We start from the raw sequence: 72,089 nt of genomic DNA, 5'->3' as shown, positions 1-72,089 counted from the left end.
AATGAACTCTTGCAGTCCTTCTAACTCAGCCCATTTAACTAGCTACAAGTTAGGATAAATACCTCTTTCTATTCCTTCTTTTGGGATTTATAATTTACGATAGTGCAATTGGATATATGATCTTCGCAGTTGGTAAGACTAACACCTCTTAGTGAAGAGGTCATACATTCAAAGAAAAGAAAAAAATGAGTAATTGGATATACGATTTCACATCAGTAGAAGAGATTACAAGAAATTTTGACGAACTCAAGAATGGATATTATGGATATATCTGGAAAATCAACCAACATCCTAACCTTCACTTCATCTCAAGAATATACGGCTAGGATTGCTTCCAAGAGTTCCGCTACTGTTAGAAGTTCCACAGCTGATCAAACTTCCAAGAGTTCTAATGCTATTAGAAGTCCTAGAGTTGATCAAACACCAGTTATTATATGCAAGAAGAACTCTACAATTGGTACTCACAAAGACACTAGGCAACCCAAATGAGAGTTTGGTATTGATTGGTACAAACTCCTAATCAATATTCTATGTAAACTAAAATACTAGAGTCCAAGCACCACAACCACAAGACTCCTAGAACTATACAGAGAAGGACTCTAAGAACACTATAAAGAATGACTCTGTTTCTATATAAAGCTATGTACTAATTCATTTTAAATTAATGTGATTATTATTTTATGTGCTCTCTCATACGCACACTGAGTCTCTCTCTCTTCTTCTCTCTTGCTCTCTTCAACTATTATCATTTCCAACAATAGAAGATAACTATTTAATACATGCAAAACTTCGCCCTTGAAACCCAAAAAGAACTTGAAGTCTTGAACTTATATTATGAAATATTTATCCATAAATTTAGTATCATCTCCAACCATTGAGAATAGAAAAAATAATTCTTTCTTTTTTTCAAATCAAGAGAGAGGAATCTCATGCTTTTAGGTCACAAGGACCACAAAAATAAGTTATCACCGTTATGGTTAGTGGGAAGGCGCATGGAATAGTGGGGAAGGCCATTTATGATCATTCAAGTTGCTGTTCCCATTCATTTGCGATCAATGGAGAGCATCTGCTTGTCATCACAGCTTTTGTCACATTTTTTAATAAAATCAACCTTAAAACACTTTTCATGATTTCATTCAAAGGTGATCAGACAAGCAACAGCCAGCCTGACGAAGCATGAAACTTTATATTGATCTAAAGAATTAAAAATATTGAGGATGACCAACCTAGGAAGGCCCAAGCATCACAAAGCCTACATTCTATAAATTTGTAGTCAAAGCAGATTTTTCTTAATTTGATTTCATCAAATTATAGATCAACTTGTTCATTTGTGTTTCATTACGTCATCTTAGTTCTCTATAGAATTCCTTCCGAGTAAAGTACAGAGCAAGATTGGAAAAAATTAATAATTAATAAAACTTTATTGGCAAGAGATCATCATCTACTAATGTGAGTAGGGGTGTCAATAAAACCCTATCAATCTAAACCGGCCCAAAACCTATCTTGAGCCTAGTCAAACCTTTTAACATGAAGGATGAATCTGGGTTACAAAATAACTAGTCCTAACAGGCCCTCCATCCCTACTCAGCCCAACCTTGTCAAACAGTATGTAAATTTAGTTAAATAGTTATTTAATTAAGTATCTCATTAATTGCTAGGTCAAGAGTTCAAATCTGTTTGGTATCACTAATCCATGTATATTATTTTGTTTATAGGGTTAAAAATCAAGGCTAGTCAGGGTAAATCACAGTGGGTTCGATTTGGATTTGGGATTCTCAAACCCTAGCAAGGTTGGGTAGGGTCCGAATTAGCCTGGCCCGACATAACTTGGCCCATTGACACCCCTACATGTACCCATAGCACCAATATTGTAGCTAAGTCAATAGGTGCATGCATAAGGGAATTAATACACTAATTTGCTAAGCAATGCATAAACACACCATCGAAGGGTTGCTCAATAAGTGCATGCATAGGGGAATTAATATGTTAATTTAAGGATGTCAATTTGCAACATGAACAATTAAAACTGAACCATACCAACCCATAATAGCCCGAACTGGCCTTAATGGGATGTGTTTAGACTGGGAGGCACAGCCCATGCTAGCCCGAAACCAAAATGCAACCTATTATAACCCGTTTTACATTTTTGCATAAAATATTGTTTGAATTGTCATATTACCACTTGATAGTTAGTATAAACAATCAGAAAAATTAAGCATGATTTTAAAGATCAAATAAATCATTCTACTACTTGTAAGGGACAATCAGAAGGATTAAGTATGAATGCGCAATTTAATGTATTAAAGTTTGTTTAATTGAGTAAATGATTATCCAATCCAGAGGCATTTCTTCTACATATCAAACTAATTACCAAACTAAAGTAGGGATTCTCATAGAACAAGAACCCAATTCAAGACGAACAACCATAGCACGAGATGGAATTTAAAAAGATTTTTGGTTTGAGGATTTGTTACTAGAGGACCATTTGGTGGAGCCTAAGGAATTAGCTTGTAGTCTCTATGTTACTACTTATTATATGGGTTCTTGATTTATATAGGGTGGGTGGGTTTTCTACAACGTGGAATGAGTTTTAATTCTCTCATGGAAATACAAGTAGAGTTTTGCTTTGCATGGAATTCTGGTTTTTGTTGTAGGATGTTAAACTATTTCTTTTTATTTTGTTTTCTTGCATGTCATAAAACATTAGCCCAAATCGTTAGTCAACCCGAGTCTAAACCGTTAGCCAAAGCCATTAGTCATCCCAAACCCAAACTACACCAAATCGAAATTGGCCAAAAACCGTTATTTTGCAAACGAGTCATGTTTGGGCTAGGTGTTTTTTAGCCCCAAACTACACCGTTGACACCCCTACGTTAATTTGCCAACTAATGCATTAACACACCATCAAAGGGTTGGTTAGTCGTAATGATAAACCTTCTTAGTATAGAGGTATGGGGTTCGACGTTCCCATGGTATATGTAGTAGTCTCCACCCCTTAGTATAAAGCTACCGGAACCCCCACCCCTACTGAAGTTTAGAGGAAAACATGAGAAAGACATGCAACATAGGATTGTCAATAAAACCCTATTGACTTGGCCCGGCTCAAACCTGCCCTAAGCCTAGTCCGATTCAGCTCGAAGGTTGGGGTAGGGTTACAAAATAGTTAAACCTGTGAGGGCGAGGTCGGGCTCAGATTCAACCCTCGAGCCAACCCAACCCTGTGTGAGTTCATTAAATTTAAAATTTTTAAAATAAATTTAAAATTTGAACGTTTGAGTTTTGACAAGTAACAATCTTGGCAATTTAAGTAATATTTTGTATGCCTTCTGAGTATTTATTGGTTCTTGGTAATAACAATCTAAAGAATCCTTCAACCATAAATGTCTCACAAATCTCACAATCCCTTATCTCGTTGCTCTCTCTCTCTCTTATTCTTGTGGTCATGTGGAAGGAACTACGTTATTGTGTTTGGGTCACATCTGGTTTGGAAGATTGGGGCTTGTAACAATGTAACTGATTTGTCAAACCACTTCTCCACGGTTTTGGTAATGGTTGAGGTTTGTAATTCATTTATTGTTAAATAGTTGTTTTTGCTCATTGATTTCTAAGCATAGGAATATTTAACTTCTTTGGAACTTGGAAGGTAGTTAACACTTTTTAGGGCGGGTACAGAACCGAGATTTGGAATCGAAAATTATACCCGTTAAGAAACCAACCCCAAAAGAAAAGAGAACCCGACCCAAACAATACCAGGTACAAAGAAACTAAATAGAAAGTTCTTAATCACTTGTAGTTTTTAATAAAACCATATTCTCCTCTCTCGTTCATGGAATCCCTAAAAAATGGAATGGAAGTGTTGAGATTTATTGAATTTTCCAACAAATAGACACTTTCCCTAGATACATACAGATTTAATTCATTGGAATTTCAATGGAAAAATTACAATAGAAAATAAAAACTAATCTTCTTTGTGAATTCGAAATATATTTTCTATGACCTCAAGCATTACCTTCGCCATCTCAAAAAGTTTCAAATTGGTGAGAAAAACCATGAATGCAAACAAACTAAAACTTGAATAAGAAGGTGTCAAAAGTAGCTGATCAAGTGTTTAGGCAAATATTGTTCATCCAAAAGAATACTAGTATTGTGTCAAGTTAGTTTATCTGTATAAAAATTCTCAATGAGATATTTACAAGCTTCTGTTTAGAGTCTTGTTTAAGGAATAATTAGATTGTATTATCAAGGGTTTTTGCTCCAATGGAAGGCCTTCTTCAAGTGCTGGGCTGAATCTGATAGTCTCTCTTTCAGGTTAGGATGCTGTAAAACCTGATGATCTGGGCATGGTCCAGGGTTGGAGTTAGTGTTCCAAGAGGTAGGGTTAGGTTCAATACTTATTTTCTCTCTTGCTCCTTCAGTTATATTTTCAGGGAGATTAACAACATGCATGGCTGACTCCTTGGCTCAGAGAAGAACCTAGTCCTGTACTTTGAAGACTGAATGGTCTATCTCATCCCAATCTGTTATTTGATCTTTGTAGCTCAAAGATATTTACATTGTTGACCCAAAAAAGAACTCTATTCACCTAAAAAAAATTGTATTTTTAAGGGACTGTCTAGACTTTAAATAGACTAGGATGAGAATCTATATTTGTTCTTTGGTAATATGATCAGTAGGGATGTAGAAGATGATGTAAGCTCTAATCATGGGTGGTCCTTCAATACCTGTAAAGGAAAACTGAGTTCCTTTATCATTTCTTATACAATTTCTGAGGAATCTTGCACATATTTAGGATTCTTAGATGCCACTTTTGATCAGCTTAAATACCGATAGAGAAGGGGAGAGGTGGTGTACCAATCTCGAGCTCTCCTTCTCTCTTATCATTCCCATTTATCATTCCCATAGTGGTGCAGGACAAGATGATGAGAACTGCTTGTGCTTTCCTTCTTGTGTTGATGCTCTCCCATGAAATTCTCTTGGTTGAGGGAAGGCATCTAATGATGTCTGGAGAGGTAGAGAAGTACTGCTGGGAATGCCATATGAAAGACAAGAACAACTTGCAGGCAGTGGCAAGAGGTGTTGAACCCTCCACCAACACCTCTCATGAGGGTAGAAGTATGGTGGAGGGTGATGACTTTCGTCCCACAGATCCAGGTCACAGTCCTGGTATAGGCCATTCTCTTAGAAACTAAGGCTGCATTCATCGATCATATATCCATGGAACAAAAGATGAATTTCATTTGCAAGTATTTTATGCATGTCTCTGCATGATGTTGGTTAAGTTTTATGTTCTAAATAATGGAGTTCTCTTCTCCAATTGTACAAGCTCTTGTTATGAAAAATTGTCTGCTTAAGATGTTTATACTTTTCAGTTTTTCAGTTATCTATTTGTCGATGTCATTTCAATCCATAATATACTTATGCATGAACCCTAAAAGATCGTTAGAGGACGATCGAGATCATCTCTGTGTCTGTGTGGGATGTATTGATAGGCAAAAACGTGCATTTTTGCACCTTTGTCACCTGTGTAAACGAAAGTGTAGGTTTATTGACAAGACATATGATGTTCTCAATGCAATACTCCGTGCTAGAAGTCTTGGGTCATGGAATAATAAAATCATAGCATTTACGATCAAATCACTTGATTTATAAATCTTTAAAAATATTATATTAATTTTAATTACATATTTTAAGGTCAATTGGACAAATTGATAAAATTAATTTCACTTTATTTCAGTTGCAACCAAATAACATCAAAAGGAAAAAGAATTCCTTTTCACTTCACTTCACCATCCTTTTTTTTTTTCTTGGCATTACAGCCAAACATACTCTTAACTATCTTAACTGAATTTCGGCCTCAAAAGTTTAAAATGTCCACTAACGGAATGGAAAAAAGAACTGGGCCAAGCCCATGGTAGTTATAACTGGGCTTAAGTTAGAGTTAAATTGGCCCCAGACCAGCCCATCGTCTGCCCATCAACACCATCAATGCATAATATTTTGAGAAATTTTCAATACCACCCCTGTTCTCCCTAAAATTAATGTCATCTTTGAGTTGTCTAATTTATCAATTAGACCCTCTATAAAGTGAAAACATATCAAAGGCACCACCTATCATTTAAATTTACAGTTAAGTACTAATGTAAGCAAGTTAAATATTTTAAAATGACAAGAATAACCTTAAACGAATAACTTTACATTCTATTTTGTCATCTCCCTCAACTTTTTCGCGTTTTTTTTTTCAGTTAAACTCTCACATAGTTTAAAAAATATAATTTATAGAGAGTATTTTTAAACTTAAGATATGAAAATAAAATTAAAATCAATATATAAAAACTACCTTGTAATAATAGTATTATAATAAAAAAATCTAATTGATAAAATAGATAACTCAAAGAGTGGGAATAAAAATTCTCCTAATATTTTTCTCAAGATAAACCCAGCGGTTTCACCGTTTTATTTCACAGTAAATTTTTACGTAGAAAATTTTCGTCACTTACTGACCTTAACAATTTTACTGTCCTAGGTTAGATCAACAAGGACGAAAAAGTGAAATAATATAAAAACAAGGACGAAAATGAAAGCATAAGATCGGGTAGATCCTGGAAACGCGGCCATGGATCAATCTCTCTAATCCAACGGCTGATACTTAATTTATTTTTCTAATCTATCCGTTCAAAGAGACTCTGTTATCATACGAGGGCAAGCGATCTGAGCGTACGCTGTTTCCTATAAATACTCCTCTACACGAAAGTTTTGGTCCTTCTTTCCAACCCTGGTTCTTCTACTCCTTCCCGGACCAGGCTATCTGCTTCTCATCCTCGTCCTCTGTTTTCTCGATATCGACCGATTTCTGCCCTAGTTTTTCAATCAAATCTCGATTGCTCCGTCGAAGAGGTAAGAAATCTGAGACACTAGGAGGAAAAAAAGGGTGAATAGAGAATTCTAGGAGGCTTGAAGACATGATGCAATCGAACAACGACGCTGATCCGCAGCAGCAGCAGAAACAACCACCACAACATCACCAACAGCAACACTGGATGGCGATGCAGTATCCAGCGGCGACAATGGTGATGCAACACCAGATGATGCCGCCGCCTTACCCGCAACATTACATGCCTTACTATCACCAACAGCAACTTGCGCCACAACAACAGCAGCAGCAGGGATCTAATGATGAGAATAAGACGATCTGGGTTGGTGATCTTCATATTTGGATGGACGAGAATTACCTCAATAACTGCTTCGGTCACACTGGCGAGGTCAGTTCCTTTGCTTCTGCTTCTTGGTTCCATTGATTTTATCTCGTCGAATTAATTTAGCTTTGTTAGATTACCTGGAAGAACAACTTTATGCATGTTCGCCGAGAATTCGCAAAAAAAAAAAAAAAAAAAAAACTGTTATTAATATTGTTTGGTCGGATCGTATGAGAATTAGAGCACATTCATGCGTTCTTGGTCTTTTGGCTGTATTTTCTTGCATTTTGAATTGTTAAGCGGCTGCGCATGCTTCTGATTAGGGGAGGGTGTGGAAGTTTGCGATTCAATCGTCTATTAGATGGACATAACACTAGCATTGAGCGAATTGTTATTCTAATACAGATTTTGTCCTATTCATGAGTTTTTTTTTTATAGCTTTGAGCTAAACCATCCACCCACGAACTCTTCGAAAAAAATAAAGTCCTTTTAGTTGAGTTTCGGGGAGAAATTGGAAGAATTAATAGAGAGAATCCTATGAATCTTGCAATTGAAATAATGCACCGAGCAACCATCTTAATTTTCGTTTGCCTAACCATATTTTCGTTCGTTATACTGAACTTCTTATCTAATTTTGCTTGAAATTGTAGATTTTTTTGGTACATTGTAACTTCTTATCGAAGTTACTGGATCCGGTTGTTGATTAGATTTTTTTGGTACATTGTAATTTTTTCTTCTTGTTCTTCCTTCTTTTTCTTTTTTAAATTATTTTTACAATATTAGTTTAAATAAAGAAATTTGGCCAAGGAACCACAAAGAACTCTTCCTTGAACATGCACTTTAGAGCCATTTTTTTGGAAAGTTTCACGTTTAGCTATAATAAGATTTAGCAGCCATCCAACTTGGCTCAATCCATCCATGCTGTGACAGTTGTTTGTGGATGCGATTACTTGTACTAGTATATAATAACTCCTGAATAACTGAATTAAATTATCAGTGTTCCACAATCAACTACTGCAATACATGAAGTTTGATTTGGTATAAGAATCTTTTGATGTAGGTCATAGTGTGAAGTCCAAATGTGTAGAGAACTTTAAAACCGGTGTACTTTTGTGAAGATAGTAAATACTGCTCTTCCTTTCTTTGCTTTTGCTATACCCATTGCTAATGTACCTTTTTAATATTAAGTAGTACCTAAGTAGGCATGAACTTTCTAAACAAGGGATTAAAAGAATGTCCCTTTGCCATATATCAGGGGTTGTTCTGCTGAAGCTTTAGATGTGGAAAGAAGATTCTGTGAAAAACACTTGGACCTTTTTGGGTTGCTAACTCAACTGCCATGTAACAGAACTATGAATGAAAGGACTTCATTCAAACAAGACGCAGTATTTAACCTAGGTGTTGTGCATTTGTAATTACAGCAGAAAAACTGGTATCTGGGCCTGTAAATTCCTCCAAAGAAGAGGCTAAGGACCTTGGGTTTGTGGCCTGATTTTGGGATGTATCCCACCTTCATGCTTCTTCTAGTCCTTCCAACTTGCTTTTTCAGGGAAGGAAAAAAAAAAGAAAAAGTGTCATGCATGATTATCCATGAACTGTATCTTAGGGAATGTCTTCTTCCTTTTTCTTTTTCTTTTTATTTTTTTAACTCCTGAACCAAATACGAAATTTACAGCATCACTTTCAAGGATGACAAGCTTGCTGCTGACCCCCACCCCCCCAAAAAAAGGGGGGGGGGGAAAGCGAAGGAAAAATGAAAATAAGGCTTAGTGCTATGTGATTGGCAAGTAACTGCTAGGACATAAAGAGTTATTTCTTAGGAAGAGGTTTTCCTCCAACACCATGTGAAATCTCAGCCACCATCTTAGGTTTTGCAAATCCTATTATGTGTTAGCATGTTCCCTGACAACCCTCCCAATACCCTCTTACATGAATCTGAACCCACCTCAGTGAATGGATTCCCACTCCCTTTGTCCAAGAGGGAACTTTGTCCTATCACTTATGCTTGGATGCTCTCATTTCTTTCTCCCCATATTTGACTCTTTGATTTTCTGATATTTTGACATCTGAAATTTCAGGTGTTCTCTATTAAAGTTATTCGCAATAAACAGACTGGTCAGTCAGAGGGATATGGATTTGTAGAATTCTGTTCGCGGCCAGCCGCCGAGAAAGTTCTGCAGAATTACACTGGCACCATAATGCCTAACACAGATCAGCCCTTCCGTCTGAACTGGGCATCTTTTAGTAGCGGTGATAGGCGTTCAGATGCTGGGTCTGATTGTTCTATATTTGTAGGAGATTTGGCATCGGATGTTACTGATACGATGTTGCAAGAAACTTTTTCCAGTAGGTATCCATCAGTAAAAGGTGCCAAAGTTGTTATTGATGCAAATACTGGACGTTCAAAAGGTTATGGTTTTGTGAGGTTTGGCGATGAAAGTGAGAGGTCACAGGCTATCACTGAAATGAATGGAGTATTTTGTTCTAATAGGCCCATGCGTATCGGTGTTGCAACACCAAGGAAGTCTTCTGCATATCAGCAGCAATATTCTTCGCAAGGTATGTAAATTTAAAACTATTATGGTTTTTTAAATACAGTTACAATAGTTGAGATCATTCCTTACCACTTTAGTTTTATTATTCTAGGATGGAAATGGAAGTTAGTTGTTTTAGATTCCTGTCATGATTTTTCCTTTTGTAGATTGGTGATTGTTTGCTGCTGCATGATTTTTTAATGGTAAATTTCTTGTAACCACCCTTACCCCTGGGGTGTACTTTAACTAATGCCATGTAATTCCCATCATTTGGAAATGCTACAGCCACAGTTCTGTATCTAACAATGTCAAGATAGGAAAAAAACAATTAAAAAAAAAAAAACTAATATAGAAGGGTAAATATCACTTACCTTCCCTCTTACCTGGAAAAGGTATCAAATCCCTCTCTTCTGTTAAGTCTTCAGTTAGATTCTACTTTACTGTTAAATATTCTTTTTAAACCCCAAATTACCCTTAACTAGAAAGAAAATTTGGTGTAAACCCCAAATTACTCTTAATTACCCTAATAGTTAAAGCCCTAAAATACCCCTTTATTCCTTTATCGATATGACTCCACATCTTCTTCAACCTTCATTTTTCAACAGATATTCCTCAAACATCTCTAAGAACAACCTTGTCTGAGCCATTAATGCCTTTGCAGATCTCAACAGAAGGTCTACTTATGCTGGTCGATGTAGAAGCAGAACAAACACCTTTGCAACCTTCTCTTCATTTCGAGTCCATCTAAACCAAATCCAAAACTGAGCACAAGGAAGTTCAGTTGAGAGACAAAGAAAAAAAAAGGGAGGGGGGGGGGACAAAACAAACAAACAAAAAAACAAAACTTCTGCACTCCTTGTTTGCCCAAAAAAAATGAAATAAATCATCCTCTTCTCTTTTATGAATGCAATGAAGCAGGTAGTCGTTGATACCCACTTCCAAACCCCCCTAAAAGCTGCCTGTCCCGTTCACACTGTTTTCTCCCTTTGTCATTGCATGTGAATTAACACACCACCCCTCCCCCAAAAAAGAAAACCGACCCCACCATCCCTTACCACACACTTCGAAACTTCTTCTCCCTCACTCGGTTTTTCCGGTTGGATCTGCGCGCACATTTGTGATTGAACAGAGCACTAGGCCATTAAGCTAAAATGAGTGACTTAATGAAAATGTTAGAAGGGCCTGAAAAATCACAAGTTCAGTCCCAGGGGAGTGTAACTGTAGATTCAAACAAGAAGCTGCATTGCCTTGCTAATTTTAGTTGAAACACTAATCTACTAGGAAAACGTGAAGGTGGAATAGGTAGAATCCTTGAAATAAAAGGGAAGAAAGAGGGGTGTTTTGAGGTGTAAATAATAAAATTAAATGAGGGTAATCTAGGATTAGGGTAGTTGAGGGTATACATTAAAATATCCTCCTAGTCAAGGGCAGTTTGGGGTTTAAAAAAATATTTAATGGTAAAAGTACAATCTAACTGAAAAAGTTGACAAGAGGGAGGGGTTTGATACCTTTGGGTGGGGAGGTGAGTGATATTATCGAACCAAGAGAGAGAGGGTCCAAGTGCCATTTAGTCAACTAAGAGGGAGAGGTAAGTGATATTTACCCAAAATAAAATAAAAAAATAAAAGTCAGAAGATTTGTATCGAACAAAACAGCATGAAATTTTCAATTCATGGGAAATGAGCGAGTACAATAAGGAACTTTTATTGCCATTTCTATCCATCACTTGGCAACTAGACAGCCTAAATTTGAACATATTAGTAGCCTTCTTCATTGAGACCAATAATGCCCAATTTGGCGGTGTGGTAGTATTAGTAAGCAGGGAATGTAGTTTTCTGTCCCAAACCTTAATTTTCTAGTTGAAGGTTGAAGCCATGCAGTAGTTAGCCTGTGAAACTAGTTCTTCTGGCCCAAATTCATACATCTTATTTTATTTTCTTTAATTAGCTTTGGTATTGGTAGGTGGATATGCATCAAATGGTTCTTCTTCTCAGGGGATGCAGTCTGATAATGATTCCACAAACACAACTGTGAGTCTGGCTCTCTTCTGTGGTTGTCAGGAGAAACAGCTACACCATTTCTTTTTCTTTTTTATTTTTCAATTAACCAATATTTTATTCTAGATATTTGTTGGAGGGCTTGACCAGAGTGTCACCGATGAGGATTTAAGGCAGCCTTTCTCTCAGTATGGAGAGATAACCTCTGTAAAAATACCAGTTGGAAAAGGATGTGGATTCGTACAGTTTGCTAACAGGTAAATCTGGGTTTTGTTTGTCCTGCTACCTGCACGTAATAGGATATCAAATTTGAAACCCCAGTAATCTTTTCATCCCATATAAAATTGGCTTTTCTCTTTTCACAGAAGCAACGCTGAGGAGGCGTTGAACGGGTTGAATGGGATGGTCGTTGGCAAGCAGACAGTTCGTTTATCTTGGGGTCGTAATCCAGCAAACAAGCAGGTAAGTGGATGCTCTCTGCATTTAGAATCCTAATGTTTTGAATGTGAAGCTACCATCACCCTTGTCATTACTAATCTAACCAAGCTATGTATATTGGAACTTGACAGTTAAGAACAGATCCGGGCAATCAGTGGAATGGGGCGTACTATGGCGGGCAGATGTATGATGGATATGGGTATGCTGTTCCACCGCAGGACCCAACAATGTATGCTGCTGCTGCTGCGTATGGGGCTTATCCAGTGTATGGAAACCAACAACAAGTCAGCTGAATAGCGTGATGAGCTTCAACTGTAGTCATGGACATGCGTCATCACACTGATATAGCTGCTTAAAAGATCTGTTTGTAGTTTAATGGGTTGTGTTGAATCAGGGGACTCCTATGATTGCCCAGGATTGAATTTTGACAACCCGAATTTGCTCGTTAGAATTATATTAGCATTTATTTAAAATTTTGTGAGGCTGTGGCAAGTTCCTGCCATGTGGAAGGGGGTTGCTTCACAAGTACTGGACGGTCTGGTAATCTGGTTCGGACATTGGAAGCTGGTTTCTGAGTGTGGATTCATGCTCTTGTAGGATGATTTAACCTTGCGTTGTACAAGTGGTTATTGTGGTCAAGGCACTCGACCGTTGTTTTGTACCTTCGCCTACTAGAGTTGTGGTGCCTGATTTCATCAAGCCTCCGAAGGCGGCGGCCCTGTAAGTTCCCTGCAGTGGAGACTGAACTGGGAATACCAAGCTTACAATTGGAATTCCAGATCTAAAAGAGAGTATTTATCCCAGCTACTGACTTGTATCAACTCGTTACTCCACTTGTTGTCCCCCACCCCTGCAGAGATCTACGCTCCATTGTTTCTTGTCATTTTGTTTTTATTTAAACTGTATTATCTTAACAACGATGGATGTCACAGCACAAGGTGGAAGGTTCATTGCAAAACAACCAAGTTGAAGCCCTTAAAGAGGCTAGAGATCGGTACTCTAGGTTCTCTGAGCAGTGTAAATGAATTGGATTCGGATCTCACCGAATCTGTGGCATTAATTCGTAGGCTTAGATGAAGAGAATCCTGATCCTGTGTTATGTGTTCTGTTTAAGCATAGTGAATCGGACGTCATTGACTCTCAGGCTTCAATGAAGACAATCTTGTATTATCGTTCTCGTCTTCCGGGAAGGAGAAATTTGGCTCTTCTGATTCAGAAGATTGACTTAAGTGCAGATCGTCAATTTCAATGTTAAGTCTTGATGGATTGCTAATGCTTTCAATATGCAATCTGCCGAAGTGATTAGATGCTGTATTTGGTAATGCTTTTGTGAATGCTTTGGCTGGAATCCCAACTCCCAACCGATGCAGAAATTTAAGAAGTGCACAAAACTAGAAACTAGTCTACAGATTCCATGAACACTGGCCCTTGTGGGTTATCTTGACTTGCACCAGTGAAGTTAAATTTGGCCATGTTCTAACCTGGGCTTATGTCGAGACACGCGGTACTCCTCCCAAAACCTGGAGGTCCTGTACAATAGAGAAGACGAATATAGAGAACTCTATCACTTTCGGTTGATCCATGAGTCATCACCTCGTGATATGGGTATAGGTGATGACGCCCAGATGGACGTTTACTATGCTGACAGCTGATCTCACACTTTTCTACGCTCTGAGAACCAACCAATTCATGTACAAGTGTCATAGGATGATTGTGTTCACCTCATGTATATAACTCTTGTCTGAATCCCCTATGTTGACTTGTCAGAATTCAGATGTAAACCCTCCCACACTGTGGTGAAATTATTAAGGTTGCAAGAATGCTGACCTCGCTTCTCCTTAACACCACGTAGGTCGTAGAGTCTCTTTCTTATATAAGTTGGATTATTATTATTATTTTTTTATAATAAATAAAAACTTTCATATTAAAAAAGAGATCTATATTGATTACACTTAGTATTGTCTGTGTGCCAAGATAGCTAATTTACTACAAAGGTCCAGTAGTGCTGGGGATTTAAATTTGCCAAAGCCTGTTCTGGGGGGATTGATTAGGGTATTAGCAAAAAGTGACATTATGTGTAATGGCCAAGCAGAATATGGTGTTGTCAAATGGCATAGTGCTGCCTCTTGGCTACACCAAATTTCTTGTATAGTAATTTGGTGTTTCTTAGCATAATCATGTCCGTTCTTGATTGCCATGAGAAGTGCTTCCATCTCTCCACCATTTGAAATTTGTCATGTGTCTAGATAGTAGAGCCTCCTTTCCAAAATTATCCCCACGCACCATCCTGTTGTCTTTAATAATTCATGATATACCCGTGCACAAAACATAATTGTTAATTGTGTTGTTTTAATAACATCAAATATACCATTAAAAGTACAATAACTTTCAAGTTTTCTATTTTGCATATTTTTTGATGTGATTTGGGTTTTGTAGCCCCCTTCCTCGTGCTCCATAAGGTCCAATTGAGAGTAATTGGCCATTGTGTTATGTTATGTAAAACCCAATGTGGACTAGGTTGAACATTTGAAAAGCAGACCTTGTTCCTTTCTATCCACAGGAAATAGCATGTAATAATGAAGAATGAGAGAGTCCACCGCTTCCTCCTTTTTGGCACAAGCAAATTTAGTAATGTATTTCTACACCATCCTATGATTGACTCATGAGTAATAAACTCAGTTCGTAGTCCGAGCGATCCAGCCGCCCATATTCACTTAATCCAATCACAAGAGAGAACAAGTGCCAGATCGTTTCTTCTTCCTTTTGACAGAGTACACACACCCTATCGCTTTTTACCCATTGTCCCACTATTTCTTTTACTAGTAGACCTGCATTCAACAGACGCCAAAAGAAAGTTTTAAATCTTGGGTGTAAGGGGATTTTTCAAAAGAAGTTCCACCACCTCTTCACATTCATATCATCATGTTGGTGTTGTCGTTTCCTCAAAAAATCTCCTACTAGCTTGGATGAAAACTCTCCAGAATTTGAAAGCAACAAAACCCATCTATCATCTTCCTGTGTTAGTGAAATCTGGGACAGTTGTGAAAGAAAAAAATTTGGATTTTAAGACTTTGAAGACATTCCCTGTTATGGCTAGTAATATTAACTATATCAGCTACAGTTGCTTTTGAAATCCAACAATCAATTTTCGGGTTAACCAAAAGTAGTCCTTGATAAGTGGGATTAATCATTCAATTAAACGTGGCATCATTAGAGTAAGATAATTTTACTAAAAATTAAAAGAAGGTTAGGTGACTTGCTTTCATTTTTTATTTTTTTGGTTTAAAATGTGACTTGTCAAATGTCAGCATTTACCAAGGCAAATCAATCATTTTGTTGGTCTCTTTGGTTTTCACCTTTTTCCTTATATAGTTTCTTTTTAACATTTATCTTTTGCTTTCATTGAGGACCTTTAAGGAGTTAAATGATTATTTGTTCCGCAAGAGTTATCCTTCAAACACAAGTAACTGATAAGGGTGTTGGGCCACCATGACCAGATCCACTTTTTGCCTATACTTTGTTTCGTCTTTCTTTAAGTGAACATACGAAAGAAAAAGAAAAGAAAAGTGAACATACATCATACATGTCATTATGAATGATTGGACAAATCCATTCATTCCTAGCAGTCCTTCTTGTATTATCCCTGCAATCACAAGCACCCATCTAGTATATTGGTCTGGATCTGAAACCTCACCAATTTTTCTCCCATTCCAAAAACCCGTCTAGTGATTAGGATTTGTTGGTTGAGAGGCCGCAATAAGGGTGACAATCGGTACGGTACCAACTTTGAATACTGAAAATCAGAATCGTATTATATTAAATTTATACGGTACAATACGGTTTCGGTATTTACAAAAATTATTCGATACGGTTTCAATATTAAACCGGTGCGGAAAAACAGTATAAACACAGTATCTAGTGCGGAACAATTTTTGTACGAACAAGCTCATACCACTTTTGTTATTAGTTCATTAAAATCCTAACGAAATTGCAATCAAACAATTGATAAAATCTGATATTAACAAAGCCAAAACAAATAAATCTAATAAATAAAGTCAAAGCAAGTAAATCTAAGAAGAAGAGTGAAGAACGAAACCAAAACTTGAAATAGAGAATTAGGGATAGGGTAGAGGTAAAGTGTTTTAATTGTAAAATTATATTTTATATCTCTTAATTTGGTATGGTACCAATTCGGTACAGTTTCGGTACATATCAACGGTATGAATATCTAAAACTGAAACCGTACCGAAAAATTTTGGTTTCAATACATACTGTATTGAATTTTGAATGGTGCAATACGGTGCAGTTTTAGATGGTGTGATTCTGTACGATTAAACGATTTCGGTATAAACACCCTTAGCCTGCAGACATGAAAAATGTTAAAATCTTCTTTTCCCTATTGAAGTTCATCATTCCTCAACATTCTTAACATGATATTAAGGGGACATGAAAATTCAAGTATAATGGTGGCAATGATGAAAGGAATTCTTCACCCAGATAGTATCATAATTAGGAAAAACAATATTAGGTTCTTTTTTTGCCTTTATTTATTCGAACTTTTATTATTTTAATATATATTATATTTATATTAAATACTTACTTTATTTACTGTTGCATAATATTGATTTGAAACGTGACCATTATAATTATAGGCATTGGATGTATCTCTTGCCACGTGTAATCTTTTGAGAACTGTGTGGACAACAAATAAGAATTTGACAAATCAATTGCGCTGTTTCACCCACATTAGGAATAGGAGGCATTGCGGGAGACCTGTTGGAGCCTAACCCTAATTTAGAAACTCATGAAGGGATCGATGTGGATGGTTTCGTGGGAGAAAGCTCTGCTGCTTGGGACACTCATGATGAAGAAAACGATGATGGAGATGTGAACAGTCCCTTTTGCCCTGCCATCACATTAACAAAAGAAAGAAAAATTATGTTTGAGAAAGCCTTGGCAGCAAGCCTTAATAACAAAGTTAGATGGCAAAATGGTAGGTTTCAAATTCCTCTCAGGAAGACTAAATTCCTTAATAATTTGCTTGGGTATGCATTGAAATTGACCTCACTAAGCCTCTGTTGTCGAAGTTTAGATGTAAAGTTCATGTTCACCAGGTTCTTTATGAATATCTTAGCTTGTTGTGTTATGGATGAGGTCGTTTTGGGCACCAAAAGGGACAATGCGTTGTTTTCCCAAGTATTGAGAGGGAGTTAGCTACTTTTGGTTCTAAAGTTCTAGTACAGTAGGAAAGAAATACAACCCTTCTAGAGTGGGTTGGTTTAAATGCAATACCGATGCATCTATTAATGGGAAAGGGTGTTACGCCCAATTGGCAAGAATCATTCGAGATCATGATGGGAATTTCAGGGGTGGTTTTGCCAAGAGTATTCAACCTTCCCAGGTCTTGGAGGCAGAGCTTCTACAGATTCGTTAAGGGGTGAGGGTGTCTTTGGATATGGGCATGGCCGGTGTAGATAGAAACTGACTCTTTGAAGGCGGTTATGTGTTTAGAACCTAATCACCTACATCTACATAAAGAAGACTGAAGCAAGGAGATCGAACCATTTTTATTGATAAAAAAAAAGACAATATATCAATGCAGCAAAAAGAAAATCCACAACCACTTGTGGTTTGGGTTTTGCAATTACTTGAAACTTAATGAGGTTTAGACGCTTCAGAGTTTATGGTTTTTGTTGTTGGGCTTTGCAATTGGTTTGAAAACCTAACAAAGAGGAGAGATCAGGAGGTGTTGGTGCTAGAAATGTTATCTTGGCTCCAAGATATGCTCCTGATCTAGCTCCAGCTCCTGAGACCAAAACAAGGTGAAAGTGGGACGCCTTCGAGGACGAGAAGCCACCTCCGACGATCGAGTTAGTCCATACCAATAAATCAAAAACTCCATTGAGAAGCCAAAAGCCCCAAGATGACAAAGATCATGCTATTAAGGGTTGGAAAGCTGAAGAGATGAAGGCTGGAGTGTAGAGCTTACCCACGTTCATACTTTGTGAAGGATTATATAAGTGAATCACCTATAAGAATAGCATGCTTCATTACCCTTGGATGTTGATCTATGAGATGGAGGGTGGAGATGGCTTATAGAGTGGCTTGCTTGACAAGTTAACTTGCTTGAGTGACCTTTACATCAGCTAGATATTTATTGGTGGATTGATGAGTCAATATCACCTTTAGCCTTGATTTGACACATGCCCATGGTTGAGGGGACAAGAAAGTGGATGCAATCTACAAGACAAGCTTGGGCCACGTGATTGACTATTTTGTCAACAATGGCATTTAATGCCTTTTGAAGGCCTTTAATGCTTCAGCTCAGAGCCTTGTCAATGCCGTTTAATGTTGAGAGGATGGCTGAGGACAGAGGTACGATGTGCATCACTTTGTCCTATTCTGTTGAGAAGTCCCAAGAAGCTTGCATGAAGGCAAGTCCGAGAAGTGCTAGATGATTCTATTTGGCCCAGATTTCAGTCCTTGGACCTAGCCTTATAATCTGAGCTAGTTCCTTAGTTCGAACCATTATATTTGACCATAACAGGAGGGTTGAGTTGGTTCTTCCTTGCTAGAATTGTATTGAAAATGAATTTGAGAATCAAATTTTGTATTACATTTAGGGGAAAAAAGAGATAGACAACAAAAGTTGGAAATGATGAGGTTACGTATGGAATGTGGTTGAAGACATGCAACGGATGCTTGCTTGGATGATCATGTCTTTGATTGATATTCTTCTCTTCTTCTGAGCTCCTTGTTTTGTTCTCGTTATGCAACACCAACTTGAAGAGTTGTAGCTTCGTTCTTTTTTTACTGAGCAATGGAGTTGTAGTTAAGGCAGCACATTTGGATAATAGTAAAACCCCTAATGGGTCTCACCTAAAATTGTGGTAAAGGAAGTGGAGGGATCACATACTGTTCCTCTGATGGGGAGGTGATGTAGACTCATGCAACACCAGCTATGATGCACCAAGACGGGTATTGGTACATATAAACATTGACTCAAGCATTTTATTTTCTGGTAATGCCTGGGTCTTGCTAGGCTGGTGGGTTTGCACGGTGGTACCTGTGGTGCCCAAAGTTGAATGGGCGGACATTACATGTATACATTACATGTATTTTGTTAAATCTCAATCACACAAAAGGGCCTTGCTAGGTTGGTGCATCTAACATGATGGTGTTTGTGGTGCCCAGCATTGGATGGACGTCATGTGGACTCCATTAAAACTCAAACAATTCAAAAGAATGATTCGACTCAAATGAAAGAAAAATAGCAAGATCCATTTATGATTAACCCGTTTAGCTAAAGTTAAGAATTATTTTTTAAAGTTTTTTTACACAACACACTATTATTGGGGTGAAACTACCATCCACCCATTATTATGGCTTAAATTACATGGCACCCCACTTTTAAAATTATAAGTTAAGCATAGTTAGGGTTTTCTATTAAGTGAGAGGTAAAATGACCTAATCCCTATTTTAACTCATTTAAAATTTAAAATGCAAATTACCCAAATACCCTTTGAACAATAAAATTAACCAAAGAACAATAAAATTACCCAAATACCCTTTGAACAATAAAATTACTCAAATACCCTTTGATGCCATCTTCTTCCTAACATTCGCTGGAAACCACCCATCACTGTTTGAAACCACCACACCCTTTTCCTGTTGGAGACCATTGGCCCCACCACTAGCTTTCACTCTTGTTGGAATTCACCCATTGAAAATCTGACAAAATTTTTGAGAGGGTGAATGGGAAAGCCCAAGATAGAATAAGGAGGAGAGCCAGCCAGATTTTTGGTGTGTGAATTTTGGCAAGGGGAAAGCCAGCGGTGGGGGTGGTGATCTCCGGCAAGGGAGGGGGTGTGGTGATTTTTGACGGGGTTGAACAGTTTTTTGCAAGTGATAGGAAAAAGATGGGTGAAGAGAGAACTTAAGGGTATTTGGTAATTTTCACTGCTCAAAAGATAAATAAGAATAATTAAATAGTTTAAATTTTAAATTTTGAAGGAGTTAAATGGGATTAAAGGCCTTTTAAGTGCCGTGTAGTTTAAGCCATTACAATGAGTGTACCCTAGTACTATGGGTGTTGCCTAAAAAACCCGTTTTTTGTTTCCTTCTTCTTTTTCGGATAAAGAGGAGCTGAGATTGTGGTTGTTTGGGAAACGGGGAAGCACCGAAACAGATTCCCAACGGGTTTATTTTAATGTTGCAGCCATGACGGCGATAGGATGTCGGATAGAGAGGATGCAGAAGGCAGAACAAGTGGTTCCCTCCCTTGCACGAGTCGAGATTTGGAAACTTCATTAAAATAAGGAACGTTTCTTTGCTTTATCTTCTCTCGCCGAAATGCATCACTCGTCGGAAAACGCTTATACAAAATTGAATTCTCGATCTTCTTCTTCTTCAATCTTCATGCAGGAGAATTGTTGCCGGAGATCTTCAGAGAAGTCAAATTTAAAGCTGTAACGCCTGAGGTTTGAAAACCTTAAATTCGTACAGCCTAAAACCTTAAAATATGAAATCTAAAACGTGAAACAGTGAATCAGGCCCGAAAGAGAACGGATAAGGATGTCGGTGAACAAGGAATGAAGGAATCACCAACGCAGCATTCGGGTAAGTGATTTTTTTTGCTTTTCAAAATTAATTAATAGAAACGTGGTTGACGATTCGACAGGCGTCGACAAGGTGATCTATGGGCGGTGTGATAGTGATGTGGATCTCTAGTCTTTATTCATTACCAAACACGTATCGAGTTCCAATGTCTGGACTCACTCTTATCTCCTCGATCTTCCTTCCCGGCCATCGTTCGTGTCCCTTGCGACCTCATCACGGACCAAGTTGGCTCATGTTCAGAGTTCAAGCTTCTTCTTCTTCTTCTTTAGGTGCGTTTTCTATTCAAGAGCCGAAGGTCGTCGTTACAAGGGAACGTGGCAAGAATGACAAGCTTATTACAGCGCTGGTAACCTTTTAAAATTTTCGTCTTTATTGCTTTACTGGATTTGTTTCTTTCGTTTAGGTTTCAAGTCTGTTTTTATGAAAATCTTACCATGAGAAGTTTCCTAGGTGTAAGGTATTTTGATTCGGTTATCACAATCTGATTGCAGGTTTCTTGTTCTTTTTTTTCTTCCTTTCTTCCTTCTGATATTCCTTTAATCTTGACTCCCATGTGTTTTATAGATAGCTTTGTTTCCCCCTACTTGTTCTTCTTCAAGTAATTCCTGTAGTCTTGACTCGCATATATTTTATAGACAGCTTTTAGACGTTCCAACACAACTGGAAACATAAAAAAAAATGTTTGATGTTCTCTTTTCAATGTATGATCAAGTGTTTGAAAAAGAAAGAGAGAGCTAGTTTTGAGTTTGATCTCTCTGAAAATTACGTACGACAGTGAATATATTAAGTACTATCGGAAATCTTGCTGCTGGGGAATTCATCATCAAGCCTGACTGACTGACCTAGAGTAAAATGAAATTAAATCTTAACATATAAACTAAACATAGCTTCCAATTGATGGCTTGGTTGTTTACCAAAATATAAAAAATTGACTATTAATAGCGTAGTTGATCTGTAGATGTGGTTTCCAGGATATCAAAGTGAAAGCAATCCGGTTAGGGGCTTGGATCATGTCCTTGTCAAAGGTAGTCCAAGACTTTCCCGAAACCAGTCACATGGAATACACTGTTGAGAATGAAATCCACCCCACAATGGGTCTCATGGTGGTCTCTATGTGATTAATTCATGGAGTGTCTCAGATGTCCTTTTACAAGGTCATGATCTGGATTGCCAATGTTGGGTTGGTTGAGTGGTAAGATCCATACTTCTTGGTGGAGATGTCGTTGTTCGACCCTTGCGGACGTCATTTCAATTCTAGTATTTGAAAAAGCACTAGTACCCCCGAAAAAAAAAAAAAGGGGTTATGATCTGGATTCATTAGGTAACTTGGAAAAGGAAAAAAGAAAAGAAAAAAAGAACAAAAATATTAACGAGGAGCTGTACCATGACCAGATTTGGCTTCACCGGAGATGGTACAATGCAAGTCAGAACTGAGATTACTTTCAACTACAATGTAATATAGCAACATTAGTTCTAAGATCAATTCCAAAAACATAAGGGGCAGCAGTAGCCATAGCCAAAGGAATAAAACAAATGCCAAGTGGTGACATCAAGAGTAGATATTCTGAGAGAAAAATTCAAGCTTAACCAATGTTTAGTGTGTCCCTAATTACAAATGCACAACCAAATAATACCAATATGGAGACAATGTACTAGGGCTACTGTAGACTCCCTTGTAGTTGTGTATCTAAAGGTTATTATAAACGGCCAAAAACTACTGACATACGGTTCTGTAACTGCAGTTAGATCTTACATAAATGGAACAAATAGAAAAAACAAACCTCGCACAGTGTGAAACTAAAAAGAAGAATGAACCCCTAAAATTTAAGCCTTCTTTTTTCTTTTGATTTTATCATTCAGTTTGGGCAAGGGATTCCTAGCTAACTACTCTTTTGTAGAATAATGTTAAGGAATTTGGGTTTGTTTTCATACCAAAAACACTCAACCAGCAGCTGTACAAGGAGGAGGAGAAAGAAAAAGAAGAGAAGAAGTCAGTTCTTTTTAGGTACTCAATCCCTACCGTGAGCAATGTATTTATGTATAGTGAAAAGGAACAAAGAGATAGGAATACACAAAAGAAAGAATTCTAGCTTACCCATCCATGGTTATAAACCATAGTTGTCATGGCGATGAGGGATGAGGCGATGCAAGGTTGTTTAGGCTAGTTGAGGCGATGAGTTGACGAGGCGCCCTTTGAGGTGTTTTTGAGGCGTTTTAAGTGAAATTTTTAGTGTACGTCTCATACACTCTTATTTATTATAAATATCTTATATAATAAAAAAAACTGATATTAGCCTACCTCAAGTCATTCAACATATTACAAACCACACATAGTAGGTCCTAAATAAATTCCAAGTATCATACTATCATTAACAATTGAATTCAAGAATCAAGATACGATAAAATGGGACTAAATAGTAAACACATAAATGCATAAACAAAACAAGTAGACAACATAGCTTCGTTGAATGTCACTAGCACCAACACCAACTCCACCTCCACCAACACCTACAGGCTACAGCTCCACCTCCTCTACATTGTTGAGCTCTAGCCAAATATCCTCATAAATAGAAGAAGAAAATGAAACAAAACATATATCCAAATATCCAAATACAAAGTTTTAAATATTTAAGCAAACAATACCACTTACAATTTAAAATCTAAAGTCCAAATCCCAAATATAACAAAACATCCATATCCAAAATTCCTAATAAAAATTCACAATCCATATCCAAAATTCCCAATAGAAAAGTATAAATCAACTACTCATAGTCATCATCAAGCAAATTGGTAGCTAGTGGGAGATCTTCTTGAAGTTGTGCTCCGAAGAGGTACTTGTCCTAGACCTCAAACCATAATCATCTACAATATTCTCATCATTATTCAAATCTTTCACTTGTTCCATGTCTCCATCAGACTCGGAGTCATGTTTCTCAACCACTCTCTCTGAAGACTTACAACGTGAGTAGTATAAATTAACTCCACTAGATGTTGATTCAGTTGGTTGACCTCTCCTCGGTCTGTTCTGATCCTCAAGTGATGCAGATGCCCCCATAGCTCTTATCAATAGTGCTCCAAGTAAGATCACCCTCAGAATGGACTAAATCATCAGGCTGACTAACCATCCACTTACTACTCTAGTCAAGCTCATCAAAGAGTAGTGGATCATAATTTCTACACTGTAATTGCCTTTTATTGAACCTTTCTTGAAGACGGCAATTGTACTGAATAAAAACTAGATCATTCAACCACTCATGTACTAGCCTATTCCTCTTCTTGGTGTGAACCTAAATTCATAAGCAATTGAATAGAATCTCAAGTCATCCTTCCAAAATTTTAACTTAAAAGTATTTTAAATACTTGAATCACTTAATATTTACAAACTCAAATGCGCTCCAATTCCGTTCACAACCAGAGGAAGAACAACAAAGGTCTAGTATCCTCCGTGCAATCCTTGTAAGCTCAAAAGCATTTCCTCCATGTGTATTCCACCAAGTAATTATAATATAAAAAGAATAGATTAACATAAAAACTAGAGTTACAAACCAAATACAAGTATAACTAAAAATAAAAAGCATACAAGTAAAAACTTACGAGGACTCATAGTTGTTCGCTGTCTGATAGACATACTTGTGGAGAAAGGACCTCTACCTTGCTTGTATTCACTTGCTTGATGTAATACCTTATCTTGTAAACTTACATCAGATACTAGTCTTGCAACAACTTCATTAAAAGAAGCTCAGAGAGAACTAATCAACTCACAATCATCCACAACATTTAAATTGTAGAACTTCCTATGATTAAAAAATAAGGCTGCACCATATAGAGGTCTCTCCATCTGACACTCCCATCGCCTATCATTTATATGTATGACTTTTTCTAGAGTCGTTCTTTGCCTTTAAAATTGTCCTTTATTCTTCTCTAAGCCTCTTGCATGGCTACAAATACTTCAGGCAATGTGGGTCTTTCATTAACATCTACAATCCTCAGTACAATCATAGGAGGTTGTGATGCTCTAATGCAATCCTCACACCATGCCAAAATGTTGTAGCAAATGTTGTTTCAACTACTCTTATCCCTGCTTCTATGTTGGACAAATTGAATTTTGTCCACTCTCAGAAATGAATAAGTGCCTTAAGTCATCCTTGTGTTTTAATAGGCTTTGGAGTGTCAAAAATGAAGTGACAAATCTAGTAACTGTAGCCTTCACAAGATCCCTGCCATTTGTCTTCTGTCTCAAGGCCTCCAACAATCTTGTGTGTCTATAAATGAAAGTGATTATTCTCTTCGCTTGAATTATCACCCTTTTATATTGTTTCAAATTCCCAATGTTTTCTAGCATCAGATCAAGACAATGGGATGCACAAGGAGTCCAATATTATTTAGTCCTCTTTTTTATTAATAATGCCCCTGCTGCTTTGTAATTTGAGGCATTATCAGTCACCGCTTGAATTACGTGTTCTTCCCCAATTTGTTCAACTTTACTATCCAATATTTCAAAGAACATTTTTGCATCTTGCACATGGCTAGATGCATCCACAGAACCAAGGAAGAATGTTCCCTCTGGACATTTCACAAGAAAATTGATATGTGGTCTTCTTCAGCAATGAGAGAGATGAGAGCTGCGTTCGCCGTCTTCTTTTTCTCTGTGGCTGGCTTCTCTTTTATGTCTCCCACACACAATGAATCCCCTATGTTTCATCTTTATTTTTCTTATGAACTTTGTGATAATGAGTAACTAGTTCATTTTCTTTGGGATGTAGATGAACCATGCTTATGTCATTAATTTGATTGTTCTGTATCTTCTAGTTGATTGTATTTGAGTTTGGCCAAAGATGTTCTATAGCTCAGCGAACTAAGCGTGCCAAGCTTCGGTGAAGGACGATAGTCTTGCGAAGATAGGGCATACCTAGGAAGACCATCCCTAATTTGCTTTGAAGTGTAGAGTTATATCGGTTAGGGAAAAGCATTGGGGATTCGAAATCCCAAAGATCTTCACATATTCATAGTTAACGTTTTTGCATTAATTAGTAGATTTAGTTTAAATTTAGTTTTGTTGAATTCAATCTTAGTGACTTAGCCTTTTAGTTCCCCATAGTTCGACTCCGTACTTTCTGCTTGGTAGATTAGTATAGGATTTTATTTTTGATTGGTTAGCGACACGATCAAATTTTGGCGCCTGCCTATCCTTTTTATCAGTCCACCTATTAGACATGAGTGTGCATCCATACATCTTCCAATACCTTTTATAATTTTTCCTCATCTCCATTGTTCTATCTTTCACATTCTTCAATAAAAAGCACTCCGATTTCATGATAAATTGGGGGCTTATACCCACAACCATATTGTGCAACAGACTCTAGCATCACCTCAAAACTTTTATCTTTAATTGCATTGAATGGAATGCCACACTGTTACACCGAATCAGTGATGTGGTTATCTCGCTTTTTTTCTTCTGCGGATCTCATTCTATTCAAGATTGTTGTTTGAATAGTACCCTTTGCCATCCTATCATCAACAACTTCTTCAAGAGCGCATCTAACATGCATATCCATAGGACCCCCTTACTAGTGCTTTATTGATGACACTTTTCAATCTCTTTGATGCAGTCCCAGAGCTTGTTTTTTTGGAGCACACCTTAAACCCAACACTAAGAAATGTCCCTCCTTTAGTAGAGGTAGGAGTAGGATGTTCTTCTCCGGTATCTTGTTGAACATCATCATACTCCTCATTATCCAAATTAGTAACAATTGCCCTCTTTTTATTTTTCAACAATAGTGCATTCATATGTTGGGCAATTGTTGTAGTGTTCTTGGTGCACTTTACAACATCCCCATATCCATCCATTAGATGTTGCTTCAATCTTCTAATTCCTCCTTTAAGGTGTTTGTTGCACAAAGTGCACCTGACTGTATTCTTATCAGCCACATCTGGCCAATACGGCAATACCCATACCTCCACCCTGGGTCATTTGACTTGGCCTTTCTTTTTGGGTCTTTCAAGGGATCATAACTAGATTCACTCCCACTTGCAGCAGCCGTCGGATTATTAGAGGCCATTATAAATAACTAGGAAACATCTACAAATAAAAAACATGAAACACATACATATTAATAGCAATATTCTTAATATTATAATTGGAGGAAGAGTATATAATTGCACTCAGAAATAATATGTACTAATAAAAACTGAAATTTCAGCTTCTAATTAATCAGACAAGAAAATATAATGTATATATCATGTACTGCACGCCATATAAATCATGAACACAAGTACACAACTATTGTGATTTTGCTCAACTAAAAGAGCGGAAAAGAGAAAAACTATCAACTTTTCAGACAAAATAAAATGAGAGAAATACAAGCTTACGGATTTATTTCAAGCAACAGTAATCAGGATTTCAGGACTCGGTAGAAGCTAACAAGCTTGTCTCTTTATTCGGTTATACGTTATAACACTATTGATGGCGTTAAAACAGAAACAAAGTTAAAAAAAGAAAAAAAAGAAAGAAAAGAAGTAGTTTGCCAGAGACATACCGTCGCTTGAGAAGACAATGTACAAACACCCAAAAGTCACTGGATATTTTTGCAAATGGAGTATTGATTTTGTTAAGATTGTTAGCCTTGACAAAATAAAATAAAAAAGATAAGAAAAAGTAGAGTCTCAAAGAATTGCATTGCCAACCTTCGCAGCTTCTCCTGAGATGAATAGTGCCATTGCAACTTGAATTAGTTCTTTGGTAGTCTGGTGCTGCAGCTCGAGCTATGAAGGGAGGCCTGTACAAGTTGGGCGACGAAAAATACTTCAGTCAACGTTAGAGGAACAAAAAAGAAACTTACCGCCGACAATTGGAGAGAGGGATGATCACCGGCGATTGCAGAGAGGGATGGTCATCGGCGGCGATTGCAAAGAGGAATCAGAGAAGCCGAGAGGAAGAGGAGCTTCGTCGGTCGCTGTTCTTTTGATTTTGGGGTTTTCGATTGTTTTAAGTTTGCGATTTTTGGTTTTTCCCCCCCAACCAAATGGCAATGGATATGATTCCATGTATAACCATGCACAATATCTTTTAACTGATGTGTAATCTAACCAGTGAACACCTTTAGATTAGCATCATATGTCTTTATATTATAGGCCATTGATTTGGCACCTTTTTTTATCCCCCCAAAAAAAACCCCCCCAATAAGTCGGTCGCCTTGGGGTCTAAGGCTTTTGAGGTGCCTGAGGCGACCGCCTTATGGGATTCCAATTAGGTGACGTTCACTTTATAGGCCCCGAGGGTGCCCGAACGCCTAGGCGATGCCTTAACAACTGTGTTATAGACATAGCATTCTTAATACTCCCCCTCAAGCTGGATGCATGATCTTATACTAGATTGAGATATGATAGTTTGTTTCTTATATGAATGTGTAACAAGATTTCTACCAATAGACACATAGTATGAAGTTTCATAACATTTAGGCTTCCCAAGGCATTAGAGGGGGTCTAAACGCAAGGTGACACAAAAAAGGTGGTCAAGGTGCTTGAACACTCAGGTGATACCTTAATAACCATGGTATAATAGCATGTGGTAGATCTACAGTACCAATTAGCACCAGTACAATTTTTCTTTGTCTACATTAGTGTGACAATGATCACAGTCAATTAGTCTTTCTGGGATCATTCTTAAAGGACCATTGGGTACTATATGCTAGCACCCAAAGGGTTTGGTTAGGCATTTCCGTGAGCTTAGAAGTGGAGCTACTAAGGGGCCGAGGGATGGCCCCCCTTGATTGTTTTGAAAGTTTCCGTATTCCCTTTATTTTCCCCTTTGTTTTTTCTTTCTATGTGTGAAATATAGTATCTCCCCCCCCCCCCCCACAAAAAAAAGAAAAGAAAATACAATCCCTAAACTTTCAATAACAATTTCAATCTTAAGTTTTATTAGTTGGACATTTAGAATTTTAGCCATTCATTTTATCAGATCTAATCATAACCATTGATTTTTTTCTTCTATTAATTTATGGAAATTGACTGTTTTCCTCATATTTGGTTAATAGACTAGAAACCTATCTTTTCTCCCACAATTTCTCCCCTACCTTCTTTCTTTCATGATTTTTAAAGTTTTAAGTAGTTCCCTTATCTCAAGATTCACCCTGAAAATACAATGTGATGCAGATCCAACACTGAATTTGACTATTTTCCTTTGAAATCAACCTAGGAGTGAGAGATATGGGTGTTGAGCCTATTCTATGGTCCCAAGAGATTAAGTCTTAAGTACGTATAGGCTATTAATTAGTTTAATTAATCTAATTATGTAAAAGCTGCCCAACTTAAGTTATAAGAGTAGAATAATATTCTTAGATATATAATGTTTCAGTTTTAAGTGGCTAGTCTAAATCAATTGGTTTCTAATTTGAGTTAAATGTTCAATCAGGTGTTCAAATTAGACTAGGACTCCAACTTATTATGATAAGTAAGCCCCTCCACGCTATGGGAAGGCACACAATTTTGAGATGGTTAATAAAGATAACCAGTAGAATATTCTCGTCTGTTGCTGCTACAACTGTTTCTGTTCTATTTGGAAGGTCCAAGATTGAAGAACAATTGAGGTCCATAGTGAAGTCAAGCCTAGATGCTTGCTATGGCTGAATTGACGGTCTACAGTCTCCATCTCCATTCAATCCAAAGCTTCGGTAGGCTCCTTCATCCAGGTATCTAGCAGTCTACCCCATCTACTTTTCTTGTCACTTTTTACTTCTTTTTTTCCCCTTGAATTTTCTTGAATCTTTAGAGTTTCCAAGACACCCAAAGTTTAATGTTGGATCTGCATTAATCTAGCTGTCATATCTGTCCCACACTTTAGGTACATCATCCCCTCAAGCCTCATAACCTTAACTCCTAGTTTTACCCAATTCTAACAGTGTATATATATGGTTTCAGTTCACCCTAAAACCCCCAAAACAAGAATCCTTATAACTTATAATCTAATAATCTAATGATCCAAACCCAATAAAACTTGGGGGAATTATATCCGGATATCCCTATATTATTACCTATATCCTCTCCAAGTTTCAACCCGTCTGATACCTATAGAATCCAATTTCTCCTCTTCATTAATTTATCCCATCTCTCTTATGAGATGGGCTTAGTATCCTTGATATAATGATATCATAGATATCATTCAAGAGTGTGACTGTTAACCGCACAGCCTAACTTAATCTTTTTCCCCTAAAACCAAACCTGTCCACCTCATGAGTTGGTTCTTTTAGGGCTGTTTGGTTACATGAATCCAGAGATTTCTGGATTTCAAATCTCTAGATTCACAAATGGGAGATTTTTAGTTGTTTAGTTGTGTGAATCCCTAGATTCATGAAATCTATAGATTCACATTTTTACACTAAAAACGTGAATCTGTAGATTTATGGGTGTGAGGTGAAATCCAGAGATTTCACCCCTATTATCAAAGTGTTAAACATTTGAACCATAATTCAATAATTTTAGGATAAATCTACAAATTTCATTCCAAAAATTCAAGCTAACCAAACAGTTAATTTTATGAATCGTGACTCCAGAGATTTGAAGTCTATAGATTTGAAATCTCTAGATTTTTGAAATCTACTGACTCAAGTAACCAAACAGGCCCTTAAAGATCTTGGAAGAATTGGCCCACATTCAATTGATGCTACATCAAGATGGGAAAAAAGAAAAAAATGACTTAACAATAAGGATTTGGTTAGGTGGCTCATAGACAAAAGGTTGGTATTACACTGAGGATCATGAAAAACAACATTAAAGGATATAGAAGAAGTGACATTGGGATATAAATCCAATTTTAGGTTTAGGGTTTCTTGGAAGAATTCCCTAAAATTGAGATTTGCCTAAAATCTTTCAACCAAACCAGCAAATAAGATTCAAAAGCTAATAGATGATGTTAAGGTAACTAGGATACCTTAAGGAAAAGTTATGGGAAGGTTGTAAAGAAGCTAGGGTTTTGCTAAATTCCCATGGGAGTACTTTAGATTAAGAATTATTTCAAATTAATATGGGGTGAATGGATCAATCAAAAATTAATGTGGATAGCTCAATTATCACAAATCAAATGGGTGGGGGTAATTCTTGGATGAAACAAAGATGATGGAGATTCTAGGGTTTTGGAAAAGATTTGGTTTAACAAAACTAAAATGTGGTATGGGAAGGATTAGGGTTTTAAGATATCCTTGTAGGATGATATTGAGATACCCAAAATCAATATGGGTTGCAACAAAGAAATATAGCATGTGTTAAGGATCTCTAGGAAAGCCTGCGGAAAAAAGGCTGTGTATGGGTTGGTTTTTGTTGGTTGGTTTGGTTTATTTGTGGGTTGGTTTAATTATAAGTTGTGGTTCAAGTTATTATTATTCAGTTGGTTAGTGAGGGTAATTATGTAACTTTGTATATTTCACATTATTATAAGAAGCTTAGGGGTCACATTGATTACCTAAGGATTCAATTATTTCCACATGGCATTAGAGCCAAGTTAAATTAGAATCGAAAAACCAAGGTATTTTTTTCTTTTTCCTTCTTTCTTTCTTCCACCTCTTTCTTCCATGATTTTTTTTTCTTTTTTCTTTTCTCTTCTTTCTTCCGCCTTGGCTTTCTATTTTTTTCCTGTTTCTGCCATAGCCAGCATTGTCTCCTCTCCTTCTCCTTTGTTTCTTCTTCTTCCTCTTGTGTTCTACACCACCAAGAACAAATTCTATTTTTTTTGTGCTTCTCTCTTTCTTCTTTTTACTTTTTTTCTTCCACCTATCTCTTTATCGTTTTCTCCCCCCTTCTTTCTTCTTCCACCTCTGCTCTCTTTCTGGATGTGTTTCTGCCATTAACAGCTTCTTACTCCTCTCTTTTTTCCTTTGTTTCTGCTATTCTCTTCTCTACTGCAATGCCCTTTTTTTTTTTTTTTTTGGGAGTTTTTACACCTCCTGTAATGTTTCAGATTCTTCTAACAGCAGGTTTTATGCAGTATTAATCAGAAAATTACTGCAACATTGAATCCGAAAAATACCACTGCTCAGAGAAATATTTTTTTGACCTCTTACACCTTCTTGGGATATTTCAGAACCAGTTTGCAGCCTGCAGAACAGCAGTTCTTATCAGATTTTTCTCCAGTAGATTTGATCAGCAAGTCATGATATTTTCTGCAGATTTTTCTGGCCAATTTCAGAAGGTTTGATTAGAAATTTTCAAAAGGGTTTGATCAGAATTTTCAGCGGGTTTGATAAAAATTGTTTTTGGTGGTGTTCTTGGTAAGTGGACTAAAGATATGATTACACCGGATGTTTCTCCAGTTTTGACAAGTCATGAAAATTATCCCATCCTTCCATCACTCTCTGTTAGATTCGATGGAACCAATTACTTGATCTAGTCTCGTTCCGCCTATTTGACAATTACTGGAAGAGATCTAGTCAGTCATATTATGGGCACTACAACCAAACCTTTGACTGCTGACATTCTTCAGGATAAGTGGATTTCAGACGACTCTCTTATGATGTCATTTCTCTTGAATTCCAAGCATCCAAATCTAGCTAGGGGATATTTATTGTTGGATATAGCAGCACAGATTTGAAAGTCTACTAAAGAGACTTATGGACAATTAGGGAATGATGCGCAGATCTATGAGCTATGAAAGAAACTTCATGAGACCACACAGAAAGAGTTGACAGTTGCCCAGTACTATGCTGAATTACGTTCTCTCTAGCAAGAGTTAGACTATGATGGTGACTACCAATAGACTAATCCTAATGATGTGGTTGCCTTCAGGAAATATGTTGACAAAATTCGACTATATGATTTTTTGGCTGGCTTAAATGTGGAGTATGATTTGATTCGAGTACAGGTGTTGAGTCACTCTCCCTTTCCTACATTGGAACAATCCTATGCACTTGTTCAATGTGAGGAGAGTCGTCATTTGACTATGTTATATCACCCGATAGTGGAAAAATCTGTTCTTCAGAGTGTGAGTATGGTGTCCTGAACAGAATCAGTCAAAGATATGGTTAAGTGTGTGCATTGCCACAAGCATTGTCATACCAAAGCCACATGCTGGAAATTACATGGGAAACTTGTAGATTTTGAACAAAAAAGGGCTCAAAAGAAGACCCAAGGCTCATTATTCAGAAACTATTTTTACCGCACCTACTTCAAATATCGGTTTTTCCCAGGAAGAGTTGCTTGCTCTAAGGCACATTCTACAGTCATCTACTGCTGCTGCTGCCACTGCCTCTTCTAATGCCTCGTCAACTGCACATTCAAATTCCTACTTTGTTACTTCAGGTACCGTATTTAACGGCTTCCATGCTTCTTCAGTTTCGACTCCATGGATTATTGATACTGGAGTGATAGACCATATGACAAGTTTTGCTTCTCTTTTCTTGAATTATTTACCTACCTCAGGGAAAGATAAGGTCCGTATAGTTGATGGTTCTTACTCTTCCATTGCTGGAAAGGGAACCATACAACATTCACCATCCCTTTCTTTGTCTTCAGTTTTACATGTTCCATATTTTTCTACTAACCTTCTTTCCATTAGGTTGCGTTTGTTTGCAAAGGTGGGGTGGAAAAAAAAAACATGTGGGCCCCATGTATTGTGGGGTGAGGGAGAAGGAAAGGAAAGGAAAGGGTTTTGTGGGAAAGTGATAGTGGTGGGTCCCACTTTTTACTTTTCCAAACTTTTTCATAAAATCCCACCAAATTTGTGGGGTTTTAAAAAGCCTTGGGGTGGGAAAGTTGGGCTGCCACCTCACCAGACAATTTCCTTGATTCAAGGAAGCTTGTCTCTCACTTTCCCACCCCAAGCAACCAAACAATCTACAATTTTACAATTTTGGGATTTAAGGGAAAAATAAGAAATCTACAATTTTTTCAAGAATTTTCCCACCCATTTTTTTCCACCCCACCTTTATTCCAACAAACAAACGCAGCCTTAGTAGTCTTACCAATGACTTGAATTGTACAATAACATTTTTTCCCTTCTACTGTGTCTTTCAGGATCTGGTAACAGGGGAAGGAGATTGGACGTGGTAAACTAGACAACGGCCTCTACTTGTTGGAATCGAATGGATCCTCTTGTTCTGCTATGCTTTCCGTTCAATTTGTCAGCTCTCCACCAATGGCATCGTAGGCTAGGCCATCCTCCTTTAGGAAGTCTAAGAAAACTTTTCCTTGATTTAGCTCGTCTTGTCATAGGGATTTTTTTTGTGAAGCTTGTGTTTTGGCTAAACATATTTGTTCAAGTTATTTGCCTTCTCCTAATAATATAAGTTCTATTCCTTTTATGTTAATTCATAGTGATGTGTGGGGCTCTTGTCACTGTATATCTATTACTGACCATCGTTTTTTTGTTACTTTTATTGATTGTCATGTTTGCTCCACATGGATTTATCTTTTAAAACAAAAAAATAAAGTTTTCCGATGTTTTCAAGATTTTCATAATATGGTTAAAACTCAATTCAATGCCATTGTGAAGGTCCTTTGTAGTGACAATGGAATCGAGTATAATGAAAAAGAATTTCAAAGATACCTCTCTGATTCTGGCATAATACATCAGACTAATTGTGTTGCTACTGCGGCCCAAAATGGAGTGGCCGAACGGAAGAATAGGCATCTTTTATAGATTGCTCGTTCTCTTCTAATTGCCATGAATGTCTCCGACCAATATTGGAGTGACGCAGTTCTCACTGCATTATACCTCATGAATAGGATGCCTAGTAGAATCCTTGACTTCAAATGCCCTAGTGAGGTTCTTCAAGGGACATCTTCCTTTATAGTTCCTCCAATGATATTTGGTTGTGTGTTATGCCAAAACTTCGACCCACAAGAGTAAGTTGGAACCTCTTGGCCTCCGCTGCATTTTTCTAGGGTATTCTGCTACTCCAAAAGGTTACAAATGTTACCATCCTCCTTCGAGGAAGACAATAGTGTCCATGGATGTCATCTTTTATGAGTTTACTCCTTATTATACACCTCTCTGGGGGGAGACTCCAAGAACAGAGGTGTTTTTTCCCATTTTGGATATTTCTGTCACATATAGAGACCTACCAACCCTAATTTAGCCTCAGTTAGAGGTTTAGGAAGAGATTCCTGAATAGGGGGAGCATTCAGCCAGCGTACATGTAGACACCCAGTCTTCTATTTCCCATATGAACCTTGTGAGGATCCTATCCAGGGGGAGACCATTCCTGTAAGGCACACTATTGAGGTCTTTCAAAGGCAAATTGACCAAAGCGGATGTGCAAACCTATTAGAGGAAGAAACCAGTCGGCAACAGCAGGTAGAGAAGGTTGACATGTTACCATTTCAATCTCCTAATCCAAATTCAGGTCCTGAAAGTATCCCTAAGGTATCTTCTTCTCACCTCCCTATTGCTGTTAGAAAATGAATCAGATCGTGTACTCGACACCATATAGCTAAATACGTTTCCTATGATTCTTTGTCTAATCCTAACAAGCTTTTATATCTTATTTATCTACTGCATCTGTTCCAAAGACTTGACAGGAAGCTTATGCTAATAAAAATTGGAAGGCAACAATGGTAGAGGAAATACAGGCTATGAAGAAGAATGGTACTTAGGAGTTGGTTACTCTTCCTCCAGGGAAACAACTGGTAGGCTGTAAGTGGGTGTTTGTGGTAAAACAAAGCATGAATGGTTTAGTCAACTGATTGAAGGCTAGATTGGTTGCAAAAGGGTTCACTTAGACTTATGGAATTGATTATCAAGAGACCTTTTCTCCTGTTGCAAAATTGAATACAGTCAAGGTCTTGTTATCAATAGCTGTGAATAAAGATTGGGGTTTACATCAATTAGATGTAAAGAATGCATTTTTGCATGGAAAATTGAAAGAAGAGGTCTACATAGAAATCCCACATGGAAACTTTGACAACAAAACAAAAGGGAAGGTTTGTCGGTTGAAGCGGTCAATTTATGGGTTGAAGCAATCTCCCAGGTGTTGGTTTGGACGCCTCCAAAAAGCTGTGACATCGATAGGTTACAAGCAAATTAATGTTGATCATACTCTCTTTGTGAAAAGGTCAGGAACTCACATCATGCTTCTTTAGTCTATGTCAAGGTAAAAAATTTGATCGAAATGAACATTTCGACCTTGGAAAAGGTCGAAATTTCGTTTCGACCGAAACTGGATACTTTTTTCCTGATTCTTGAAAACTCAAATTCGAGCCTCAAATGCACTCAAATTGAGTTGGATTTTTGCATACTAGCTATTTCAAGCATAATAAACACTATAATAACTACTAGTTTACTAAAAAACTACTGAAAATGTAACATCCAACATTCCAAGTATATACTATATAGTACATGAATCAGAGAAGAAGCTGTATTGTTATTACTTTCAAGTTACAACTTACAAGTCTATTCTATTCAAGCCTCAAGGTCTCCCTCTTCCGTCTGCACCCCATACAAATGACAATATAACCATAGTTCGAAATTTCGAGCCGTGTCGCTCCTTGGCAACACGGCGACACGGCCGAAATTTTGCCAAAAGTCGGGCGACTTTTGGTAGAGGTTCGATGAAAAATCGAACCCCTGTTTCGATGGGTTTTTTTGGTCATTTTGACCTGAAATTTGATGTGTAGCCTAATTTGAGGCCAATAAACACATTGGTAGTGTTATTTTGATCTAAAACATTACTTAAACTAATGTTCTTAATCGACCCATGTCCTACTATACGCGGACGAAAGCCCCAAAACTAAAAACCTAAAAACTCATAAAACCAAATCATATAAAGTCTACAATTCATTGTACAAATACTGTAATACATAAAGTCATCCAACCATATAAAATTTGAAACTCTCAATACCAAGTAATCGTGCCTAGGTGGATCGAATTCCTCTGACTCAGACTGTCTCCAGTGATGCCCCCCCAACAAATTCACATACTCATCCCATCTCATACGATATTGAAAATGGTCTAAGTAATCATTAACTGCAGTTCTATAGCGGTCATCTTCCGCTGCCATGAGAACTCCAATTTGAGGGAAGTGAGAATAGGGCCAAGGAACGTACTGCATGCCATCAGATGCCCTTGTTGGTACGAATGACTCTGATTGTGAAAGAGGGAGAGGGACACCATAGCTCCCATGATACGAAGAACTAGAGGGGTTACTAATTCCCATATCATCTTGTCCATCCGAAGGAGGGAGAGGGACACCATAATTACCCGTAGGCCAATAACCTGGTGTGGAGCCTACAGACTCATCCAAGCTCATGGACCCCATTGACGCAATCGTCGCATCCCAAGGATTAACATAGTTATGGCCAGCTCCCCTCTGATGGTGGCTTGGCCTCGTATCGGGATATTGACGACCACACGCTCGATAATCACCACCATGATCATAATCCCGAGTGGCATGATCAAAATGACTCTCCCCAGGTGTATCCGGGTGGGGGCCTCTTGTGTCTCCGGTAGTGGAACATGTATACTCTCTCCAATGCCTCCACCACCACCACCACCACTACCACCACCACCACCACCACCACTACCACTACCACTACCACCACCACCACCATCATCATCTCCACCAGTCTGACTAGGCGAGAGTGTGTCATCGGGATTGTCGTCCTGCGGCTCCTCCGTGCCTGGTGCCATCATCCAATCCTCATCAGCAGTGGCAGCTGCCTCTGCATGTGCCTGACCCTCTTCAGTGGCCATATACTCACCCACATTAACCCCTGCAGCTTGAGCTAGTTCTGGGTCGGGCCTCCCTCAGGTTGGTCCAATACCGGCTCACCCCCTGTCCAACATCCACTGAGTGAGGGGATCTTGGTCATCTTCGGCAACATCAAATATATCATCGAGATTGATGTATTGCCTTTCATTCTGAGCTTGCTCCCTGGCATATTGCAGCTTCAACCTCATATTATAGTGAATAAATACGAGGTCATTTAGACGCCGGCTTCCCAACCGGTTCCTCCTGCGGGAGTGGATCATGCTGAATGTACTCCAATTCCTCTCACATCCGAGAGGCGAGCAAGTCTGAGACAAGATCCTGATTGCCAATCTTCGCAAGTTTGATGCACTATTGCCATAGAGATACCACCATTCAGCTGCATTATCACAAAAACATTAAGTTAGAAACTCAAAAGTCAAAAGACTCAAAACATTTATGCATCTAAGCCCTAAGGATCTAACTATATAAGTATCTAACTTTGGATCCATGGTTTCTCCGCCCCTACAGACACCAGCTCCACTAAAAGACCCAAATGCATCTCTAAACAATTTGATCTGCAATAATACAATCATTAGTATTGATTGGTTATCTAAATTATTTAAACAATTAATACAACTCACTAATCGTTTGAAATTCCCAATGTCTCACCTCATTGTGGCAAAATGATTGGACCATCTCATCGGCTCCAACTTCGTTATCACCCGTATCGGGGCATCCAATAGGTTTGTGTCCAACCCTAAATGTTGACTATATTGATACTTAGGGTTTAGAAAATATGCTGCATAATTAAAAAAGCTTAAAATTAGTACCAACTACCAAAGTACCAATACCTACAATGCTACAAGCCCACAAGTCTACAAGACTACAAGTCTACAACTACAAATCAACAACCCAGAAAATTTACTTACCGGCCCTATGAAGAGGATGCATCAGATGAGTTGTCCATCGTGCATCGACAATATCTAAGAAAGCCCGATGTCCTCTAGGGTTTGCTGCCTTTATAGCATCCTTCATACGCTCGAGGGATGCATACAAGTGGGGCATAGTGGGTCCCCTCAAGGAAGAGTCCACCATACACAAGACCTTTACTATAGGATCTATGGTCCGCAACACTACTGATAACACATCTCCGGAAATCATCGAGATGATATTGTGTCTTGTGCGGCGCGCCCATTGGTCGTGCTTTGAATTATCACAAACTCATTAAGTCAATAGACAATAAGTATCATACAAGATAATCATAAACTCATAATATAAATATAATAATTTATAAGATGAAATAGTAGATAGTTATCTTACTTGGATCCAACCCAATCAAACCACTCCTGCGATGCAAACATGGATCTGAGGCCCGACTTCTTATCTTGCATGCTTTGCTCAAGGCGACGAAATTTGTCGCAAATCTTGTCGGACCAGGTCGCACCAACTCACCTCCACATGATCTCCACATCATTGCCAAAGCAACGTTATGATTGTAGATGAAGTTGGTTACCTGTGTTGCACTCTCAACGGTGTTGTGGACAATGCTGATTTTTCCAATGTCCTTCAAGCATTAGGTCAATTGAATGTGCAGCCACAAGGTGTCCACATAAGGTTATAATCAGGTGAAGCCATCAACACTTCACCGGCCTTCTTATAGTTGGAGCCATTGTCAGTGACAATTTGCACCACATTTTTCCTACCAACCTGGTCGATCACATCCTGCAGGAGACCCATGATATATCTGTGGTCTTTCGTATGACCAGTAGCATCCACTGATTTCAAGAAGACAGTTCTCCAATCACAGTATACCATGAAATTGATGATGGACTTTCTCGTCGGGCCGGTCCATCCATCAGACATGATGGTGCATCCATAAGTATCCCAAAAGGGTTTCATACTATCAATATACTCCTGCAGCTCTTGCTTCTCCTCTTGAAGGAGGGTGGTCATCAACTCTGTAGGGTTGGGACCACTATATCCAGGGCCTGCCGCTGCAATAATATCAATCATATTCGTATAGTATGGACCCTGTGCTGTGTTTGCTGGGATGTGATTGTAATAAATTCACTTTGACATTGCTTTCTTTACCTTCTTTGCCATACCTTTCCATGCACCAGATATCTTGGGCTGCTTGGCCCCTTTTCTCTTGAATGTATCAGGATCCTGCTCCATGGTCGGGTCTGGACGGCGTGGATAATCAGATGGTTGCCGTGGTAGTGGCACTGAACGGTCTGAACCTGATGTACGAGGGGCCCGCTGACTCTGTGATCTGCCAAACATGCCAAATACACCACCCCTCCCCCCAGAATCAGAAGGTCTAACCCCTGTAGGCCTAGATGGACCAGCTCCTGTAGCTCTAGCTCCGGCCATATCCTGCGCTCCTGATGGTGCAATCGTCTGCTCTCTGCCATGGCCCGCCGCATATCCCTCTCCTCCTGATCTTTGTCCACATCAACAAGATCAACATCCCTATCATCATCTGAATCATCCACATATGATGACGGTCTCCGCTCTGCATCATCTAGTGCTCTGTTGACTTTCCTCTAATCATCTTTCTTCTTCCCCTTTTGTTTTTGTAAATCCCTGAGTAACTTGATTACATCTGGATGGGCCTCTGTGCATTTAGTCACATCCTTTGAACTCCCCGGTGATGTGACCCTTGAACCTACCGATGCCACCTGAGTATATTCTTTTGTGACAAAAATTACACTCAGTTTTATTTTTGTCTCCATCAATAGCCGTACAATATTGCCATGCTGGGTCAGTCCTCCCTCCTACTGCTGATCTCTCAGGTTGTCCCTGACCTTGTCCCTGACCCTGTCCCTGTCCCTGTCCCCGTCCACCCTGGGAAGACCCAGTTCCCCTCTGACTCCCACCAGCAGACATGATGACTGTTGCATTCAAATAACATTAACAAATAACAACATCATTATAATTGTTTATACACATATAAACAATCATATATGAAATTATGAATATTGCATGTATGATATAATTATAAAAATAGCTGCCCATATCAAAACCGGCGATGAAGCCACATGGGCAACACAACCAACAGTTGAAAAATACTTATATAATTATTCCATAATTTTCAAAACATTTCCCCCCATTTTCCCCTATTTTTTGCATTTTTCATAATTATTGATATTTTTATTAATATCAGGATATTTTTTGAAAAATAAAATAACTTATTTTTGGGTCAAAAAATATTTCGACTCCATGAGTCCGTAGATCGGCTCACGGAGTTCCACATATGTTTTTTCTATCATCATACAACCATTGTATCACTTAAAAAGTAATCATACAAGATAATCAAAATATCATTTTTTACCCACAAAAATAAAAAAATAAAAAAATAAAATACTTTGCGGAAAAAAATTCCGACTCCATGAAATCATAGATCGGCACATGGTATTCAACATATATTAATTTCAAAATCATCCAACATCATATAGCATGCATTTTGTGAAAAATTACTTGGATAAGAATGGTTACCTGTTTGATGAAAAAACTCTCGGATACGTGCGAAACGGCTACTGATCGACAGAAACAACGTGATATCCGGCAACAAGGAAGCAAGATGTACCCGTAGATGTCGAAGATCGGATGAAAATATAGTGAAAAGTGCGAAAAATGAGAGAGAAGCTCTGGAGAAGAGACGGAGAGAGAAATTAAAAAAATTCGAACGAAATTCGCCGGATTTCGCCCTTTTATCGCCAAAACTATGCGATAAATCGCCGATTTCTCGCGATGTCGGTGTCGCTGGGGGGTGTCGTGTCGCCCCCCAGCGACATGGCGACATATCGCCTTGTGTCGGCGATATGTCGCCGACATTTTGTACCATGAATATAACTCCCATGATGTTTGCCCGCGCCCTATATAGTTTTGGACATAGTCAAGAACTGCACCTCTGTATGTGGCCTCATCCACATGCATAAGATTCCCTAACGGTGGGAAGTTGTGAATCTCCAAAGGAACTGGTGGTGGTGGGCCTTGTGGCTGTGGAATAGTGTGGAAGATCCGCTCAACAAATGAAAGACCACCACCCGCCCCGGCTCTCGGGACTAGGAGAAGGATAAGGATACTGATAAGGTCGCAGTGGCTGACTCCGATAATCGGCAGTGGGAGGGACACCATGAGCTCCATAGGCCGCTCCATAACTATAAGGCTCCAGTCGTGGCTGACTGGCCTGACCCTGAATCTGATAGCCAGGAGGGATACCATATGGTCCATAACCATAAGGACCATAACCATAAGTCGACTCAGTAGAACCAATACTCTCCACAGCAGTATCATATGAGGACTCTGCAGGCCTATGCCATCCGGATCCTCTGGAGGTGGAGGAGTCTCTAGCATCATCAATGCTCATCGATCTCATAGATCCCACCAAGCTCTCGGCATCGGATGGACGGTAGGACCCATATGATGGCGTGTCCTCTGTGCTCCAGCCATGCTGTCTCCCCTTCACCTTCCTCGAATATGTAGAGGAAACATTTTTGCCTCGAGATGCAGCTCCAGTATGGTCTGAATCCTGTGTCGCGTGGGTGAACTGACTCTCTCTTGTGAATCTCAGTGGTCGTCCTCCCCCCCCTTGACTCTCACGTACTGGTGGTGGTGGTGGTCTCTCCCTAGGATCAGCTGAATTCTGATCACGAGGTCCCACACCCTCCTCATCCCCTCCATCATCACCGCATCATCACCACCATTGTCGTCATCGCCGGAGGCCTGAGTCACCTCATCCTCATTGTCGGACCAGAAAATCAAATCCTCACTCTGGGTGGATGCACTAGGGTGTGGCACGAAGGGACGGGCGGGCTTTGCATGTGGCCTCCCCTCCTGGGCCATGAAGTCTCCCACATCAGCCCCCATCTCCTCTGCAATCTGACTATTGGGAAGACCTCCATCCCCCACATCAGCCCCCATCCTTGCAAGATTTGAGAAAATGCACAAATGGAGGAGCAAATCAAGTGTTTGAAGGAAATGGAATACTAGAAATTAGGTGTAGAATGGGATGAAAGCAAGAGAAATCAGCAAAAATTGCAAAATCAGGTCGAAATAGCTCTGGCGATATGGCTTGAAATCACGAAACAGCGTCGAAATGGCAAAACAGGGTCGATTTTGGGTATTTTATAACCTGTGGAAGTGTCGTTTCGGCTCGATATGGTATCGGGCCGAAATATCGACTCGTATCGATCGAAATTTCGGTCGATATGAAACGAAATGGATACTTTTCGTGCCTACTACTATATTTCGTTTCGAGTTGGATTTTTGTAGGCATTTCGATCGAAATTTCGACCATTTCGATCGAATTTTCTTCCATGGTCTATGTAGATGACATTGTGCTCACTGAGAATGATGGGGCAGAAATACAAAAGCTAAAGAGCTTCCTCGGCAAGGAATTTGAGGTTAAAGATCTAGGGAAACTCATTTCCTGGGAATTGAGGTCGCTAGATCAGAAAAAGACATTTATTTGTCCCAACGCAAGTATATCCTAGACGTACTTTCGGAAGTGGGAATGTTGGGATGTAAAGCCATGAATACTGCAATTGGAGCAAACATTAAGCTTAAAGAGAAAGAGGGAGTACCGGTAGATAAAGGGTGATATTAGAGGTTGGTTGGAAAACTGATTTATTTGTCTCACATCAGACCTTACATTGCTTTCTTAGTAAGTCTAGTGAGCCATTATATGCATGACCCATACTTGACTCTTATGAATGCCGTTATTAGAATACTTCAGTATTTGAAATCCACAGTAGGAAAGGGAATATTTTTGTCACCCTCAGATAATTTGAAAGTGGAAGCTTATACAGATGCTGATTGGGCTAGTTCACCTGATAGAAAATCAATATCAGGATATTGTACATTTGTTGGGAGCAATCTAGTAACCTGGAGAAGCAAGAAGCAAAATGTGGTGTCATTCTCTAGTACAAAGGCCAAGTATCCATGGTTCGAGGAGTATGTGAACTTTTATGGCTGAAGGTCTATTAGAAGATATTGGGTTTCCTGTTACAAGTCCCAAGATGTTATATTGTGACAACAAGGCTGCCATCAGTATAGCCAATAATCCTGCGCAACATGATCGTACAAAACATATTGAGATAGGTTTTTTGTCAAAGGAAAGTTGGAACAAGGGTTGATATGCATGCCTTTTGTGAGATCTGGGGATCAAGTAGCTGACATCTTTACTAAAAGATTGAAGGAAGGAGATTTCTACCCTATTTTGAGCAAGTTGGGCATGATTAACATCTATGCCTCAACTTGAGGGGGAGTGTTGGTTGGTTTGATTTATTTGTGTGTTGGTTTAAGTATAAGTTGTGGTTCAAGTTATTATTATTCAGTTGGTTAGTGAGGGTAATTATGTAATTTGGCATATTTCACATTATTATAAATAGGAGGCTTAGGGGTCACATTGATTACCTAAGGATTCAATTATTTCCACAGTTTCGAGATGAAGAAAAAGGGGTGGATAAAGAGAAGGGAATGTTTCTTGGTAAGTTCTTGGGCAATCTTTCTTGATTTTTCTTTTCGTTCTTTTCTTTCCTTTCCTTTTCTTTCTTCTCTTGTCTTTCTGGTTTTCAGATCTGCCGCAAGACTTAGAAAGGGAAAGAAAGGAGGCCGAGGGAGAAATAAGGGGGAGGGGGTGCTGCAAGGGTTAGGGGAGGGTGAAGGTGCTGTCATAGGGGTAGGGAAGGGCTATAGGGAAGGTCACAGGGGGTGGGAGGGGTTTTTTTTAGTGAATCACAGGGTAGGGAGCTGTACTTACTTGATGGAGAAGGGATGCTGCTGTACTGGATGATTGCTTGCTGCTTTGCTGAACAATGGTTGCGGCAAATTGACTCAAGACCCTTGGAAATCCATCGTGGCCCAAAGAGAATCCCTTCCAGTTTCCCACAAACAATTTTTAATTTTTATTCAATGCAAACTAAAGTTTACAACCATAGGCTGGCTTATTTATAGCCTTTCATAAAAAAGACACAACTTAACTCAAACTAGGTGGCTATTTGGACTCCGCTAAACTAGTTAACCAACTTCACTAGGGTTTCTTTTATAAGTTAGGAGTTGGAACAAATTAACCACCACCTAAATTAAAATAACTCTTCTTGAAATAAAAGACTAATTTAACTTTAAGAGTCCAACTTTAAAAAAAAGACTCCTAAGGACTTAAGAACTCAACTCCAAATCAAATCAAGACTTCTGAACAAAACAAGACTCTGAAAATAAAAAAATAAATCATGAAATTAAATTCCAGTGGATTATTAGGGCTGACATGACCAAATCACCCCTTTTTGAGTTTGGCCAGCCCTAGGTGCATCACCTTGGTGGGGACTTGGGTCCCAAACCAGGGTTTCGGCCAAGGGGGTTCACCCTTGTTCACATAACATGGGCACTATTGTAACTAGAAATTGAAGAAAGGGAACCATCAACAACTCGATGTTAACTTAGCCTGCCTTCTCAAACTCATCTGGAAAATTGCCTCAAAACATGACTTTATTTGGGATAGGTGGGTCTACTCTTTTCTTCTCCGGTCGGATTCCTTCTGTATTGTTTTTATGCCCTCCAACCCTTCATGGGTTTGGAGGAAAATTCTCCTGCTTCACCCCTGCACCATCTCGGCTATCTCTACCTCCATCTCTTTTGGTCTTCCACTTCCTTTTGGCTTGACCTGTGGAATCTGATGGGCATTCTCTTTAACCACTTTGGCCCCCGCACTGTCTATAACACCTATATCCCCAAATCCAACCCCTTGGCAGCTTTCATCTCTAATGGATCCTGGATCCTTGTCCCCTTGCCCATTCTCACACAGGTTTAGGAGTCTCTCCCTTTTTTGTCTAGCTCCTCTTGTGACCTCACCATTTGGCTCCCCTCCCCCACCAAATCCTTCTCCACCTCATCGGCCTGGAACCTCCTCAGATCTCACAGCCCTAAACCCCCTAGCCCCCATTGGTTTGGTTCAAAAGCCACATTCCTCGTCACTCCCTAACCCTTTGGAAAGCCCTTAACCTCGCCCTTTCCACCTGATCCTTCCTTATTGGCTGCCACATCCCCGTTAACCCCAACTACATCCTCTTTGGTTGGAGAACCTTGAGCGCCTTTTATTTACTTGCCCTTTCTTCAAATTTATTTGGGGAAAAGCCATTACCTCCATTGGGCCCCATTTGAGGCGTTCCTATGGGTTTGGTCGAGATTGGTCTTGGATTTTGAGAAACTTTTCAGGTTTTTCCATCTACGATCGAATCGGTAAGCTAATGTATTGTGCCTTGTTTCACCTTTGGTGGGAGCGTAATCTTCGGAGATGGACCTCTAATTCTCGATCTATAGACAGGATTTGGAATGCCATCTATTTTGATGTTTCGTCTAGACTGTTAGCTATTCCCCACCCTTTGTTGATGAAACCCCAATGAACAGGCTTATTGTTGTCTCCCGGGGTCTTGGTTCTTCTTTTCAGTCTTCTTCTTAAAGACCTTGTTCTCTTGCTTTATTTTCTTTAATATAATTATTTATTAATCCAAAATAAAACAACCCTAACTTTTGCCTTACCGGAATTGATATAGCGAGGTGTCATAACATTGTAATATGCCACTTGTATGTCTCCAGCTCTAGAAATGACCCACATAGTGGCAGTGAGAGGAGCATATGTAGAGGGCTATACAAGTGGAAGCTGAACAATCTGGGACTGTAGGTGTGGAAGTAAGCTATCTAGATGTGACAAAACCCTATTAAATGTTGCAATAGCACCATGAGTGAGAAATCTGGTGTCTGTTTGCAGTCCATATTTAGATCCCTCAGGTCCAACCTCAATTGTCAAAGTATGTGCTCTGGCTCCTTCTCTCTTTTACTTTCTTGCATACCAGGAGAAGAACCATAAAGGATCCAACATCTTCTCTAATGTTGCCATATTTCTCACTATGGTCATAGATGGACCTATCCCTGTAAATTTTTTTTGAGGGTGGAACCTGGTCTTTTGCTCCATTAGCTGGCCTAGTGCAGGTAAGATTTCTCCAAGCAACTGCTGTCGATTCACAATTCAGACGCTGATGATACACACTTAAATGGGCTTATAGCCCAAGTCAAATGGAGAGTAAATTCTCATCATACACAGTCAAATACAAGAAAATAAATTCCAGCCAATGGGAACAAGCAGTAAATTGTGAATCTTAACTTAAACAAACCGCTTCAACTCCTAACAAGTCAATGAAATCCACTAAATAGGGGTACATCCAAAGTTGAATGGAGGAGTCACTGCTCTATAAAAAAGGTTTTTAAAACAATGATAGGGACAGTCTGACATGTAAATCAGGAAAATAATTCTTTAAAAGTGTTGTAATGTGAGGAATTGCTCCTCTAAAAGTTTATTATTTACAAGACCCCAATAGGGTATTTATAGTAACAACCTAGTTAAGTCCTATACTAAGTAGGAAAATGAAATATAAAACAAATAGAAATAAAACTGTAGACTTATTAGGAAACATAATCCTATTCTAATTAGAAAACTTCAGTCCATGTTTTCAACACTTCCCCTCAAGTTTGAGCATAGATATTTATCATGCCTAACTTGCTCATAATGTAATTGAATATCTTCGTGCTCAAGCTCTTTGTGAGCACATCAGCCCGTTGCTCGTTTGAAGTAACAATGGTGATATGGATTAGCCCAGCCTCAACCTTTTCTTTGATGAAATGTCTGTCAATCTCCACATGCTTAGTTCTATCATGTTGTATTGGGTTATGAGCTATACTGATTGCTGACTTATTATCTGAGTATAATTGTTTAGGAACCTCCAAATCTGTCTCAACCTCTTGAAGTAGCCCTTTAAGCCATAGTACCTCACAAATGCCTTGAGCAATTGCCCTAAACTCGGCCTTGGCACTGGACCTCGCAACCATAACCTGTTTCTTGCTTCTCCAAGTCATAAGGTTACCTCCCACATATACACAATACCTAGAGGTAGATCTCCTATCATTTGGACATCCTGCCCAATCTGTATTTGTATATGCCTCAATCTTCAAATGTCTAGGAGCTGAAATTAAAATTCCTTTTCCTGGAGTAGTTTTCAAGTATCCCAAGATCTGAAATACTGCGTCCAAATGTGAGGAATATGGATCATGCATATACTGGCTAACCAAACTAACTGCAAATGTGATGTCAGGTCTAGTGTGAGATAGATAGATCAACTTTTCCACTAATTTTTGATACCTTATCTTGTCAACTGGTTCTTCTTCCTTCGCCTTCAAGTGTAGGTTAGGCTCAATAGTAGTCTCAGTAGGCTTACATCCTAGCATTCCAGTTTCCTCAGGAAGATCCAATGTATACTTCCTCTGGGATAGAGATACACCGCTAGTAGAATATGCCAACTCTTAAACCTAGGAAATATCTTAGTTTTCCCATATCTTTGATCTCAAATTCAGTTCCCAAAAAAGTCTTTAATGCTGAAATCTCATCCTCACTACTGCCTGTGATCACAATATCATCCACTTATACTAAAAGTATAGTAGTGTGGCAACCATCTCTTTTAATAAACAAAGTGTGGTCTGCATTGCTTTGCTTATAGCCATTAGATATCATTGCCTTATGGAGTATGTATTTTTAGTTACTTTCCAAATAGTTGCCACATTAGGAAGGAGGAGATAACTCTTTGCTATGCTAGATTCGATGGAGTTGATGAGAAAACCCATGACCAAGCATTCATCTGTATACCACTTGGAAAGTTGCAGACCAGGTGTGGGAGGTTTGTAGAAGTCCCATTAAGATGGCTAGTAAGACCACGAGCACCAACAGCGAGGGAAACCGAACGAGACCATCTAAGATAATTTGTCCCATTAAGTTTCACAGTGGTTATCTGAAGCGGAGAAAACTCATGATCCTTATGAATGGAAGACATGGGAGACTCTTCAAATGTACTAGATAAAGGAGAGATGGGATCAGCCATCATTACAAGGAAAAATCATTCAGATTTACAAATAGTCCCTAGAATTTTTTTGAAATTACGAAAAAGTACTTTCAAAATTACAAAAAAGTCCTTGACAATGTTGAAAATTGCAAAAAAATAATCCATGAAATTTTTCATAATTCCAAAAAAGTCCCTGAAATATTTTCAAAATTATGAAACAGTACTTGGAACTATTCAAATTTGCAAAAAGCTGCCATTGCTTCTATTATGAACTGTTGTTGCCTATAGAATAACTCTCACTAATTCACGTGAAAAGTATATCCTCAGGTTACCTCCAATTAGTATATTGTTGAACCAGAGTACACCCGGAAAGTTTTTAGGAAAGACTGGAGGGATACAACTGGTCTGTTTAAATACCAGACTCCTTAGACAAAATTTTCCTAAACATGCACTTAATCACCCAATATACATTTCCGGGATACCCGAAAAGAAAACAAACATGTGAATAACGACTTCAAAAAAATTTCTACAACACCTCCGTAGGATGAAAACAAAACCTTGCTCTAATATCATGTTGTAATGTGAGGAATTGTTCCTCAAAAAGTTTATTATTCACAAGACCCCAATACGGTATTTATAGTTACAACCTTATTAAGTCCTATACTAAGTAGGAAAGGAAATATAAAACAAATATAAATAAAACTGTAGACTTATTAGGAAACATAATCCTATTCTAATTAAAAAACCTCAGTCCATGTTTTCAATAAAAAGTTATCTCCACCACAAACTTTAAGGTATAAAGGCATCATACAGTAATGCGATAAACTTAAACAACACAACTAAGCAAAAACAGTTGAAAGTAGCATGGACCATCTTCATGAACAAAACAGACTGAAACAGTGGCTGACAGTGTGATTGTTCTTCACAAATGGCACCTTCACTAAGTTGGGAATAGTAAATCTATTCTAAGTCAACCCAATTTATTGACTTGATATAACTACAGTCACCTTAAACAGGTCCAACACAGTGCGCATATAGAACAAACAGTCAGCACTGTAGAGCTATCACAATAGGGAGTTGCATAGAAAGAGGGTAATATATTAATGCTGGAGCTTACGTAGGGGATCCAGACCTGGAATTGGTCTGCTATGGTGGGCTTTCACGGAAGGGGAATTAGAGGTATAGGAAAAGGAAGAAGGATAATTGGGAATTATTTTACTGCTATTGATGATGTTCTTGAATAGGCAGAATAGCAACTTGAATGATAGAATAAACTCTTTGGAAAGATAAAGAAGAATAGGAGAAGAAACCAACGAAATGGATAACAATCTTATATGCACGGTCAAACGTCACCAACACTTATAAAATTTGATATTCATTAATCAAACCATCTCAAATTGATGGGGACATGCATTACATATACATATAAAGACCTTCTAAAATTCTTAATTTGACTTGAAAAAGGACTTCTAATCACCCTAAAAGACTCACTATAGGTAAATAAAATGAAAGCAGAATTCTATGTAATTATTGAGTATCCTAATCTAAACTACTAATCCTGTGGACTAGCATTACTACACTCTATGGGCTTATAAATTAGGTTGGTTAGATCAATAAACCCAATACTGACAGCCTTAATGTCCTTAAAACCGATCCATGGCTAAAATAGCATAATCTAAGCCCAAATTGACCCACTAGGACAGTTTGAATTGCATCATAGGGACTCCAGGGAAATTTCATCTCCCAATTGATCTCAAATGAAGGAGAAACAAGAACTCCTGGAACTGGTTACTGTAGCATTTGCAGATCAAGTAAGTTGCAGATCTTGGGTGTTTGTCTCTTGCATCCAAGATTTGGGGGCTTGAAAGGGGGACGGTTCAAGATCTTGATCTTGAGGCCCATCTCGCCAACCCAAAAAAGTGAATCGGCTTGAGATCTTGTGAGATCTTGCTGAGTTGCGTGGAACTTCTTCCCAACTTGAGGCTCCAATCAAGGATAGTAGGAATCATTTAGGGCTGGAACTTTCCATTGAAATTATTTCAGCCATTCTGAACACATTGGTGACATCAGATTATGGGGAAAAAGAGAGAGTTCAAATGTCAGTTCCACTTCAGACCCTAAGTGGAAAGTCACTACGCTGAAGTGAAACCTTAAAAAGTGCCGCCTATTGTACGCATCATATTGCTTAAACATTAATGCTCAAATTCAAAATTCAGACGACTCTAATATTCACACATGTTCATAAATCAAATTAAAATTTTCAAATGATAATCCAATTATCAAATTTACAATTCAAGATTCGAAAGCACATCATCTCATTTTGCTAAATGAAAAAAGAGAGAGATCTCGCAAGTTCTTGGTGAGATCTCGGGAATTCTCCAACCTGACCCCAGTTGGCTAGGTAGTTTCAACAAAGCCATGATAAGCGAGAAATAAAGAGGCTTAAAAAAGTGCTGAATTTTTTTTTTGGTTACCGTTCATGGGTCAGTATTCTGTGTTTTTCTTCTTGGCTTGGAGCTTCACACAGCAAAGTCTTCATGTGATGTGAAGACCTATCTTTGTGCTTCCATTTCCAAAATAAATCATGAATTATGGCATGATTCCTTCAAAATTTTCTTATAGCTGCCACATTCTTGGAACCCATTTGATGTCTAGGGTTTTGAAGAGACTAAAGAAAAGGAACAAGAAAGTAACTCAACCCTCAGACCAAGAGAATGTGCTCTATTGTCAATTTGGAAGCTGAGAAATGCCAGAGAATGAAAGGAGACGATGGAAGGTTGAAGAAGAAGAATTGAAGTGTTGTGCAATCTTGTGTATCAAAGTATTGTCTCCAGCACACTTATACTACTTCACTAATAATAGTTGTTTAAGTATTGTCTCCAACTCACCTTATATTATATCACTACCAGGAAGAAAGGTAATGGGTAAAAAAGAGAGATCACAATATGAGGCTAGTAGCCAACGAGTTAGTTCCTAAACTACCCCTACTACGTAAACTCTTACCAGTCTCACCACTTTGGAGTGATGGTGAACAAAAACTGAATGGTCAGAATAATATTGGGAGAAGCCATAGTCAGTGTCAACATTGCTAAATTTATCAAACTGGATCTTAGGGGCTGTTGCGACCTATAAATAGCCTTTTTGAGCTTAGAAACCTTATGTGCATTCTCCCCCTTAGCAACAAACCCTGCAGACCTGTTTTAAAATTTCCCTAATTTCTCCAACAGACGTAACAGAATTTGTAAGAAATCTTTTCTTGAGCCCATTTGAGTTGGTTCTCGTCAAAGATTTGGTAAACTGGTCCTCAGTCATTGGAGTCTACATAAGATTATAAATCCTTAATAGAAGCTAGCTTCAAAGCTCAAACATCAAATCCTTGGAAGAACCATTTCGAATCATATAACAAAATGTAATTTGATTACATATGTACTTAGGTATAGCCGGGATATACATGTAGCCAACATCAAAACTATACTACTTGCATACAATAGGTTAGCATTTTAAATTAAAAATATTAGAGGAAGCTACACCCTATTCTGACTCAGATTCAAATCTAATCATTAATTGACGCTATGAAATAGAAACTAGCCCTTCTTTATTCAACCAACCCATAGGTTAGAATGAACTTGAAGTCCTAAACTAGTGCTTTCTTTGGTATTATGTAAATACGTGTTTGGTATTGATTTTTTACCCCTATTTCTCATTAAAATAAATCAACATAAGCATAAATTCATAAATAGCTCAAGAGTTGTTTTTGATATATTGCCATAATATGTATTTTTTATTTTTGCGTTGAAAAATCACCATAACCTGTTAATTGTTGTTTATGTGGGTACCATTAATGAACATGTGCCAAATTTCTACTTAAGCAAGGGTGGAATAGCAAAATCGACAAAAATTGTTTGCTACTCGAGCAAGGGTAGAATGGTAAAATTAACAAAAATTGAAACAAAATTTTTCTCCTCTCTCCAACCTCTGGCTTGCTCTCAGATCCTCTTTTATCATATTTTAGGGATATCAATACTATCCCAAACAAAAAACCGAATCAAATTGACCAAAACTGAGGTGATTCAGTCAAAAGGGGTGAAACACAGAGACCACTCTAATATGAACTTATTGGATCATGTTATGGGTAGAGCCTCCATAACCCAAATGCCCAAATCCAAACTGGACTGCACCATAGTAGGCACTAAAAAGAACTTAAAATATCAGATAATACCAATGCAATCCAATAAGAAACCAAAATCAACTTTAAGTTCATTAAAATACAAAATTTCTTTGTGGTTTGGAATGTATTTGTGTTAAGGATCAGAGAAATAGAGAAAGAGAGCTCAAGAATGGGAAGAAGAAGATGATCTCAGAAGAGAATGAAAGAGGCCTCACTCTTTCTATGTAATAAACCTCAAAATGCTAGCTTTTATTTATAGAGAATTAAAAAGGGAACGACAACCTTATGAAAGAGTAGTCCTATATGGACTCATATTTCCTCTTTTATCACAATTCCACTAGGAACAACATAGGTCGTGCTATATTATATTTTCAATTTTATATTCAATAAACATTTGAACACATTAATGTATATTTAATATATAGATAAGATACCTAGTTAGTTTTCTGTGTAGCAATTCCTGTTTTGGGGCTTACATATACACATAGACATTGTTATAATTGAAGTATAGAAAAAAGATTTCTTATTGAAAAGAGTGATAAATTCATTTCATTTTTTATGTTTTTAACGAAAGAGAAATGGAGATGAAAGTGCTAAATCTCAAGAGGCTTCCTTGATTTCTGTTTAAGCCCTTTTGCCTCTTAGCACTCCCCCTTCAAGTTGGAGAATAAACATTAGACATTCCTAGTTTGTTATGGATATAGTTTTTTTTGGTCAATACTATAGATATAGTTTGCTCTTAGTCGCTAAAGATTTGGTAAATAAGTCAGCCAATTGTTCTCCAGTTCGAACATGATGAGTGGAGATCAATCCTTGTTGCAGCTTCTTAGGACAAAGTGACAGTCTATTTCGAAATGCTTTTTTTCTTGTGAAAGTCGTTATTTGATGCTATGTTGGATAGGGGTATGATTATCAAACACAACAGACATAGACATAGGTACCTCATGACTAGCCAAGCTCCCCTAGAAACTGCTTAATCCACATTAACTCACAGATGACAAGTACTTCGGCTTTGTAATTTGACTTTGCATTGGATCAAGTAACCATCATATGTTTTTTACTCTCCCAAGAATGAGATTCCCTCCAATGAGGGTACAATAGACTGGTAGATCTCCCATCAATTGGTGAACTAGGCCAATCTGCATCTGAAAATCCTTCGATTCTCTTGTGGCTATGGTCTATGTAAAGGAGCCCACGTCTAGAAGCTCTCTTAGATACTTGTGTATAGCCACAACCCAATGAGTGGTTTGATGACTAGATAAAAACTGACTCACAACATCAACCGGAAATGCAATGTCAGTCAAGCCACAATCAAATAGTTAAGTTTCCCAAGCAACCTTCAACACTTGTTAGATCATCAAGAATTTCTCCATCTTCAAGCATGAGTTTTACTTTTGGATCCATTGGAGTATCCAAAAGCTTTAAAGTGAGCATCTTTATTTCAGTTAGTGAATCGGTCTCATATTTTCGTTGGGATAAGAAGATTCCTTTATTGGACTAAGCCACTTCCATCCCTGAGATGTAATTGAGCTTCCCCTAGATTGTTTCTGTAGATAGGTCTTCAAATCAATGCCTTGCAAAATCATCTCCAGTAATAATAATGTTGTCCACATACATAATCAGAAATATCCTCCTTGTACTAATGGATTGAGTAGTCACTTCTACACCGAGTCGGGCCAAAATCTGTCAATTGAAGTATACCAACCAAATAATGCATGTGGTGATTGTTTTAGTCCATAATTGACTTCTTTAGGCCATACCAAACCTTTCCCGCCTTAAGCAACAAATTCTGGATGTTACTCCATATAGACTTCCTCACTGAGATCCCCATTGAGGAATGTATTCTTCACATCTAGCTGAAATAAGGGCAATGATAGGTAGCAGCTGAGGAAATTAAGACTTGAATGGAAGAAGACTTTGCCACAGGAGAAGGTAGCCAAATAATCTACACTATATACTTGAGCATATTCCTTCGCCACAAGTTTGGCCTTTAGACTAGCAAGAGTACTATTGGGATTTACTTTTATTGCAAACACCTAGCAACATCCAATAGTAGTTCTCCTCGGAGGTACGGGAACTAGTTCCCCAAGTATGATTATCCTCTAGGGCTGCCAACTCCTCAGTTATCACAGCAGTCCACCTAGAACTCGACAAGGCTTCAGACACAGGCTTAGCAAGAGAATGGGTTTCAATGGTAGATAAAGAAGTATGATAAGTGGGAGAAACACTAGTATATGAAACAAAGTTAGAGATGGGGCACTGGATACAACTCCAAGTGCCTTTGCGAAGGACGATTGGAACATCAAGGTTAGAGCTAAGGGGACTTGGCATGGGATCCATGGGCGGAGCCGGACCAGCTGGCTGGGCTTCAGCTGTTGTCGTATGTTGCTGATATACGATAGTGATCTCCATTTGGACAGGTGGAAGTGGAGGCAGGCTGTAATTGGTGCAGAAATAATAATTGGGAATCCTCATCTATGGAGGAGAAAATCACAAGCATAGAAGAAGGGACAAATTCAAAAAATGAACCATCAGAAGTGATAAAGTATATTCAAAATTCAAAGGAATAACAATGGTAAGCCTTCTGAGTGCAATTCATGTAAGAGACAAGCAAGGTACAATAAGGACTGTAGGGTATCACCTTTAGGAACAAATGAGGGCATTCAGTTAATAAAATGATAAGCAGCTAAGACAGCATCAGCCCCAAGAAAGTTTAGAGACCTGCATTTCAAATAGTGTTGAGCGGGTAACTTCCATAAGATGGTGATTCTTCCATTCTATGACCCCATTCTGTCGAGGGATATGGACATTTGAAGATTGATGAAGAATCCATTCGATGTCATAAAAATGTTAAAAGGAATGTTAAAAGGAGATGAAAAGTATTCCTTTGCATTATCACTCTGAAGAATTTTAATCACTACACCAACTTGTGTACGAATCGAAACAGGTCCAACAAACAAAGGGCCTTTTCTCAGCAAACAAATCAAGAAACAGTCTCAGCTCTATGGTTGACTCCCCTAGAAATAGGTTAATTGTTAGTTTCTGGGGTCTCAGCTCTTCTTTTACTCCCCCAGAAATAGGTCAGTTGTTAGTTTCTGGGGTCTCTTCTCTTGAGCTCTTTTGCTCCCTTTGTGTGCTTGTCCGTTTTGCTTGTTGTTTTTAATATTATTAGTTATTCATCAAAAAAAATAAAATAAAAATAAACCAGGAAACAGTCCTGATAACACCAGTGATGATGGAGTGCAAATTCAGTCTCCAATCAATTAGGTCTGACCCAACCATGGCCTAATTGCAATTCAGGTCTGATTCAGATATGGTTTCATAAGCCAGTCCTTGGACACCAGATGTTTAGTGCCAACTTCAAGCAAAATTTCTTTAGTATTTCCTTACCCTTTGGAGAGCCCTCAACCACGGCCTTCCCACCCAATCCTTCCTTGTTAGCCGCCATATCTCAGTAAATCCCAACTGCATCCTTTGTTGGAATGACCCAGAAAACCTTGAGCACCTTTTCTTCTTTTGCCCCTTTTCCAAATCCATTTGGAGAAAAGCCCTAGCCTCCATTTGGCCCCGTTCAAGGCATTCCTTTGGGTTTGCTCGTGATTGGTCTTGGATTGTGAGAAACTTTTCAAGCTCTTCCATTTGTGATCAGATTGGTAAGATAGTTTTATGTGCCTCCATTCATCATCTTTGGTGGGAGCGCAATCTTCGGAGATGGACATCCAAATCTCGCTCTTCAGACATGATTTGGAATGCCATCTATTTTGATGTTTCTTTTAGATTGTTAGCTCTCCCCAAATCCCTGTTGAGGATACCCCAAGGAACAGATTCATTGTTGTCTCTTGGGGTCTTAGCTCTTCTTTTCGGTCTTCCTCTTAAAGACCTTGTATTCTTGTTTTTCATTTGTTCTTTAATATAATTATTTATTTATCCAAATTTTTTTTTCTTAGGTAGTTCTGAAACATACCTGGACAGAATTCTCATCTATCAAAGCTCTACAATTCAGATGAAACTTTGACAGGCCTGGTTCCTTTGCATTTTAATGTGAACAAGTCTCTCATCTAATCTCTGAAAAACAGCATAGGGTGCTGTCTCCACTAGAAACTCTGTAGACGACCTTCAAAACCAAACTGCAGAAGACACCAGCAGCTTTTATTCTGAAGATAAAGGAAGTACAGGCTGCGGTTCAAAAGTTTGTGGATCTCAGTATCTTAACTCTAATACCATGTTAAGGATCAGAAAGTGGAGAGAAAGAGAGATCGAGAATGGGAGGAAGAAGATGATCTGAGAAGAGAATTAAAGAGTCCTCACTCTCTGTGTGAGAAACCTCTAGATACTACTTTTTATTTTTAGAGACAATTACATTACTCAAAAAAGGAACTATTGCCTTGTGAATGGACTCAGATCTCTGCCTGGAGCTGAATCTTGAGAGCTTCCTTGATTTCCCATTATGCCCTTTTGCCTCCTAAACAGTTTGCAAGTCAAACTGGAACCAACCCAGAACCAAATGATAGACACATAATATATTACTCACCAACTATACGAAAACCTATTTTTCATTGGATAATCTATAATGTCTAGTAGTACCCAAATGGTATTTGTTCATAAATCACTATACATATCCTATTATCATATTTTATTATTCATACATAGGCCATAAACAGAAATATAAGCTATCCCAAAGAGCCTGAATTTATATTTTTGATCCCAGATCAAAGTGGGACAAAATTTAACTAATTAAAAAAGCATTAACTGCGTTATGACTTTTGGTCTCTCCTTACTGAAAAGAAAGGGAGTGAAAATATAAAATAGGAATTCCCCAACACATACAAAATGTAAGGAATCTTTTCCACTGATTTTGACTAAGAGTTGGATTGCATCTACTAATTTGTTTTTTTTTTCCAGGCCAAACATGGTGTTAAATGCTTGGAACTTCCTCTCATCCAGCATGCCGAAGGCCCTGATTTTTATAAACTTTCTACTGTCTTAAGTGGTAGGCTTCAACACATATTGAAAATTACATTAATAATAGTGTAGAAGAATTTAATGTTTGATATTATTGCAAGCACACATTGTTGACAACTTCAGGCCTTTCTCTTCCCCCACCCCCAAAAAAAGAAGGGAGGAGGGGCGTGGAAAGGGTTTGTGTTGGTCATGTTGGTTTTATGAGTCTTTTTTATTGTAAGGGAAAAAGAATTTTGCTCTCAGTGGTTTCCAAAAGTACAGACGATTGGTTGTTCATCTTCCATCCTGAAAATATGAACATTGAAAAATCTGTGATTGGTTTGTTTTTTTTTTCTTGTTACCAGCAGACATGACATTTGATTGGATCGTCATAACTTCTCCAGAAGCAGGCACAGTGTTCCTTAAAGCTTGGAAGTAAGCATTATGGGTCCCTTGATGCTATTCAGAATATACCTCTCGTTGATGTGGTCTAAATGGTTTAGTTCACTAGAAATTCTTATTACATATCCCTGTTAACTGACATGATTCTGCAAAATAAACATGCAGTGACTTGAATTTCGATGGCATATGTACTGCAAAATGATCAAACTGCCAACTCTGCGACTTGAATGCCTTCAAGTATGATATGTTTGATATGTCAAGCATCGTTTTTAATTGAAATTGAAGTAGAACGTCCTAATGTATATCTATTCTCTGTTCTCATATGGGACAATTGGAACTTGATTCCATCTCAATGTGTAAATGTGCGTTGTGTAGTTGTTATGTTGGAAGAAATTTTGTATCAGGCTATCATATTGTGAGGTCTGATATCTTGGTAGGCATTTTTTAGGGTCCCCCGTATCCACCATGTGGCAGGTGTGGTGGGACCCAAAATCTGTGAACAAGTAAAGTGGTTGACTTAGTCTCACATGTGAAGTTTCAAGCCGAGCCAGCATTGGACACAAAAATATATCCACTGAGGCTCCACCATGTAGAAAAATAAATCTGTGAAAATACTCAGTGGAAACACAACTTTTGATAGATGGTCCAAAAAAAAAGAGGGCTAAATTGTAAGGAGCGCTGCTACTATATGGGAGGATGTAAGCTTGCATAATTGAATTTGGATAATTCATGTATTCGATCCAAATCGTACCTTGTCAGCTTGGTATAGATTGATGGAAATTATCAGCATGGTAGGAATCTCGATCTTGAGGGCAATGTGGAGCTTCCAAAAAACTAAAATCTCACGAGATCTCGGTTGAGATATTGTAATTTTTGGGGTTCCACTTGAGTGAACTTGAGGGTCCATCTTGGGGGGTTCTAAGGGTTAGGTTGTGCTGAAACTTGGTATTTAGCTTATTTAAGGCTTTTTAAGCACTCTGGTGGCCTTAGATTTGTGAGTTAAGTTCCAACTTGACCCTAAGTTCAAACTGATATGTTATAGGAATAAACATGCAATGCTGTAAAACATGAAATATAGAGCCATTATTTGATATAAATGAGGTTATAGCCCTTCCAATGGATCTAACATATAGTAAAATGACCTTCCTAACCTAAGTATTTTTCAGTATTTTTTAAAATTTATTTTAATGTCTTGCAAAATGTATTTTTTAAATCCTAAAATTCAAAAAATAAATTAATGACAAAATCAGAAATTTTCCCATGGAAGTGTAGATCAGACAAAGATGTTGAACATATGTTTAATCCACACTCCATGACCTACTCTAGAACATGGTATTTGGAAAAAGTCAAATTTGGGGCAAAAAATTCACCTTGCTTGGAGAACACCTTCAAATGGCCTTGATCAATGTTGTTTTGTTGATGTAGTTGTGCTAAAGAGTCCTTTAGGAGTGTTACAGATGAAGATCCAGCGAGATTTAGGTGGAAAATACTGCCAAAAAGGGTCTTGTAGGCTGCTATCAAGAGAGGAATTGAGAGAAGTGAGAGTGAGTTGAGATGAGATAGGAATCTCGTCTGGACTTGAGCAAGAGGTTGTAAAAAAGGGGGGGGGGTTTCGACCTAGATCTCTGGTCGAATAGAGATCTCAGGTGGGTTTGTGTATTTATTTGGTATCTCCCTTGGACTCTTCTTGAGGCCCTAGAAAAGCGAGATCTCGGCGAGATCTCCTATTGTGGAAGCTCATAGGAAGACCTTCCTATAGGGTGATGCAAAGATACTTTGTTCATATTCAGAATTTTCCCTCCATTTGCTTTCTTCCTAAATTCATACACGTACCCTCTTTGAAGGACTGTCTTGTTAGGTTGACAATTCAAAGTAGTTGTACTTCCTCCATTTACAAGATGGACTATGATGGAGTTTTAATTGGCCTATAAAACGAAATGTCATTTGGATTAACTGAAGTTCTATGAATGCATTTAATAGCATGTTCAAGTTGTGATTGATTAAGCTTCAATTGGTGTCAGAAATTTACCGCAAGTGTTGTCTTTAGGGCTGCTGGGACCCCAAAAGTTCGGGTGGGCGTAGTTGGTGCTGGTACTGCGAGCATCTTCGAGGAAGTAACGCATTCTGACAATCAATCTCTAACTGTTGCCTTTTTGCCATCAAAAGGTGTGCAATTTTTCCAGCGCATGTATGTAATAGTTGGTCCTTTAGGAGCTGGGAGTTCATTTGGTGAAAAGGTCAGCAATTGTTGTTTGGTTGCTCTTAATTGTTGCATGTTGTACCCAAATAGGGTTTGGAAACTGAATTCAGGTAACATTAAATATATGGGACGATACCAATATCTTCTAGTTCTTAGTATACTTGCAATGGAAGGATGAAAGAACTTATGGACTTGCATTTCAAGGAAATCCTTTGTGTGTGATCCTATGCTTTGAAACTTATGAACTTTTGGCTGCTTGTGTGATAACAAGCTGATAAATATTGATTTCTTGCTGCTTTTAGCTTGTGACTCTACTTTGAGACCTGGTTATTATATTTTCCAGCAACGGGAAAGGTTTTGGCTTTGGAGCTTCCAAAGCAAGGGGATGGAACTTGCACTGTCCTGTATCCTGCTTCAGTGAAGGCTGGTCATGAGCTTGGTATGTGTATTTATATATTTTCTATCCTTATCCATCTAGTGAATTGATTGTTTTTCTTGGATGCTAGTGGCTGTACATTCTACAAAGTCAAGAGCACCATTTCTTTATTCTTTGGTAACATTCGTCCTTACTTTTTTTAGGTTGACTCCTAATATTTGTAATGATGTTTGGAGCCTTTGATATTTCAAAATTCGAGAGTGCAGATGCAAAATCATTTGTTTTATTCACGTAATACAAAGCAATTTATCAAATAGCATGCAAAAGGGCGGGCCTAGCGCAATGGTGGAATCTCTCCATTGTGCGCTGGAGGTCGCGGGTTCGAATTAGCCTCTTTGCAAAAAGCAGGGGTAAGGCTGCCTAGAAAGTTCCTTCCCCAGACCCCACAGTGTGGGAGCTTCGGCACTGGGTACGCCCTTTTTTTAGTAAGGACTCACTCAAAAAATCCTGGGACCATGAGATGTAGATCACAAGTCTATATCTACCCGTAGGACGAGCCCCAAAATCGGACCCAACAAGATTGTGGGATGCGACTAATGTGAGAGGCAGCTTGGGCTGATAATGTGGTGAGTTTTTGTTTCAAAAGAGCGTTGCATAAGGGAGTTCTACTCCAAATAAAAATATGAATGTAGAAGAGAAAAAGAGCAAAGCACTGTCCTCGTCACTGTTTGCATGAACAGTGTCAAAGCAAATATTTGCCTTGTTTGGGATGTTTTCTGAAATTATGAAGCCCACAAGTGGAGAAAGATTCTATCCTAATGCTGGCTTTATTTAGCTTCTATTTTCAGTTTTGAAATTATATTCTGTCCCCCCCTCCCCCAAAAAAACCAAGCTGTATCCCCTGGGATTTGAGTTAATGCATATCTGATTAAAAAAAAAGGTCCCATTTTCATCTGGGCCTATGTGGTACCCAAAATGTCCAAGTAATGTCAGCCTGTGAAATTTTGACGGATTCTGCTATTTAGGAGCCTTCTAAGGTGAATTGCCTTCATGTTTCACCTTTAACTTTTGAGTTTTGAGTTTTGAGTTCTTGCTGTTCTTTCTCAGGCTCTGTTCTTGATTCTACGGTGGTGAGTTGGTCTTTCCTTTTAAAGCCACACTGTGAATGTGAAATATTAACTTGAGATCTGGAGTAGTAAGAGGTTAATAGATTTCACAGTTAGCTGCACTGAAGGAAAAGTGTCAATGTAGATTCACATTCGAGAAGGAGCTCCTGAACACCAGAGAAGTTACCTATGGATGGAGGCAGAGATCCAGTCAGCTGGTTGTTGGAAACTTATCTGCTTGAGATTTACGGCCACTGAGTCTGTTGCTAACAACATGATCAAGATAAAGAAAGGAAAGCTTATGAGAGTTGAGAGAACTAGAAGCAGGACAGAGAAAGAGGAAAGCTTGTCAGAGCAGAAAACCAAAAAAGCCAAATGTAGGAGAAACAAGACACCCAGTCTGCAATAGCTGGATAACTTTCAAGGGAAGAAACCCACGTGTGGAGAGAGAACTTTAGTTCAGAGATACAGAGAGGGGGGGGGGGGGGGAAATGTATGATTATGTTTTCTCTTGCAGATTCGAGAGGAGGGATTGGACAAAGTATAGGAAAGTAGTAGTACAAGAAAAGGTGGAGCAGAAGAGGGGAGAACTGGAGGAAGAACTTAACTGTAGTTGAATGTGTATAGGATTGAATCAGACTAGGATGTTGTTGGGGAAGCACAAATTTGCAATTCCGCATAAATAAGATGGGAACATTTTGGTAATTAATTAGATAGGTTAATTAGGTTTTTTAAGGGAATAAAAATGAGAAACAAGAAATCTGTTGACATTGCTCCTTACGTTGTTTGGGAGATTAGTCATCCCTTTTTTGACTTCAACTTCATCCTCCTCACTCTGTGTTCGACATTTCTTCTATTTTAAGGTGGGATGGTTGTAGCCATCTCTTTTAATGTGAATTCAATGCCAGAGTAAAATCAGCCTTGAAAAAATCCCTACAATCAACTTTGCTGTCTGAAAATGCAGTGATTGGATCCCCAAAGCCCAAAATCTGAACAGGGTCCTCACTTTGCATTCTACATTTCTTCTATTTTGAAATAGGTGGGTGGCGTTGTATCAGTCCCTGTTAAAGATGAATTCTCTGAAGCCTAAAATCGACCTAGCAAATATCCCTATAAGAAGCTTTGCAGTCCCAAAATCCGGTGATTAGATCCTCAAAGCCCTTAATCTGAACAGGGCACTCTGAAGGACTAAAACATCCACTATGCCCAACTACAAATGTGAATTGAATTGGATCCACCAATTCAGAGTGTTGAAGATCTTTGGTCTTTGTTTCTTCATTTTCTGATTGTTGCGTTCTTCACCAACTGTTGTCTTATTCTTAGAGTTAACTCTATCGAGCACTGGTTCCAATTGCAGCACTGAAAAGGTAAATTGAGGTGAAAGATAGGGGCATTTTCATCATAAAAATTCTTAACTAACGGAATTCGTCAGAAGTTGACGGGATGTTCTTGTTTGGATTTTTTTAGACCACCGGAAGATGGGATATTTTTTTCCAGATCAAATCTGCATTAGGTCGAAACTCAGGCAGTTCAAATGAAATGACTAATCTTATTTTCATTGAAATGGAATCTTGGTAGGTTATAATTTCTGTCTATTTTCAATTTTAGGAATTTTTATTTTGATGCTTATAGGAAGTTTCTATTTTAGTTGCCTAGTTTCTGTTTTTGAGACTTTCTATTGTAAAGATTTAGGCAAGCCATAAATAGGCAAGCCATGAATAGGCCTTTCCATCGCAATAAAAGAGAAGACTTTATGGAAATTGGATTTGTTGGCTAGAAGCCTCAGTGATGGAGTTAAATCCACGTTCTAGATCAGATAGCTGTGGGTGAGACCGTGAGAGATCCAGGGCTAAGATAGCCCGTCCCCCTACTTCCTTTCTTGTATGTATCCTTCTTCTTATCCTTTTACATTCTTCTTTCGTATGTAACAATAGAAAACAAAAAGTCAAAAAAGGGTTCTAGTTATTTATTTCTGTCTTCATTATTATGTTGATCCCGGCTGCAGTGGATCTTCCACTGGGGTTGGGGGTTTGAGGTTGACTCTTGTCAACATGCATCTAAACATGAACAGAACCTCAAGCATGTGCCTTTTTTGTTCTTCAGTAATGCCGTTCTGTTGTGGAGTTAAAACAGCTAGTTTCATGCACCATCCTATGAGCATATTAACATAACAAAATTCAGGTTCTTCAAATTGGGTATATTCTAGATCATTATCTGAATGAAAAGCTCTTATAGACACACCAAACTGAGTCTTACTTTTACAATGGAATTGATTAAGGGTTGATAAAAATCCACAATGATCATATAATAGATATGGCCATGTCATCTGAGAATAATCACCAACAAAAGTTATTAGTTATACAAATCATAGCTAATTTTGATACAACACAAGCCCTACACTTCTGAGTGCCAATAGAAAAATTTTATGTTGAAGATTTTAGTGAATCATAGTGTGTCTGCGTCTGTAAGTAATAGTTCTGTAATTCATGGTCAACTTGTCAAAAGGAAGGATTGTCGAAGAGAGAGAATAAGTAATCCTCCCAATTCTTATTTGGTGATTAAAGCAAGGAATTTGGTTTTTCTCTCTTTTGTTTTTATTTACCATGGATGGTTCTCCTTTATGACAATAAGAACAAGGGGGAGGGGGGCTTATTCTTTTGTCCCCCAGCTTCACCATCCAATGGTGAGACTGCCTTTACCTTTCTAATCTTAGTTCCTTTGTAATTCTGATTCTGTTAACCTCCCCCCACCCACCCCAAAAAAAAAAAAAAAAAACAAAGTTCTGATGAGAGTATGATGTCCCTGTCACCAGGATCATATTTATTCACATTCTTCTGTGTAGCACCTCTTTTTTTTTTTTGGGTGGATACCTTGGAGTATCTTTGTTCCTTGGCATTGGAGAGCAGCTATTATTTACTCGAGTTTATATCATGGACATTCCTGCATACTTCATTAAACAGGTTGTCCTATGAACTCAGTGTTTACTCCAGTTCTTATCATGGCCAGTGGTTTCTGAATGTTCAATCAGTTTCAACCTCCTCAAGTTTTCAGTTACTGGATGTTCCCTTAAATGATGGAGTAGAAATGCTAGTCACTTTATTCTTCATTAACAAAGTCCAAAAACTCCAGATTTGCAGAATTTTGAAATTGTGTAAGCTTTCTGTTCATATGATCCTTAGGGTTACTAAGTCCCTGTTTAATGTGGCATATGTTGCAGAGGAAAGACTATCAAATCGTGGTTTTGTGGTCACGAGGCTCAATACTTACTCCACGGTAAAAAAATGATTCATTTTCTTGTTGATTAATGGGGTTACTCAAGTTTCCATATTACTCACATTCTTGGTTATTTCTCTTGGGGTTTTGTTTTCCAATGGTGTTAATTAGGTCTGGATGTTATCATCGATGTTGCATGGGCATGTTCATCATGCAAGTGTTCAATCTGGGACATGCTTGGCCATTAGGCTTTTTTTTTTTTTCTCTTCCCCTTTTCCCTTCTAGGTCCTACTGGCACTAGTGAATTTTTTTTCTGAACCGGGTACTCCTACTCATTTTCCTTGTGGAAGTTAAACTTTCAATGAGGTTACTATTAACTTTGTTCCATGCATCTGCTACCCTAGTTTTTGATGCCTACTTTTTTAACTCTGGAGCAGGTAGCTTGTTGCTTATAGGGGAATTTTGAATCGATCAAATCAATTTTGTGATTCATGTTTAAATGGCTTGGTCAAGGATTAGAATTTTCTCTGCCAATGTTAAGTGACTGTCCCTGTTTATTAGATTTAGGACAGTCATCACTTACAGAGTTATCTGGGGACTTCAAATAAGAGTACCAATAACCCTGTATTTCTTGTGATGTTTTGCCCTACCCATCTACTTCCAGGCTGCAACTTGGACAGGTAACATGCAGATTGCAGGCTGCAGCTGGTTATGAAGTACAGCATGATGCATTCAGCGCAAAGGACATGATTGCATATTCTGTATTCTACACCATATGTGCAGTCTGTCTTTTTAGCCTATGACATGTGTCTTTGGTGGATTTCTAGTCAGGGTTGTGTTAAACATCTTTTTTCATCTCTCTTTCTGTTCTTTCCACCTTGTTACATTCATGCTTGCACTAAATATGCAGTATGAATTCTCATCTTTTCTTGCATTTTCGAAATCATTAGATGTTGTTCCTGAAATACGTTAATTTGGTTCTCAACTTTGGTTGATTATTCTCTATAGTGTAAGTAATTATGCTGCAAAGAATTTACAGGATATGAGGTCTAAACTTGTAATTACCAAAAAATATCGCTTGAATCCCAGGCATGTATCAGTTCACTGGACGCTCATGTTGAGGTCAGTGTCTCAAATTGTTTGCAGAACCCACAGAAAAAAAGATACGAAAAGGTGGTTTATCTCTTTATGGTCTGGGGCATTCATGCAATTGCAGATGTTCATTCTTGGGTTCTCTCATGGATTAATTTCTTTGAATCGTGTGCCTGTCATCATGTTATTATCTTTTCCCTTTTATTTGTAGTTCTAGAAGCAGTGGAAAGAGTTCTGCATATTTTATTTATACAAATTTATTTCTTTTCTTTCTTGAAAATAGTAATCGTTCTGGGTCCATTACTGGGTGGGAACACAAAAAAAAAAAGGAAAGGAGAAGAGCTAGCCAAAACAGGGAACACAAAGTACAACTACTAGCATCAGTAATGCCACTGTCAGCGTAGGCTTCTGCTAATTATTTAGGCAAAATTTGTGTCATTGGAATGAAATGTTCAAATTAAAAGCCAGCAAAAGATAAAACACCTTTAAAGCAAGAACAAAAAATGGTGCATTTCCCACAACTATGAACGGGAAGGAAGTGGGATACATGGTAGGGGAGATGATCCCTAGCTGTTTTGAAGTTTCTGACAGGAAAATATAGACTGGGAGGTGCGGTTGGTTTGTAGGGTCTAGTCATGTTTTAATGTGCAGTCACCATGTGCACCGGGCATAGGAGTCTTCAGTCTCCAGCTAACTATTCTTCAAAAGGATATTCTTTCATGAGTCATCACATCTAAAAAACTTACAAGTATTAAACATGGAATTAAAGAGTCCAAAAAAAGTGGAATGAAGTTGTCTCCATTACATGTAATTATCTAATTGGGTGAACTTCAATTCAAAATTTTTTCTATAAGTCATCGAAAAATCTTTTGTTGTATTCCTCTAGGCAGGAAACACACTAATGCACAGGCTGAGAATAGATAATCCCCAAACTGGCATAAATTGCCCAAATGAATAGCTGCCTTTTCTGAGTTGGAGAAGAGATAATTTTGCTAATTCTATCATTGCAATCATCAACTTGGACCAGTTTTGAACTTCATATTCATGATCATAAACTAGAACTATTTAATTACCTTGCAGTGAGTGAGTTTTCTAAGCTGAACTCTAGCTTCCTTAGCATTGATGACAGGTACCTGTATGTGATGTAGACCAAACAACATTAGTGCAAGCACTTTCAGCTCCAGTTGTTGCTTTAGCTTCCCCTTCAGCAGTTAGGTAAGTGGTTTGTCATGTCCCATCGTCTTAAGTTAGGAGACATCCTCTCTTATGCTCAAGAATTTTTGTAAATCATTCCTGGTGGCTGCTGCCTTGGTTTCACTAATATCTGAATATGTTTTTGGATGGAACTTATATGATCAAGAGCTTTGGTTCACGCTCTCTGTCTTTCTCAACAATTATTGCACGCACTCGGGAGATGCCTTTCTATTGCTAATTTGCTAGTTTGTCCATTGAAATACACCTCTAATGCAACAGGGCTTGGGTAAATGTTATTTCTGATCCATTGAAGTGGAATAATTCCGTTGCATGCATTGGTGAGACTACTGCTTTAGCTGCAAAACGTTCATGCTTTAGGAATGTATACTTCCCCAGAAGTCCTAGTCTTGAAGGGTAAACTCTTTCTTTGAAGTCTAATACATCATTCCCCAAATGCTCTCCTCCTCCCCCCCCCCCCCCCCTTTTTTTCTCCTTTTAAACTTTTACTGAGTCTGCTGAGTAAGTGATGTGGCTAGTAACTGAATTCATGTTAATGCATCGATCACTTTGCCATACATGAAGATGGGTAACATCTTTTCTTGTTCTGCATTTCTATTTCCATTTATTTGGGAGATTTTTGACATTTCACTGTGCTAGTTGAATATCAACTGGAGCTAGACCAGTTTTTTGAAAACCCAGGTGCAACCTGAGTTTATCAATGCCCTTCCTGAGTCTGGTGCACAATTTCACTGTGGCCAAACCATAGGGTGCACAATTCAACCTGGTCAACCTATCTGGGCTCTCAGCTCAACACAGTCTTACCCAACCCATGTATTTTAACACAAAATGAACACATATTAGAAAAGATGGAGAATTCAACCCAAGTTTAAGGTATAGCAGGCCTAAATGAGACCATCATGACACAGTTCATGTGTGGCCATAATTCTTATATTCACTTATGCAGACTTGGCTGAGAATTGAAACCCTGTACAAAGTGTAGAAATAAGATAGATGCCGGGTTCGTTTTCATGAGCCACTCAGGCCCTGAAGAAAAGCTTCAAATTCAGCACAAAGTCAGTGAAGGTGCCTAAAAAGCTTTAACAGTAATTTGGAGATGTGCAAGAGATTCATTAAGTGCTTTATATCCAGCAAGTAATTGGCTTTTAGCAGACTGATATTTGGAACTTAAGTAGGCCGTAAACTTGGGAACATGGAATTTTTTTTTCGATGAATGAAATAATCATTAACCAAAACTCCAACGGGGAAGAAAGACTGTACAAAGGAGGAAGAAGGGGCGGGGGGGGGGGGTGGCTTGCAACCTAGTAGCTGGCTAAAGAGAAGAGCCAAGACTCTAGGAGACCACAATAACCCTGTTCCTTGGGTGTCCAAAATGGGGGGGGGGGAGTGGTGAAGCCTAGCAGAAACGTCAAAGCAGATGGTACTCCAAATCAAGTCAAGAGATCTGGACTTAGAGGCCCATCTTATTGACATTGCAGTCCCACCAAATGTGGGAGATCAAGACATTCAGCACTAGTTTACCTGCCACATCACAAATCGAAGTACCTGCAAAGTGTCTCAGGAAGCAGTCCCAATCCCTAGGGAACCCATATGAGCATCTGGAGTGGGGCCAAATGGTAGGGATGGCTTTCTCTCATAATGAGCAAGTGGAGGGGTTGGAGAAGAAGAGATGGTTGATGTCTTTAGGGCCATTCCAGCAAAGGATACAGTTGGGGCTGACATTTAGGTGCTGGTGGATAAGGAAGGACTGTTGGCAACATGGAATTATTTGTGCTGAAGCTTCAAGTGTTCTATATTAGTGGTGGGGCTGATGCATGTTGAACCTGTCTGTCATGAATTTCAATGAATACTATAGTATGCCTTTGTGAGAAGGTTTGCTTCAGATCATTCCAAAGTCCGTTTGCAGTTATGGAGTATCATTAGCAGCAATAGCAGGTTCAATGCTGTTACATAGCCAGAAAGGCATAGTATCATTTTCTGAGAGTACCTTGGCTGCTACTGATCTTCACTACAGGAAAGAATAGCAAATGAAAACGCTAGTTTTGTCATTATTATTATAACTGGGTGCCAGTACGGACAATATGCAGCATAGGTTGCTGCAATTCCAAGGAGCCGTTGAGACTTTCAAAACCATAACTGATACTCATATAATCAGATCAGAACACGATCAACTCAGTAATCGGAGCCAAAGAAGAAGGAGCTGCAACAGGTCAGGATAATCTACTTTCAGCCAGCAACCATTATTTATAACGAGTGAGAAGTAACAAACCTCTTAAGTAGTTTCTCCTAGGAAACTATTATCAGATTAGATAGAAAAATGTTCTAGCAACATCCAGGGCATAAAGGTCTACACATATCATAGGCTCCAAGTGATTTTGGTTTTGAGTATTCTACGTGCGTGCGTTCAAATTCTACTTTTTGGAGAGAGGTGATGGAACAATATGCATCAGTTGTATCTCTTGGTTTTCTGGTGAATATAAATTATAGTTATGGGTTTCTTGAAATTCCTTAATCAGTGGAATTGTTTGTGATGTTGCCAATTATGGCCATTGTTGGTGCAATGGAGAAATGTGGATGCACAGATTCAAGTTTGAGGGCTTCCATCTTGTGCCTCCTCATGCCCATCCTAATGGTTGGAACCTATCTAATCTACCCATCCTAGGACCTGCAAAAGCTGGATTTCTATTAGAGTTTCACGATGGAAAGTAGCTGGGCTTCTGCATGTCACCTTAATTACCATATTCAATTTTTTGATGCTTTACGAATCGATCACTACATCCTCCTCAACATGGTTAACTAGTACTACTTTTAAAGTATGGTTATAACATATTATTTGTTTCCAGGCTATTTAAAGAACAGTTAGGCCTTCTAACTAGTGGTTATCCTTTTTGTGGCAGATGGGTTGAGAGCATCCTGGAAGCCCTGAGAGTCCATGATCAACCACAGAATGTCAGTATAAGATTCACAAGGAATATGATATTTAATTTTGCTATACAGCATTTTATTTTTGTTCTGCAAAAGATCATTAGAGTTGTCTTTGCTTTCTTCCTTTTTATCTCTATATCTCAGGCTGCCTCTTGTTGACAATGAAGGAACAAGTGCAGGATTAAAGGAAGGCACCTACAGATTTGCCAATGCTTCGGGAGGATTGATTTCATCGTCCGACATTTAATGATATGCTTGAGGGTGGATGCCACTGCAGCGAGTGTCGTAACTTCCCTACCGTCTTTGTGTGCTTGTGTGCTTGAGTCGGTACTAAAGCTCCCCATGACCATTAAGAGGTCAGCTCCCTGAGCAGGCACCCGGAGGAAGAAATTCCATGCTAGATTGAACTAGCAGTTCCGGCGACCTGCATGCTCGTCTGACATAATTTTTTGGTGACTGCAGAATCATATTCACTTAACTTCAAGGGTTTGAATCTTCTTGGGTTAAGTAAGTTCTATATCTAAATTATGGATGAAGCTATGTTTTCAAGGACTGTAGTGCGTAAGCTGGTCTGGGTGAATTTAGGTCTCATAAAAAATTTATAGTAACTCAAAATGGATATGCCTCATTTTTCGTTAAAAAATAATAATTTATGCATTGAAACTGTTAATTTAATTAGAGAAAATGATGGGTACACTTATAGTTGTATTATTATGATAGTTGTATCATTGTCTTATTAATCAAACAACAAATGGAAGAACAAAGAACGAATTTATAGAAGAAGAAAGAGGATGAAATTTAAGATTTAATTTTAGGGCGTTTGTCAAAAAAAAAAAAAAAAATTTGTTTGGTATTTGAAATTTTTGCAATAAAAACTTATATGCTAAATTGATAAAAATCATGCATAATAATAAATCAATCTCTTTCTCTCTCAAAATTAATGCGAGATTTTGTGATGCAATAGGGAATTTCTAGAGTGAATGTAATTTAATAAGAGCGATCTCGTGGAGCTATTTTGCAGAACTGAAGCTAAATCTATATTCATTTCATATTGATGAATGACTTCTGATGTCTGCTCATCATTATTTGTCATTGCATCTGTAGATCGGAAAAGAAATGCAACGGTTAACTGATTGAAAAATGAGAGTACGTGTACATTTCAAAGCAGAGATGTTACTGCTTTGACATGGCGTTAGGTTTAGGATCCTAGCACAGAAGGCCCTCTTGGTTACTGAACCACGGAATGGCCGTGTTCTACTGAGTGGTTATTAGATCTTTGCTCGGCCACTCCTTATCAATGAAGTGCTTTATTACCAAAAGAAAACATGGCGTTAGGTTGAACACTAACACTACTTCCTGCCGTGTTTTAATTTCATACATGAGCCATCTTGTCAATATACATCATATAAATGGCTGGTTTCTATCTGTTCTTCAAAATGAATACATCAAATACGTTTCCACACATGTATATCCCTCTCATACATTTCCACACGTGTGTATTCATCTCAATTTCATATATGAGCTATCTTGTCAAGCTATCTCCATCATGGTTTTCTATATGTTCCTCAGAATGAATACATTAAATACAGTTCCAGACATATATATCCCTCTCATTCATTTTCAGACGTGTATACTCATCTCCGCGAGAGTCACGATGTGATGAAGTAGTTCTATAATGAATGTGATGGGTAAAGATATTAAATGTCTACTCTCTCTCATGTAAACATGGATGATGGATGTAGCATACTATCGTTACTAAAGGAAATCAGTTGTATGAGTTGTTGGCCGCCTTTGTAGACGTGAAGCCGCCTCTAATGGTAAAGTCAAATTATGGAGGATATAATACCTCTTAAAGATAAGTGAATGCTCGAAGAGCTGAAGTTTTCTCGGGTAAATGCCGGAGTTAATACTGGTTTAACTTGACTTTCCTAACAAGATCTTGTTTGACTATTTTTATAGTTAAAGAAGATACCATAGAGTGGATGGATGTCAGAAGTTGGATGGATTGATCCAATTCCAAGGAGAGAACTAAGGTGGAGGTTCGACTTGCATATGCTCTAAGCAATTGGATTAGGGCACTCCTTAAGGATCTTGAAAGTACCTCTATC

General features: G+C 38.4%; 2 protein-coding genes across 9 annotated transcripts; both read left to right on the top strand.

Annotated features, from left to right (window-relative positions):
- Positions 1–6,767: 6,767 nt before the first annotated feature.
- RBP47B (RNA-binding protein 47B) lies at positions 6,768–13,124 on the top strand. 2 transcript variants are annotated; one of them, XM_089152287.1, is made up of 6 exons: positions 6,768–7,259; positions 9,272–9,752; positions 11,690–11,757; positions 11,851–11,981; positions 12,090–12,186; positions 12,294–13,124. In XM_089152287.1, exons 1-6 carry the CDS (start codon positions 6,960–6,962, stop codon positions 12,453–12,455), a joined length of 1,239 nt encoding a protein of 412 aa, XP_089008413.1. In that variant the 5' UTR covers positions 6,768–6,959; the 3' UTR covers positions 12,456–13,124. The 2 variants fall into 2 exon arrangements, with proteins under 2 accessions (XP_089008413.1, XP_089008412.1); XM_089152286.1 differs by having other exon boundaries at positions 11,675–11,757.
- A 7,109-nt stretch (positions 13,125–20,233) lies between these two features.
- Positions 20,234–70,546, top strand: LOC149017962 (uroporphyrinogen-III synthase, chloroplastic-like). Of its 7 annotated transcripts, none has more exons than XM_089152281.1 (11): positions 20,234–20,642; positions 20,843–21,127; positions 57,417–57,504; positions 57,821–57,890; positions 59,905–60,023; positions 60,401–60,496; positions 64,757–64,812; positions 66,974–67,059; positions 67,318–67,452; positions 69,954–70,005; positions 70,149–70,546. In XM_089152281.1, the coding sequence occupies exons 2-11, from the start codon at positions 20,861–20,863 to the stop codon at positions 70,164–70,166; spliced, it is 987 nt and encodes a 328-aa protein (XP_089008407.1). In that variant the 5' UTR covers positions 20,234–20,642; positions 20,843–20,860; the 3' UTR covers positions 70,167–70,546. The 7 variants fall into 7 exon arrangements, with proteins under 7 accessions (XP_089008407.1, XP_089008406.1, XP_089008409.1 ...); XM_089152280.1 differs by having other exon boundaries at positions 20,234–20,781; XM_089152283.1 differs by having other exon boundaries at positions 20,234–21,127; positions 70,161–70,546.
- The last annotated feature ends 1,543 nt before the right edge of the window (positions 70,547–72,089 follow it).

The sequence above is a fragment of the Hakea prostrata genome, chromosome 4, assembly GCF_041222555.1.
Source record: "Hakea prostrata isolate BN-2017 chromosome 4, UWA_Hpros_2, whole genome shotgun sequence".
NCBI classification, from domain to species: Eukaryota; Viridiplantae; Streptophyta; class Magnoliopsida; order Proteales; family Proteaceae; genus Hakea; species Hakea prostrata.
The sequence above is the reverse complement of the archived record's forward strand: the minus strand, read 5'-3'. Positions and strand labels throughout refer to the sequence as shown.

Bases quoted from the DNA above. Each gene is read 5' to 3' on its own strand.
- RBP47B (XM_089152286.1), top strand. From the start codon at position 6,960: ATGATGCAATCGAACAACGACGCTGATCCGCAGCAGCAGCAGAAACAA. The intron at 7,260-9,271 runs GTCAGTTCCTTT...CTGAAATTTCAG, and splicing joins GCTTCGGTCACACTGGCGAG to GTGTTCTCTATTAAAGTTAT. The intron at 9,753-11,674 runs GTATGTAAATTT...TTCTTTAATTAG, and splicing joins GCAGCAATATTCTTCGCAAG to CTTTGGTATTGGTAGGTGGA.
- LOC149017962 (XM_089152281.1), top strand. From the start codon at position 20,861: ATGGGCGGTGTGATAGTGATGTGGATCTCTAGTCTTTATTCATTACCA. The intron at 60,497-64,756 runs GTATGTGTATTT...CATATGTTGCAG, and splicing joins GAAGGCTGGTCATGAGCTTG to AGGAAAGACTATCAAATCGT. The intron at 64,813-66,973 runs GTAAAAAAATGA...CATTGATGACAG, and splicing joins GGCTCAATACTTACTCCACG to GTACCTGTATGTGATGTAGA.